The 72,089-nt window shown below is 34.3% G+C and overlaps 4 protein-coding genes across 9 annotated transcripts; 2 read left to right on the forward strand and 2 right to left on the reverse strand.

Annotated features, from left to right (window-relative positions):
* The first annotated feature begins 7,861 nt into the window (after window positions 1-7,861).
* LOC145558582 (serine/threonine-protein phosphatase 5-like) lies at window positions 7,862-19,763 on the forward strand. 3 transcript variants are annotated; one of them, XM_081619868.1, is made up of 14 exons: window positions 7,862-8,008; window positions 9,240-9,387; window positions 9,931-10,100; window positions 10,294-10,365; window positions 10,710-10,860; window positions 13,327-13,482; window positions 15,231-15,339; window positions 15,509-15,626; window positions 17,067-17,214; window positions 17,464-17,712; window positions 18,685-18,810; window positions 18,894-18,994; window positions 19,207-19,281; window positions 19,381-19,763. In XM_081619868.1, exons 2-14 carry the CDS (start codon window positions 9,309-9,311, stop codon window positions 19,438-19,440), a joined length of 1,614 nt encoding a protein of 537 aa, XP_081475994.1. In that variant the 5' UTR covers window positions 7,862-8,008; window positions 9,240-9,308; the 3' UTR covers window positions 19,441-19,763. The 3 variants fall into 3 exon arrangements, with proteins under 3 accessions (XP_081475994.1, XP_081475996.1, XP_081475995.1); XM_081619869.1 differs by having other exon boundaries at window positions 7,967-8,102; XM_081619870.1 differs by lacking the exon at window positions 13,327-13,482.
* A 5,406-nt stretch (window positions 19,764-25,169) lies between these two features.
* LOC145559895 (non-functional pseudokinase ZED1-like) lies at window positions 25,170-27,255 on the reverse strand. 2 transcript variants are annotated; one of them, XM_081621169.1, is made up of 3 exons: window positions 27,141-27,255; window positions 26,685-26,783; window positions 25,170-26,600 (listed from the first exon to the last, which is right to left on the reverse strand). In XM_081621169.1, the coding sequence occupies exons 1-3, from the start codon at window positions 27,141-27,143 to the stop codon at window positions 25,545-25,547; spliced, it is 1,158 nt and encodes a 385-aa protein (XP_081477295.1). In that variant the 5' UTR covers window positions 27,144-27,255; the 3' UTR covers window positions 25,170-25,544. The 2 variants fall into 2 exon arrangements, with proteins under 2 accessions (XP_081477295.1, XP_081477296.1); XM_081621170.1 differs by lacking the exon at window positions 27,141-27,255 and adding an exon at window positions 26,952-27,131.
* A 1,772-nt stretch (window positions 27,256-29,027) lies between these two features.
* LOC145559896 (ubiquinone biosynthesis O-methyltransferase, mitochondrial-like) lies at window positions 29,028-45,022 on the reverse strand. Its single transcript, XM_081621171.1, has 9 exons — window positions 44,624-45,022; window positions 42,783-42,872; window positions 42,419-42,497; window positions 41,586-41,663; window positions 40,143-40,191; window positions 33,366-33,415; window positions 31,435-31,584; window positions 29,500-29,580; window positions 29,028-29,353 (listed from the first exon to the last, which is right to left on the reverse strand). The coding sequence occupies exons 1-9, from the start codon at window positions 44,905-44,907 to the stop codon at window positions 29,243-29,245; spliced, it is 972 nt and encodes a 323-aa protein (XP_081477297.1). The 5' UTR covers window positions 44,908-45,022; the 3' UTR covers window positions 29,028-29,242.
* Window positions 45,023-53,626: 8,604 nt separating this feature from the next.
* On the forward strand, window positions 53,627-64,533 carry LOC145559897 (uncharacterized). 3 transcript variants are annotated; one of them, XM_081621174.1, is made up of 8 exons: window positions 53,627-53,780; window positions 62,253-62,468; window positions 62,557-62,694; window positions 62,870-62,948; window positions 63,062-63,133; window positions 63,232-63,307; window positions 63,929-63,991; window positions 64,060-64,533. In XM_081621174.1, the coding sequence occupies exons 2-8, from the start codon at window positions 62,265-62,267 to the stop codon at window positions 64,127-64,129; spliced, it is 702 nt and encodes a 233-aa protein (XP_081477300.1). In that variant the 5' UTR covers window positions 53,627-53,780; window positions 62,253-62,264; the 3' UTR covers window positions 64,130-64,533. The 3 variants fall into 3 exon arrangements, with proteins under 3 accessions (XP_081477300.1, XP_081477301.1, XP_081477302.1); XM_081621175.1 differs by having other exon boundaries at window positions 53,640-53,780; window positions 62,250-62,468; XM_081621176.1 differs by having other exon boundaries at window positions 53,642-53,787.
* Window positions 64,534-72,089: the final 7,556 nt, after the last annotated feature.

The raw sequence follows: 72,089 nt of genomic DNA on the forward strand, positions 1-72,089 counted from the left end.
CTTAAGACTAATAATATGCTTGCCTTTTGCTAACTTTTGTGTTCTTTATTTCCTTTTCTTTTTTTTATTATTTATTTTTATTTTTGTTTTTTCTTGTTTTCTTTTTTTTTTCTTGTTTTCTTTTTTCCTCTTTCTCTCTTTCTTTCCTTTTCCTTTATTTCTTTTGTTATTTTTTCGAGGGGGGTAAGTCGGGAAGCCTTTCCCTCCCTCGGAATTTTTTTTTGTTTTTGTAAGTACACGTGGAAACAAAAATAATAATAATAATAATAATATGACATATACAAAAAAAAAAAAAAAAATGTGTGTCATATGTACAACAAAAACAAGAAATCTATGTACAATGTTTCCTAAAAAATAATAATAATAAAATGTGTACAAAAGGTCTCAGGGTGCTCTGCGACTGCTAGACGGCTGTTGTACATCCTGTAAAATCCCAAACCGAAGATTAATACATGCAATGTAATAACTTCGTAAAAAAAAATAACTTACCACAATCATCCGATGATCACGGCATGACAAAGTCACGAGGGCTCTCCGATAAGCAGCTCAGAAAGCACGTAAGGTCCTCACCATGCCGTTCACGGTTTCCCGCGAAACCTGTTCCAAAAAAAATACAAGGACAGTTAATAGATAAATGTATATGAAACAAAAATAGAAGTATTTTAAGTACATATACAAAAGGACATACCGACTCAACCGTCTCAGGAACAAACGGTATCCCCTCATCATCCTCCGCTGCTGGAAGGATCTCACGAATTACCGATCCAACGGCATCGGTATACGTGATCTCCGCTGAAGGAGGCACCCAACTACCTCGTCAGGACCTACTAAAATCTCCTCAGCATCGACGAATGGAGGCGAGTCCATGCTATGATAAACGAGGTTTCTCTATTAGTTTACTTTCTAAACTAAGCTAATAAACGTGTTCTAGATCCATTTCGGCAGCATAACGGCTACCGATAGGATGAAACACGAAAATTGAATGCCACCCATGCTTGGGGGCTATGATCCTGCAATTAAACTCAGTAAATTGGGGCTTTCAAACACCCACAAAAGCCATCCTATACCAGTTTCAACTAAGTTATTCAAGAGATTATATTATTTTCAGGCAAATAATAGTAACAACAAAACGCAATTATCGTCTACCAAACAATCTTGAAGTTCGAATATGGAAAAAACAAACTAAGTATATACTTCGCGCCATTTTTCAATTTCAAAATTTACAAAATATGAATTATGAAAGTAATGTTAGTTCTAATACTATAATCTACTTCATAATCAACAAGTATAACCAAAATGAGCAAGAAAAAAACAAATTCGAGCAGAATTCAAGCAAAAAAAAAAGGCAAGAACGAACTTAAGTGAAGAAATGCTCATACAAGGTTCAATACTTAACCATTTTTTCATGAAATTTGTTGCAAAACACTCCTTAATCATAGCATGACAACATGGAACAAACAATTTCAAGAATAATGGACGAAATCGAAAAAACCCAAATTCGAAAATTGGGGTTTAACGATTCAAAAATCGTTCGAATTCAGCCAAAAAAGAGCAAAAAAAAAATGGCAAAAGACTTACATTGGATTATGGTAAAAATTAATTAAGAACGAAATTTTCTTCCTTTAGCTTCGAAAATCACGAAAATCCGAGCTCTATAAAGAGAGAAAGGGGCGAAAATGGAGGAAGGAAAGAGAGAGAAAGCGAAATGAAAAATCGCTTCTGCGATTTTCTTTTTGCTGAACTGAATGTCGCGCGTAACTTCAGAAGTTGCGCGTGACATACGAGCGCAACTCAGAAGGATGCGAGCACCTGGCCAGCGCGACCTACTGAGTTGCGCGCGGATACTGGTCACTAAAATGACCGGTATCCGGATTTTGATCCGTTTGATCATTTTTCAACGGTTTTCGCTCGTTATTAGACGTAATATCGCGCGAATTATCAAAATCCTTTTAAAATTGCTTTGCATTTGTAGTTTATTTTCTTCTTTGATAGATTTTTTATCATCTTTGCATGCACACCGTGCTTTGTGCCTTCCCCAAGCATACGTTTTGAACGTTTTTCGTAAGCGTGCCTTAAGATGTTCCGTGGTGGTGCTTTACGTAAAAGCACCCATAGAAAGGTTTGTCATTTTACTGCACTGATGATATAAGTGTCTGGGTTTTCTTCTTTTTCACGTACGAAGCAAAAGGAAGGCGTTTTCATGCAGCGTAAAAATGCAAATGGCGTAGCGTACAGCGTAAAATTGTACGGCGTAGGTGTTGCGTAAAATTTCACCACAGCCCAAGCTTTGCGAGATCTACCTCTCGGAACTAAAAGGTAGACTATTTACTGTAGGCGTTAGCTCACGAGTCGACAGGCGCGCCGAACCTTCAGGAACAAGCACTTCGTGAAGGGAAGCAAATACGGTAGTTAGTGAGCTTACTAACTTATCGGACAGTTAGGGTGTTCATCCACCCCCTGTATAAAGAGCGACGGAACGATGTCGCACCCATGTAGTCATGTGCCCCCAGGAGACACGTGTACTCATCTTGTGGAAAAAACAGCTGAGAGATTTGCTGACTTTCTTCTCTCTCAATGGATTTGGATATATGCCTCCAGTCCTGAGACATGTATTTTTATCTTGTGGACATCCGGCTCGAATACCGGACCCGACTCGAATACTGGACCCCTTTTCGATTCGCATATCGAAAACCCCTTTTCATTCTTTTTACTTTGTTAAAGTCAGGCTAAAGTTTCAATGACATATCGAGGGACTTTAGACCAACGATGACATGATTGGGAGGAATTCATTCCCTTTTATTCTTTTAAAACCGATCTCTTCTCATGAATTGACATCACCCAGAACACCTTTACTTGTAAAAGCGTTCTACAATTGCAAAGGATCAATCTAGATTCTTAAGCGCATTAAGACTAGGGGAAACTTTTTCTAGCCTTAATAGCTATTTGTTTCAAACACTAAGCCTCCTGTCCCGACAGGAAGTGCAATGACGATAAATAAAACCATCTTCGTGTTGGATCAAAGTAAAGAATGCTTATGGATAACTGGTTAAGCCGCAAAACACAAAAGACTAGCCCAGATAAAAGAACAAGGCCAACACAAGGTCCAAATTAACTAAACCAGATCATAATTAGGCTTAAGCCTGTGCTTAAAACCCAATAATGACGGATTTAGGAGCGTCTAGGTTAAAATAAAAGTTGCCGCCGGAAAATATCGCGCGCATCTCATAAAGTTGCGCTTAGCAGTCGCGCGCAACTTATTAAGTTGCGCGCGGCAGGCCGCGCAACTTTCAGAGATGCACTCGCGTAAGATTCAGAATATTAAAATATTGGAAAATAGAATCTTACCATAGAGCTACGCGCAAGACAAATAGTTGCGCGCGACCTATTCACTTGCGCGTGACAGCTCGCGCAACCTACTCAGTTGCGCTCGACACTTGTTGCGGCATAATGCTCTAAACCCTAAACCTAATCATTCCCTATAAATAAGACCCTAATCCGAGGCATCAAGACAGAAAAAATTAACCTAAACACTGGCAGAATACTTGTGAACTTGTGCATCCAAACCCTCTTGTCCTAAACACTCACCCTTTTCGATATTTTGTTACTACGGTGGAGGTTCCCCAACAAGAAGGAGTCTATAAGTGTTCTAAACGGAGATCTAGCAAAGAGAAGTGGTAAATTCCCGAGCACTTAGTTAAATCACCATTATTTTTATTGTTTAAAAGAACTTTAATTAATTAATTAGTGTTGTTTGATCGCCTTAAAATAATAAATTAATTGATTTCACATAGTATTCTTTCGTTAATCAAGATTAGAATTGAATAAAAATAATTGTTGGTTGATCACCTAAGTCAAGGCAAATATTGTTTATTTTATTGTTCTTTTCACGAATTTGATTAAATAAGAATAATGACCTTACGATGTAATTCCTATGTGAATTAATGTGTGTAAATAAAATCAATTAACATAGTTTTTAGGTATCACGTTGCATATATTATTTGGCAATGAAATTGTGCAAAGGAAGAGCTAGTAGAGGCCGCACTAGGGCTAGGATAACAATCCCCCTCTAAAGGGAACGTTATCTTAGTACCCTCGCTCCCGAACTCATTTCTGGTTTTCTAGACCAATTTGGGCATGGGTAAACTTATGATTCAAGCTAAATATCCCTTGAACTCTACTTGGGAGAAAGGCATGAACGAGGTTTATGGGTTTTTCCTAAAACTCATTGGCGACTCCTACTTGTTTCTTACAAAAAAGCGTATATGATAGAATCATCTCTAATTCCAAGGTCTCCCAAACAGTCAGGAATTCAAATCCTAATACACCCTAACAAGTGTAAAGTCCTAGGCTTTAAGGGGCCATGGGCATCTAAGGAGAAGGATCCCCTACGATGGGAACACCCTCCTTACAACAAGTTAGTCTTGTATATATAGTAGAGATTTGAAAATTCATTCTTTGTGAGTTTATGCGTGAAGAAAATCTAAGAGTGCTTAATTGTGTAAGTTTGCCTAGTCTTTAGCTTTGTCATAATTATTTCGGATTTCATGCATTGCTTGCCTCTCATATAATAAGTTTATGCTTTGTAATTGGTTGGGATCTTGGGTGTGTGATTGTATTTAATCTTTTCATACAATAGTGAGATTTGTACTTAGTAAGTACGAGTGAGTCTAAGTCAGGGACATAGACTGGGTAAGATAGGGTCCTACTGTGTAGCAAGTTCATTATGAAACTTGTAAGTTGTGGTCTGATAATAATAATTGTAACTTGAGAAGTTTGCCCTATTATAGTGAATTGGTTTGATTTGGAAATCCCTTAGAAGGGTCGATGTTTTACTTCTAGTTGGGCCCTTGAAGGTTTCCTCATAAAATATCGTGTGCATTGCTAGTTCCTTTAACGTTTGTTTTACATTCTGCGAAAAATAGCCAATAGGAACTCACCTACAATTCACCCCCCTCTTGTAGTGTTCGTCTGAACTAACACTCTCTTCCTTCTTCTCAAGCTCATCCATACGATCATCAATAGCTCTCATTTGCGTTATCACCTCCTCCGTTTGTGCTTCTCCCATTAGGAATTTCATTTGTGCCTTGTAGTCATTAAGTTTCATAATAAAATCCCCAAATTTCTCTCTACTCCAAGCACAAAGCCTTGTAGAAGTGAAGGCTAATTTCAAACATAAATCACCTCCTCGATCCTAAGCCTCTGAAACAATACTAGCACAATTCTCATCTATAAGCCACATCTCTTTGAACTTGTACAACTTTTTCTTCTTTGTAGGAATTGCATCTTTAATACAAAGGAGGATAGGTAGATGGTCGAACTTCCCCTTTGTAAGGTGTGTAACAAAGGACCCCTCGAAAGAATCCCTTCAAGCTCTATTTGTAAAGAATCTGTCTAACCTCTCTTGAATATTTTCTTTCCCACCTCGATTATTGGACCAAGTAAAACTATGTCCTATAAAGCCAAGGTCTTCCAGTTGAAAACAGTCCACAACAGTACGTAAATATCAGCTTCCCCAACATCAAAAGCTTGGCCTCCTTGTTTCTCACCTGAGTGCAACATGAGATTTAAGTCAGCACCACATAACTAAGGCTCATCACGAGCCTCCCTTAAACTCTCCATGAGTAGCCCTGTTTTGAATTTATCCTCATCATCAAGATGGCCATAAATTCCAGAGAATGCCACTTCCCCTGCAGGCTCGAGCATACCCAGGCATCAATATGGTTTGAGGAAAACGATCTCACCGTCACATTAACATTATCGTTCCAAAGAAGAGCTAAACTGCCTCTTCTTCTCCTTCCTTCACCTTCGCATTCGAACGTAAAGCAAGAGTTGATTTTTTTTTTGTTTTATTTTTTCCATCTCAAACACCTTCAACTTCGTCTCCAAAAGAAACACAATCTGGGGGCTTTCAAGAAAAACAATACATTTCAACGCATTAATTGCAACGATGCTCCTAAACCCCTACAATTCCAAGCTAAGACGTAACTCATTGACCACCGAGAGCCCTATTGGTGGGGCTCGCCACTCGTTCAACAGAAATAGTATGCACACGTCTCTTTTTATCCCTCACTTCCTCTTCCAAGATCATTTCCTTTTCACCTGAAGTGCTCCCTTCTCTCTCCCTCCTTTTCTCTCCTGCCAACACCACCCCACTACTCATACATACTATGGTCAGCATCTCTCAGTTCCTTACTCCATTCTTTACCACTTCTTTCATCACCTACCCCCACTACCTTGTCACTTATAGGAGTAGTATAGGTGTTTATTGCGGCTTCAGTACTCCCAAACACAAACATTTCATTCTCTAAACTTTTCTCCTTTTCACTCAAAACATTCTCTAAGTGGACAACATCTTCATTATTCAAGCTAACTCCAACCAGCATATTCATCATCTCACTAACTTGCTCACGGACTTCTTCAGTAGGAATTATTTACTTCGATTTGGTAATGAACAAAGTCCTCGCACATCCCCGTCCCTCTGCACCATCCTCCACCTCTCTAAATCCCGGATTGTACTTCCAAGGGGATGCCTTCATCCATGCACCATAAGGGATTGCTGGATTATCTACTTCCCTATGGTCATCACAATCTTTAATGCCATGCCCCATGTGGCCACAAAAGTAACAAAAAGCGGTGGCTTCTCATACTCAACCTTAAACAGTTCTTCAATTCCACCCCTTAATTTTAACTTCACCATGCTTAGCTAGTGGTTTTCTCACATCAGCAAGTGCTCAGATTCTAATAGATTTATCAATGACAACCCTAGCTTCATTATCCAATTTCACAAACACACCCAATTTATTCCCAATTACTTCAACATTACTAACATTCAATCTACCCTTAAGCGGAAGATTATATACCCTCGCCCACATTGGCAAATGAAAGAGTTGGATATCAGAAGGTTTTACCGAGTCCGTAGTTTTGCCAAGGATCAAAGCATGGTTGTCAAAGTGCCATGGTTGTTCCTCAAGCACTATATTTTTGTCTTACTAGTGGTAAAATTGAAATAAGACAGGTTATTTCCAATGTTTGTGATGTCAACACCATTCTTAGGCTGCCATACACCTTTCATTGTTGCGATGAAGGCATTAGCATTAACATTGCGGGACTCTCGCATATTCATCCTCCTCTTCATCATCATCCCATAAAATTGCTTCATTCAAGTCATCATTAGATTTTTACCCCTCATCACTATATTTATCTCTAGCCTTCTCCCCTTTCGAGAGAGATTGATTATTAACTTCAGTAATTGAAAGAGATTTATTTTGATCACCCATGATTACCAGACAAACTAGTATCACAGGAAGAAAAGCACTGCCAAATTGTGAAACTCGATCCAAAATCGAGAAGAAACCTGGAAAAAAAAGGAAACCCTAGTTCCAAAACTAGAACAAAACCCTCCCAAGGCAAAATCTAGAGGGAACTGAGAATACTCGGCTCCTTCTAAATTAAGCTATCTCGTACTCACACACTCATACCATTATTATTTCGATCTTGTTAACGAGCGCCCAGGGGCGTTAGATAAAGATAAATTTTATTGGTTGAAATGGTATTAAGTTAGGAATTCATGACAAAATCACGCGTCGTTCGGTGTAATTAATGTTAATTTTACTCTAATATTTGCATTTTAATTCTTTTAACTAATGCTCCGGGGGCGCTCATTAGCTTTTGCCTTATTATTTTAAAGACTTTAAACCAATGTAATAGCACATGTACAAATTATGAAATTATACCAAAAAGTAAAATTAATGACATACTCGCATATGTGCGTTGCATGACTCTTAATTTCTTTTTTGATCCCTTAAACCAAGTATCTCTTAGAATCCTAGACTAGACTATAAATATAAAAGAAATTAATTAATTAAATTTTAGAAAATAAAAATTGCAATTTTCCAGAAGTATAGTTGAAGAGCAGCGCAACCCCCAACTCCCAACCCCTGCAAAAACCTTGATAAAACTAGGGTTCTCTCTCCTCCCCTCATTAGGAAGACGCTGTTCTTTCTCACAGGTTCTCCATCTTTCTATTTAAAGCTTTTACCTTTTTTATTTTTTTCCCAGTATTTTAAAGTTCTTTCCTTTTTCTGGGATATCATTTTTTTCAGGTATAATTTAGGGTTCTTCTTTATCGATTTGGTACTATAATGTTATTTTGTTAGTTATTGTGTTGATAATGTTACTTCTCATTGTTACACTGTTCTTAATTTTATGGAAAAATCTCTGCTTGTTATTGTTTATTGTAATATTTGTCAACTGAACTTTCTGCATCTGCTTGCTTTGAAATCTTAAAATTTTGAACTTTATGCATCTTTTGTATAATTTTGTATGATTTATGTACTCTGGAAGATTTTAATGTGCTAAAGTTATTGCCTTTTAGCTATTTTTAATTCAATTTGCACAACAAAATTACAAATTGTTTTCTGTTACAATCAGTCATTGTAGCACCATTGATTAGTCTTTTTTGTCCTTTAAGCATCATTGATTGGTGCTTGCAGTATAGTCTAGCTGTACCCTTTTACCTCAATGCTCTATTGTCTTGTTTGGGTTCCCGGAAGCTTAGTTAGAGGAACTGGTGCAGGAGGAGAAGGAGATGGAGTGAGAACTCCAGGGGCCTGGAATTGCCATTACCAAGGAAAGGGAAGGCAGGGAGCGGGCCTTTAGTGTGGCTGTTAAGTGTGAGGAAGGAGTTTAATTGTTGTAGGGTACGTCGATGTTATAAATTTATAATGGCTTTGAACCTCTAGCAGAAAGACAGAAAGTCATTAGTGCAGGCCTCCTCCCTCTTGTTCTTTTTTCTTTTGTAGATGGCGGCGGGGAGGGTGTATGGATGCATATGCTTTAGTGCTGATAATTATGAAAAGGTTAAGGTAGAGAAAACTCTGGGTTCCTCTTAATGGTAATAGCAAGTGACTGAATGGAGGGGAGAGGGTAGATAAGCATTGGAAAGGAGTGTTATCGATTAATTAGGGATACATATATGTGATGATGTCTTCAAATCTCTTGCAGAAAATCATCATGGTGGCTCACTCCGCCTTTCTTTTCTTTTGTGGATGGAGGCGTGGATGGGTATGGCTGCATTTTTGTAAGGGTTGAAACTTATGTGTTGCTACTGTACTTCTTTTGTAGGCTTGCCTATTTTTTTTTTGGATGGTTCTATGCATACGTGAAGTTTCTAATGTGCATTATATACTTGGATTCACCTTCAGTACTATAGCTTTTAACCACTTTATTTGTGTTGACAGGTCTGGTAGGACCCGTTCATGGACATTGCTATCTGAACAATTTCGTAAAGTAGTCTATTCTCCACTTCTATGCCCACAATGGAATCTGAAAGTTCAACAGTGTCACGTGCTGAAGAACTCAAGTCTTCAGCTAATGAAGCATTTAAAGGTATTGTCTATATCTTCGAAAGAATTGCTCTTAGCTTTTGTAGTATAGTAATGATTTTCTATAGAGGTTTTCAAACAATCGAGTTTCTAGCCATCGTAGATTGGCAGTCCTTTTTTTTAAAAATTATTTTTTTATTTGCCAATTCAGCAGTTCAGTCGCTAATATCTTTAATTATCAATAAGTATAAACAAAAACGTGATATTTTGAATATGTATATTGAGACGAATCTAACAAGATCCCACATGACCATGTTTTTTCTAAATTATAAATCGTTTAAGGTGGTTAAATTAGAGTTAATGAATAAATTTTAAAGTCAAAACTTGCCAGCTGTTTAATAGAGCAGACTTCTCTGATATACTGTTGTGGCCAGTTTCTAAATGTCATTCAAATCAGTAACTTTTGATTTTTTTTTTGTTTTTTTGCTTGTGGTTATACTCCTGATGTTTATGTCATTTGTTGTGAATCCTTGATAGATGCTTCATGTATTATTTCTTCTTATTTTAGTTATTTATCTTATAAATTGACTAAATATTGCATTTCCAGCTCACAAGTATTCCCAAGCCATTGATTTGTACTCTCAAGCAATTGAGTTGAATGAGCTGAATGCTGTATACTGGGCTAATCGAGCATTTGCACACACCAAATTGGAAGAGTATGGTAGTGCTATACATGATGCAACAAAGGCTATTGAGATTGATCCCAAGTATTCAAAGGTATGATGCTTTACAATTTCAGTTATCTCTTTGGATATCCTGTGGTACTGTAGTTTTTCTAGTCATAAGTGTTGTTATTAATATTCATGCTGATTATTATATATCAATTATAACATGAGTTTTGTTATACAATGTTAAGTTATAGTGTTTCCCTTTGCCTTTGCCAAAACTTATTCCTGATGGCACTTCACAGGGTTATTATAGGAGAGGGGCAGCATATCTTGCCATGGGTAAATTCAAAGAGGCGCTTAAGGATTTTCAGCAGGTATTATGAAATTAAGGCTACTTTTTTCATTGGAAGCATTCCCCAAGGCCCCAACTTGAACTAATATTGAAATTAAGGCTAGTTTTGTTTTGGGACTAAGGCTTTGTTGTAGTTGTTGTTGTTTCGTTTTTTGAGCCTATTAATAATAGTTCAATTGAACTAAGCATGTTGAGATTGGTGTTTTTTTTAGGTCTCTTTATACTTGTAAAATTCTTTTATATTTTAAATTCATCTTTTTAAATTTCTACCTCCCAAAATTAGCTCATACAGGTCAAAGGCAGCTAACCTGTTGGTTTCTTTATTACCTCGTTTCCTCATCTATGCCTTAAAAATTTTCCGTTCAGGTCAAAAGGATTTGTCCGAATGATCCCGATGCTGCCAAAAAATTGAAAGAATGCGAAAAGGCTGTGATGAAGCTAAAATTTGAGGAGGCTATTTCTGTACCAGTGGCTGAAAGGCGTTCTATAGCAGATTCTATTGACTACCGATCTATTGGTAATTCTCTGTGCAAGTAGCTTGTGAAGTTTTCTCATTGATGTCTCACTGGCTGGCAGATTTTATTTATGACTTTTTAATGTACTATATACTGTCATTAATTCATTATGTTGGCATGATTGTTTGTATTTTTGTTATGTGGCCGTGTCTCAACTCTTCACTTCATAGTAGTATCCATGAACTTTTTCACGACTATGCTAAAAGCTTTGTTGTTCTACTTCTCTTATGATGATCTACTTGTCTTGTCTGTGATTACAGAAGTGATGGGATATTTTGTCCTAAATATTGTTCATTTTTTCACATATACTACTTATAATGTTGCAAAGTTATATATGCTTATTTAGTTTAGGCTCTATGCTTGTAAAGGGGCTCTTGAATAGTTGAATTTAGAATCCCAATCCACTGCTGATCAAGAGCTTAGAAAAGCCTTGTTGAGGAATTTTTGATGAGACACAGTGGCTATGCATTAGTTTCACCAGAGTTCACTGTTTGCAGCCCTTTACTATAACAGAATCTCTAAAGCTACAAAGTAAGACTAATGTCTGTGCTTTCGCCTTTTCGCTCATAAAGCTTTTTCAAACTCTAATTTTAGCCTTCCAGGTCTTTTAAGTAAATACTAGAAAGAGGACTATGACACAAAATAGAACCTTTGGTCTCAAACTTATACTGTCTTTTTTTTTTTTTTTTTTTTTTTTTTTTTTTTTTTTTTTTTTTAAACACTTATAGTTACACTTCACTTTTCATCAAATCCATGTAATTGATTGGAAAGTAAAAAAAGAAAATGGAAAAAGTGGAATCTTGGGAAAAAAAAGCAAGGAGTCCAAGAGATAAGGATATATGTTTAAACATCTCAAGAATACTTACTTTGTTTATTTAGCAATATGTTCTGCGACACTCATTTTGAGAAAGAGATTAAATATGGTAAATAGACAAATTAGCTAAAATTATTTGATTTGTCTGCTTACAAAGATCGTCTGTGTTGGTTTGGGCATGTAAGACGGAGACTCGAGGGTGCATCGGTACGGATAGTGGGACCATGGAGGGGTTAAACGAGGGAGAGGGAGACTGAAAAGGATTTGATTGGAAGGAGTTCAAAAGGATATGAAGTATATGGATGTGCATGAGGATCGAGGTGGTTTGTGGTGGTGAATTTTTGTGGCAGAGAGGAGTAGGTTATGGAGGAAGGTGGGGTGCCAGGCGGTGGTGAAGGGTGTAGATGGGTCGTTGGGATAGTGAGTTTGAGAGAGAGGAGAGCTGGTGGTCTGGTTGTGCTGGTAATTTTGCTGTAGTTGAAGTGGGGAAGGAGAGGAGAGAGAAAAGGGAGTATTGTGCTTACAATTTTTTTTTTTAAAAAAAAAATGGGAGCCAATAATTTCGAGACATGTGGCCTGAATGACTTACTCAACTGGTTTCATCAGATCACGGATTATAGGAGAAGATGCCCTTTATAGTTTGCATTATAATAAAATAACCTGTTGTTGGGATTAATATCAGAAGAATGGCCATAGTACCTATTATTCATGTGAAGATTTCCAAACATAAAGTTATTGAACGCATGCCTAACATATAAAACGGTAAAGTATAATCCAATACAGTATAGTCTAATCATTGATTTGAAGGGAGTATATCCCTTCATGTAAAAAGGTTGATTTATACTGTTAAATAATGATAATGGCTAACATTGTTATGTTTGAGTAGAACTGGCATGGGATTTCTGGTGGTTTCTTTCTTGATAATTTTCTTATAGTAAGCGTGTCATGTATCCTTTTTTGTGTTTGCCAATTGTGTTGACCACAACTCAGGTTATTGTTTGGGTTTGTAGCAGAATTGTTTCATTGTGATTACTACACTTTAAAATTATATCCTTACTGTGCTGTCATTTCTGTCTGTATTGGGTGATGAGCTTGTTTCACTTTACGTCCTGTCTCTGTGCTTTTATTGGCCTCTATAAATCATTCTTTTGTGTTTGTGTATGTGATGCCTGGTGATGCAACTGATTGGATAGCTGATCCTTTGCATGCTTGTAGATTCTTTTGTTCATAAGGCCTGTTAAATAAGTAGCCACTTTGCATGTTCTGAGTAGTAGTGTTAGGAGTGAGGTGTGTGAGAAACTAAATCATCCAAGTTGCTAGTTAATTGTAGGCATTTTCATATGTGAATGATAGAGATTTCCGATATATAAAGGGATGAAGTCAACAGTGCTTTTTATGTGGGGAAATTTCAAGATAATACTCGTGTATCTAGTGACTCACTCACCAAGATTGACTTATCAATTAGCATATAGAAAACATATGTCTAGCAGCTATTGGCAATCCTATGCTATGTAAACAGTTAAAAGTTGTAATGTATTGATGTGAAGTGGCAAATTATTAATCATATAATGAATGGGTTGGTTTGATAATAATTTTGTGAAAATAAGTGCTTCATTGAAGTAAATCTCAAGTTATGGTCATATTGTTGTGGCAGTGGCAAGAATGACCACCAGTTCAATGTTGGTGACTGCAGCTGTGGCAGTGGTTCTGGCTGCTGCTTTGATGGCTGCAAAGTTTATGTCAATTGGAGCTGTGTTAGCAATTATGGCTTTGGCAGCATCTATCATGGTCATTGTTTTCCCTTTGGCACGTACGGTCTCATCATTTGGGTGCTTTTAGCAGTTGATTTATGTTTGCTTATAATAAGATTGTACTTCCTTTGAGGTTTTCTATGCAAGCTGCTCTTAGCCTTCTTGGGTGATAATCTCTAGGAGGTTGGAAGGACATTGAGGACTTTCTATATGGTGCTTTCTGGCCTGCTGCCTGGCTAAGGTTTTGGTGAAATAAAAATTTTCTATACTTTGGCTCCTTATATAGAGTATATACATATCTTCATTCCATAAACCAAACAAAACCGAGCCAAATTTCCGCTCCCTAACAAAGATTTGTGTGCCTTTTGGGTATTAATGCTGACTTCATGGCGGGCACTTGTTCTTCTACTTCCCTACCTATATATATCCATGCACCCATTTGGAGATGGCTTCTCATTTAGTTCGAATTCAGAGAGTTTTGTTATTTAAGCAATTGAGGTATCAGGTTCAAAGGTTTTTCAGATATTCATCTTTCATATTCCTTCTCCTTTCTTGCTTGAATTCTATTGGTGGGTCTAGTGGATTGACACTTGAAACAGTTTTACAATATAGTAATTTCTTATTTTTGTAATAAAAAGTATTGCTCCTGCTTCTGTACAAAATTTAACCTCGATCTTGCGCCATATTAAGAGTGAAAAAATTAGGAGTGCCTAAATGCGCCTCAGTCAAGATCTAGTCTGCATTTGCTGTTGATCAATATGGTTGAGTGTCTGTGCTTCCCCTTTTATAGGAAGTTCATAACAGTATAATAAACTTAGTATGATAACCAGTTTTCTTAAATTTTGATAAAAACAAAGTCAAAGACTCCATGAAAAAGTTTTTCTAGTTACTCTTTTTTTTCCACCTTAGATGATGATTATTCATCCATGAAATTTTCTCTGTAAGTGCTTAGTTGAAGGTGGATCGTGAATGCAAATGGATTAGAGGTGCATCTTTTGTATGTATTGTTTTTGCCGATGAATGATATTTTATGTTCTTAGGAAAATACTGTCCATGTAATATGTCTTTATGCATTGTAGTGATTATCTTCTAGTGTATGCATTATATGAAAAGAATGGCCAATGAAATCAATTAGAGATGCTTTTCTTTTTCGTGCTCAATATTTTTACAGAACATTGACTATGTTTCAAATTGCTAGGTGCTCAAAAGTTCATGTTTCTGTCCTTTTTTTTCTTTTCTATTTTGAACAAGGAGACTTTGTTGGGGGTGTTTGTTTGTTCGTGCTTTTTTGTGTTGCTAATGTGCTTTTTTGGTCATTGAGGCTGCTGCACTCTGTCGCTGGATCTTTAGATTTTATGTTGAACTGTATGAGATAGGCTTCCTACAATTGATGAAATGAGTTTTACCTTTTGTTTAGCCTTTTGAATTAGATTCTTCATTCTTGTAGTCTCTAGTACTTAAAGGGGTAACTCCCTGTTTCCAGAATGGTTGTCGCTGGTGGCCTATTGTATTATAAGTGATTTATTTCCTCCTTTCATGTATTAGGAAAGTTATTCTTTTCTCCGAACAGCATAGACACGTGCACACACTACATGTTTGTGTTTTCAGAATTTCCTTGAAGAATCTTGTGTATATCGGTGTTGTGTGTTTCAACTTCAATCATTAATATATTCGCCAAAGGCCTAGTTTGTACTGTTGACAGTTTTACTGACTTAGATTAGACTGAGAAACTTAATCTTGAACTCGATATTGTTTGTATTTTTTTATTGGTATTGAAAGAGACAATTTCGCGATTTTATTGTCCCAGAGGTTGAACCACAATATTCCGGGGCTAGCATAGAGGGAGATACAGTAACTCTGGAGTTTGTCAAGAAAATGTTAGAGGACTTCAAAAATCAGAAGTGTTTGCATAAGAGGTATGTTTAGGTTGCAAATGTAGTAGTTTCACAGTTAATTTGTAAAATGTTTCAAAATATGACCTGTAAATAATATTGGTAGTGGCAGAAAACAATAAATTTGTTTCTTTTTTCTTGATTATATTTGCTTTTATTTTTAATTTTGTTAATTTTTGCTTTTGTGCTTTAGATATGCGTTCCAGATAGTCTTGCAAACAAGAGAATTGCTGCGTACCCTGCCTTCTCTTGTTGATATAACTGTCCCTAATGGCAAGCAATTTACCGTATGTGGTGATGTACATGGTCAGGTAATTTGGATTTTCTGGCACCTCTCTAGTATAGATCTTACGGATTTGTAGTAATGACAAATACAATTTCTTTCTATTGCTTATTTGTAGAAGCTTGGTTTCTCTCCTGTTTTCATACACTTGAGTAAACTTAGTATAATCTATAAATTTTCTTTAAATTTCCCAGAAACCTGTTCAACGTCTCACTAGTCACTAGAACAGCTCCAGTACTCTCTGTTAAATGTTGATGACTTTTTGCTGTATTTCATGTCTGATTTTGACCTGTTATTTTTCTTCATCTTTATATTTGCCATCAATGTCATTTAGAGATTTTCAATGGAATTTGCTGTCCTCAATTGTCTACAGTTTGCAATTGAGTTGCATATCGTTCTTTGCTGAGACATATAACTTGAAAGACCATGCACACAATTCAAGAATCTATGATTATAGCTTCACGCAAGCTTAAATTAAAACTTTAAGATGTACAGTACTCACTTAGTTGTTGGTTTAGAACATTTAGATTGGAATTTATCTATCTGAGCTTGCCATTTTGGCACTTCTGCTATTTTGGATCATTAATTCTGTCAATGTATAAGGTGCAAGTTCAAAATTTTGAACTTTTCGAATTCATGAAGAGATGGTTTTTCATTCATTGGGCTTTTAAAGCAGATTTTGAAAAGTAAAACTGTCAGGATTTGCCCGCTTAGTCTAGTGTCATTACAAATGGAATAAAAATAATTGGTGACTTAAGTTTTATTTCTGTAAGTTGGAGATCAATCATGATGAAGTAGGGATTTTATGAGCAAAATAGTGGAGAAATTGGTTACTTTCGACTAGCTGCAGAATCAAGTTAGTTTTGAAGTGGGAAGGACTCGAATGTAAAGATAACTCCAGCTGTTAATTTTGAGCCTCGCCACATGTTTATCTTGTCACTCTTTTAGGAAATGGATAGATCAACTTTGGGCTTATATTTCATAGTGCTGGATGGGCTTTCTATTGCGCCTAAGAGTAAATTTTGTATTCTTTACTTCACAATTTTGAAACAATTTTCTTTCAGACCCTGATCTAGGGAAGGTATCAAGATGGCTATAGGGTCTTGTTACGAGCTGTAATATGACGAGTTTCCTATACCATTGCTTAAGAAGTTCTTTTCCATAGGGTTGTTGATGGCAATTTGGTACTCCTGGGCGTATATTTAGGCTTGCATCAGTTGTTATTAGTTGGGCCAATCTCTGAATAGATCTAGAAAAGAGTTATTGAGTGCCATCCTCTGTTGCTTATTTCTTTGTTTGTGCGTAATCATTGAAGGGAGGAATTAGCAGCTGTTAGATCTGTAGACTTTACCGTGTGACTGAATATTTTCTTGAGTTTTTTTAATTATGTTTTATTTTGTCTATTATGGTGCATGTTTCCCTTATAATTTTACAGTGATTTTAAATGGGCTCTATGATTTTGTTGCAGTTTTATGATCTTCTAAATATCTTTGAGCTCAATGGGCTCCCGTCAGAAGATAATCCGTATTTGTTTAACGGTGACTTTGTGGATAGAGGTTCCTTCTCCCTGGAGGTTATTCTCACGCTTTTTGCATTTAAGTGCATGTGCCCATCTGGTAAATTCTCTCTCTGTTCTCTTATTAATGATAAGTGTCTTGTACTGGTACTATGTATCCATTGTAGACTTGTTAGTTTTGTATTTAGTTCCTGATTAGTGCTGCTTTAATGGTAGAGTATGGCCTTGAAAAGTACTGTTGTTAATACTTTGAGAAATTTATGCCGTCCAAAATTTGGCAATTTTTTCAGAGTTTTGTGATTCTCAACTGTTCCTTCATCTGATATTCCTTTTTTCTGTGACATGTCAGCTATGTATCTTGCAAGAGGAAATCATGAAAGCAGAAGCATGAATAAGATTTATGGATTCGAAGGGGAAGTCAGGTCCAAATTGAGTGAAACATTTGTTGAGCTCTTTGCAGAAGTCTTCTGCTGTTTACCTTTGGCTCATGTCATAAATCAGAAGGTATTTGTGGTCCATGGTGGTCTTTTCAGTGTAGATGGAGTAAAGCTTTCTGACATACGAGCAATTGATCGATTTTGCGAACCTCCCGAAGAAGGTAAAGTACCTTTGGATACTAATAAGAATGTGTTTTTTTGGGGCTGTTTCATTGGCTTATAGAATTACAGAAGTGACTTTGTCTATATACGCTTTAAATTGGATGACTTTTTCATTTTTTTTTTGTTCTTGGGACTTCTCTTATTGAGCACGATTCTATCTGTTCACAGTAACAATCATACTGTTCTTATTCTTGGCTGTCTTGTTATCTGTATGTAGATGACAAATCTTTCCTTCCTGATTAACTGTTTAGTCATTATTTGATACAATTTTATATGTATATATACTTGTCCATCCAGCAAATTTATTTTTGATTCTTAATTTGATTTATGGTCTTCATATACTTGTATTTTTTGTTGTCATTAATACCATCCTGTCAGAGAAGAAAATGTCTTAAGTATTGACTTATCCCAGTATGAAAATAGGCTGATATTGGGATTGCAATATCATCTCTAGAAAGTTACGAGTATTGTAGAATCATGTAGTTTAACTTCATGTACCTAATTTTACTCAAGGATGAACATGATTCTTTAACCATGTGCTTTATTAATTACAAAGTGTTCTAAGAAGTCTTATGTACCTGGTGTTGGCTTCACCATTCAGGGATAGTTGTGTTTTAATTGAACAGTTCCAGAGGATTTACACATATTTTGCCCTTATTTTTGGTATGATCGTTAATTCAAAATAGACTGAATAATGAGAAGCCAATTTCTTATGATTGATCCGGAGAAACTTCCACCCCAGCTACCAATCCCTGTAGCGGTAAACAATTTGGAGTGTTAAGATGTTGGTCTGTCTGAGGGTGGTTTAATTTATTTCGTATGTCTTTATTTTGTCTATGATTTTAACTGTAACCCCAATAACATGTAGTAACTATGCCTATTCTTAAGAAGGTTGAAAGATGGATTATGTTTGTGAAGCTTTACTTGTCTTGGAATCATGTGGATGAATTTTTTCCTTTTGGGATTTACAGGATTGATGTGTGAAGTATTGTGGAGTGATCCACAATCCAACCTAGGGAGGGGTCCCAGTAAGCGTGGTGTTGGTCTTTCGTTTGGTCCCGATGTCACCAAGAGGTTCCTGCAAGACAATAACTTAGGTACACTTTTTACCCTGAATTAGTAGCTCTTTGTTAATATTGATGACATTGTATTTTATTAATGTTCATGTATTCTTTTCCAGATCTAGTTGTTCGATCTCATGAAGTGAAAGATGAAGGGTACGAAATTGAGCATGATGGTAAGCTGATTACCGTGTTTTCTGCACCAAACTATTGTGATCAGGTAATTCACTTTTGTTTCACTTATTACTTGAATTGGTTTTTAGGATTCTTTAGGTAAATGAAGTTTTCTTGGGGGTCACAGATTCACAGTTCAACCTTATGTTAGATTATGAAGATCAAGATCTGTTTTTTCTCATCAATAATATCTTATTAGGCCATAGTGTTTTTACTAAATTTAAGTACTATATAATTAATGGACTTTTACCTTTGCAGATGGGGAATAAGGGTGCATTGATTCGTTTTGAAGCCCCAGAAATGAAACCAAACATTGTCACATTCCCTGCTGTGGTTAGTAACTTTGCCTTGCCTTCTGCTCGCTTATTAATCCTGTTTGTAGGTTATTGAACACTCAAGTATTTATATTTTTAATTTTTGATGTTTTTGCAGTCTCATCCTGATGTCAAACCAATGGCTTATGCCAACAACTTCCTTAGAATGTTTTCATGATTGCCGTTTAGGATGACATTCAGTTACATTATCATGTACAATTTTTGAGCAGCAAGGATGTCGTAGCTTGCTATTTTCCTGGGTACTATTATTCCTCCAACATTTGTGGTTCAAGATTACTCACCTTGCACGCTCTTAACCAAGAAGATAGTACTGCTGCACAAAACACAGTGCCATGTAAAACTATGTGGCACCTTTTTCATTTTATAATTGTTTTTGCAGTTTTGTATCTTCCATATTGTTTATTTGTTCCTCGACAGCTAAAGAAAAATCAAAACAATTTTTTTTATAGGCAAAAGATGTTTTCTGTATTCTTTCTTCTATATTGGATTTGTGCATCAAGAAACTTAAGTGTGTAGCAAAGCAGCAGATAGTGATATGCATTGAAGTGGTACTTATTGATTGATAAGTAAAATGCTGAACTTGGTAATTTTAGACCTTTGCAAACACGACATATGTAGTTATAGTCCATTTATACAGATGCAAATTTAAGATTACATATATTTTTTTAAAAAACGAACGGACCTTTGCTAACAGTGTCTGAGCAAATGATTAGAGCCTCTCAACTCTTGGATGCATTAGATTCCTGTTTTCTCTCCCTTAAAAAACAAGCAGGTGGTTCACTTTTTGATATCACGAGTACACAATCGTTCATTCTGGGAATTAGCACTATAACAAGAGTTTTGAAAAGGTCCTTTTGTTTGCCTAGAATGTCTGAGAGTGGAATATATTAAAGGTTATAAGTTCTAACATCTACTTTTACTTCCTGTTATACTCTCTTGCTAGTTGCTACCAGCTATCTATGAAGCTAGGTAACTTGTTTTTCTGTTCAGATGAGGCCTCAACTCTGGGTGTCTCGTAGTTTCAATGTGTGGATTGTTATGGATTGAGGTGAAAGTTGTTGCAGTGCCTATCCTTGTACTGGGAACAGCCATCACATTTATGGTTAACAGTATTATTTTTTCGTAAATGGCAAGGTTATGCTTCAGCTCTCTAAATTGATCTTCAGATTTAGTTTCGATGCTGTTGGTCATCTTCTGCCATATCGAACAATGCAGATACAGTGTTTGCTGAACCCAAATAGCTCATCTTCAGGAACATCCAACAATCTCATTCACAAATATACTTTCACATAATCTCTTATTTTGATATTTTCATAGCTCTCAAGTAGCTCATCTTCAGGAGCATCTAACAGTCTAATCCATGAATTGTAGAATTTTCACCAGTGGAGACTTCTCCACATTTGCCTGTACTGCATTTTCGACAATTGAGAAATGACCAAAAGAGTTTCAGGTTTATGAAGTGTCAGACCTTGCTACAACTCAAATCTGCTTCAATTATTAAATAAACAGTTGGAAACACAACCACATATCTTGACTACTGTATTATTGTTTCCTCGATAGCAATCGTCTGCTTTAGCTCTACTGATTCATCTGCATATTCAGGCTTCAAAGCCAACCTCAATCAGCTCTTCGTTTGGAACAGCTACTAAAGTATCTGAGTAACATCTTCACAATAGCTTTTCTGAAAGTTGTGAAATGCAATAATACTACTACTACTTGTTTAACCATCTTTTGTTACGCAATACTCCCTCCACCCCCTTTTATTTGCTCCAAAGGGGTGAAGTTACTTTTCAAATTATTGGTTGAAATGAGTTGATGAGTTAGAAAACCAGTGTGGTTAAATGTAGTGGATGTGAGAGTAAAGTTGTGGTCCCCCATAAACAAAATTTTTAAAAAAATAATATGGGACAAACTTAAAGGGACAAGCTAAAGGGAAAATGGCGCAAATATTTAGAGACAAAGGGAGTATCACTCATATATAGGCACCGTACTACACTGCAAGATTGCAATAACTTCTAGTAGCCTAGCATAGATTGAAGTTCCACTAATCCACACAAACAATGAACAAGCAAGCACTTCATTGTGGAGGATAACATTTGAAAAAAAAAAAAAAAAAAAAAAAAACTTCTAGGTCAAGATTTTGTGGTATGAAGGTACTGAATAGGGATGTCAATAGCGCGGGGCGGGTACAACATAAAATCCACCCCCGCCCCATCACCCATGGCGGGTAAGATTTTTATTCCCATCCCCGCCCCATCACCCATGACGGGTATGATTTTTATCCCCATCCCCTCCCCATCACCCCCCAAACCGGCAAGTCTCCTACTTGACATGTGCACATGTCCCACTGACGTCCCTAATATTGAAGGATAAACAAATTAACATCTCGCTCTACATTTTGTTTCTTGAAGATTCACTGACGTTAAAAGTAAGGAAAATTTTGTAAATAACACCACAAATTTTACAAAAAATGGATTATAACACCACAAATTTTCAAACTTTTATTATAACACTACAAAAAACAATAAAAAAAAATTGATTTCACCACCATCTAATGAATTCTTGAATGGAATTCGTTAGTAGGGCTCATTGTGGACACATGTCACTCAGCGATTTGTTTTAAAAAAAATAAATAAAAACAAATTTTTTAAAAAAAATCCTAAATCTTAACCCAACCCAACCCCATCACCAGAATCACCGGCCAAAGCCGTCAACAACCCTTGACCTCCCGTCGGAACACCCTAACCTCACGCCAGAACCTGTGAAAACCCCCTGACTTCCCGCGGAACCCCCTGACCCCACCAAAACCATTGACTCCACCTAATCCATCCTTCCTCCTCCCCAAAAACCACCCTAGCAAACCACAATTATCTCACGTGTACCGACTCCAGCACCCAGACGGTGACCCATCGAACTCCGCCTGCTTGACGACCCACAAAACTCCACCTGTGCGATGATCCCCACCCTAGTCTGCGACCCCATTCCTTGCTAGCGGCGGTTGGGATGTTTTTCGGTGGCTGGGATGTTTCAAGGATGGATAAGGTGCGTTTTTCGGTGGCTGGGGTATTTTGAAATTGGCTCATGTGGATTTTTCGGTGGCTGGGGGTGCCGACGGTGGGGCTGGGTTAGGGTTTCGGGGTTGCCGACGGCAGTTCATGGTTGCTGGTGATGGGGCTGGTTAGGGTTTAGGTTTTTTTTTTAAAATTTTTGTTTTTTTAAACCAATCAATGAATGACACGTGTGTTTAGTATATCCCACTAACGGATTCCTCCATTAAATGATGGTGAAATTCTTTTTTTTTTTTTTTAAATAAAAGTTTGAGATTTTGTAGTGTTATAATCCATTTTTTTGTAAACTTTATGGTATTATTTTAAAAAATTTCCTATAAATAAAAAGGAAATTACATTAACAACAGAACTACAGAAGAATTACGTAGCATACTAGCATGTAATAATGTATCTTACATTTGCTGATACAATATTACAGTGTAACTAATTCAAGGAGACTGAGGCAAAGATAGAATTTCCATATCTATCATAACTCATAAGAACACTACCTTGTTGATTTAAAAGCCAATCATTACATTCACCATCTGTCTATTTCAGGGATAGATTGAGAAAGCAATATCAAGCTTTTGAGTTCAGTTACCATATTCACCATAAAGTTTTTTATAAGAAACTAAAGCTATGCTTTGAGTTTTAAGCTTGGCATGTGTATTTCACACCATTTCATTGGGGAAAAGGGGAAGGGGGTGGGTCGATAACGATGCGGGGAAGAAGGTGGGTCGCCTGCGGGGGTGGGGGTAGGTCGCTGGTTGCCGGCGACGATGGGGTTGCTGGTGGAAGAGGTGGCTGGTTTATTTTTTTAATCATGTAATTATATTTTTTAATAATTTTTATAATTTCTGATTTACGTGAATATTCCTTATTTATTTTTAAAACATTTTTAACAATTTAGAATCAATTAAATGATTTTTGGTAAAAGAAAATAGTGTGGGTCTTATTATTTATTGTGGCCATGAGAATGACCCCTCAACGAACTCACTTTTTTCTTAAGGTGAACAAAATATATTTATTTATTTATTATAGAAAGTTTTTTTTTTTTTTTTTTCAAGTGACCTCGTTACACATTTACTCCCTCTAATAATCAAGTGAAGATGACCTTACCCATCTACAATAGGTGGGTGGGTCCGTGGGTATAGGAAAAAAAAAAAGTGAAGATGACCCTAGTATTCATCTTTACTTGATTAGAGTTATGGGCTTATGGCATTAATATTCATCACTATTCAAATGTTTGCATCTTATTTATGCCATTGGTTACTACAAACTCTCAAGTAAAAGTATCACTAGAGGCAATTAACCATGTTAATATAACCATTTGTTATTTGTTTGTACTTTAGCATATGGTAAAATATGTAAACCTTAACAAGTATCTCAAAAATAAATTTTACTGGTAAGGAGAAGAACTCTGACCGAATCTCAACCCTCACGGTTTTTTTTTTTGTCCGGAATTTACAAGTCAGACACTTTGAGAGTCAGGGGGAAGGGTATAAGATCCCCATCTTCAAAGTGTCTCTAGAAGAAACTAAACCCCCAACCTCAAGATTGGAAGGTACAATTTTTTCCACTAGACCAAGCTTAGCTTGGTATATCTCAAATAAATGTAAGACAACCATTTTAAAGAGTATGTAAAAAAGTATAGGTATTGCACATATGTTATGTGAACACCAAGTTCGTTAAGAGTTGACTTGCAGAATAGAGATAAGTTATATAATTGCAAGTACATCTGTACATTTATATACGAAGTATTAAATAATTTACAATGACACAACAGCATACATTGAGGAGCTAGTGTTGCTTTCCACACCATTGTTTCTAAATCCAAGAACTTGAACTTGTTGAAGCTAAATTGGAAATTGCATGATTGAATTGAATAAAATAAATGGTCTGTGCAGAGCCATACTGTATTCGACGTTACAGCAACTCAGCAAGGAGTGTAAATTACAGGACAGATGACTGAAATAGATTATTACCTGACTTCCCTTTTTTTCAGATGGACAATGATAAGGCGATAATCATACAGTAGAAGAGGCTAATGCCTCAGCTGTACAAATTCATCTACAGACTTCAGATTCAATCATATTGGTTATCTTCTGGCAGTCTTGTCACATTCAAATATGCAGATGGAGGCTTTGCGCCTTTCATCCCAACCTTAATCGGTTCATCTTCTAGAACATCCTACCTATATCAGCCAGTCCGGGAATATATATATTTTCACAAAATCACTCTCATCTAGTATAATTAGTCTCTATAGTAACCAACAAGACTTTCATGAATGACAAATTTTCCACCACTGGAAAATGGAGGGTGTTACCTCCACATTTACTTGTACTATATTAAGAAAATTGAGGAAAGCAATACTCCAACACGTACTGCAGTCAGGCCACCGCAGAGTACTAATAGGGTCAACTAACATACCCATCGCATATTACTAACTTTTGATGCCTCTACTTGAAAGAACAAGTCAAACCATAATCCCCCTCATACCACAAAACTTCACACGGAGGGGCTGTCAAAGCCGAGGTACCATCCAACAAGATAGGCTTGGAACCCTTTTCTCTACAGTTATAGAGAGACATATTGGTCCAACCATCATCAGCTCTAGTAGTAACATGGTACTAACTCTTGGAATAGCTAGAAAATATAGGGATTAAAAAAGCAAACCTGAGAGTGGTATCGGAAGTTCATTAAGGTAACTTTAACAAATTTTCATATCCATACCATACAAAAGAAAAACAAATTTTCGAAAACCTGATAATAAGATGCAAATACAGAAAGGAAAATAAATTCTTCAGGCAATTGTGTCAGAGAGTCTTCAGTCTTGGCGTTACAGGAGAAAGGCTTAAGTTCCAACTGAATAAGAAAATTCAATGAAACATCAAAAACTGATGATATACCTGAAAAAAAGTGTCCTATTTCATGTCATAGTTTTCTGTTTGATGATATAACATAGTTTTGCACAGCAAGATTGCAACAAGCTATTTGGAAGATTTATTAACAGGCAAAAAATGTTAAGAAACCTGTTAAGTTCTGGAGGATTATACAATTATGAACTTCTAAATACCACTTTCGGATAATGTAGATAAATGGAACTCTAACAACGAACAATTCAGCATCACATCCTACAGTTCGCAGATTCTCCAAATCTCTGAGCAGCTTGCAGAATGCTGTATTGTGAAAGATAGAGACAACCATTAATATTTCAAGGTCCTCTGCTACACTCAGGGAAAGATTCAGAGGATTTGATCATGCTCTTGAGTTCAGTTGCCACATCCACCATAGTCGGCCTGGCATGTTCTTCTGTTTCTGTGCACCGAAGTGCAAGCTCTACTGAAGCTCTTAGTTGCTCTTTAAGCTCTTCATTGGTTGACAATTTATTTCCACCAATAACAGGGTCAATGATCTCAGAGATGCCGTTTTGTCCAAGACCATTCTTAACCCATTCAACTATATGAGTATGCACACCATTGTCCCCTAGCGACTTGTCTGGCCTTAGCACAGCATCTTTTCCTGTCAAGAGCACGAGAAAAAACACGCCAAATGCATACACATCTACACTCTCTGACACCCTATTATAGTAACCATATTCAGGTGCAAGATAACCATATGTCCCAACTATAATATCTTCAACGTACTCTTCACCCTCAGGAACAGAAATGGAAAGACTGAAGTCAGACAATTTAGCAGCATTATCCTTGCCCAAGTACACATTTCGAGGTTTTAAGCTCCTATGGATAATAGGCCGGTGAAAAGCAGTGTGAAGATATGCCATAGCATGAGAGATCTCCCATGATATTCGTAGCCTCTCCCTCCAACCAAGTGGTGGTTTATCATGATTCTTATCTCTGAATATTATATCATGAAGAGTATCATTTTCTACCCACTCGAAAACAAGGACAGTGTATTTGGTCTCAAGACAACAGCCAAGAAGCTTGTGCACATTCTTATGCGCGCTCATTTGTGCAGCAACCACAATTTCACGAAAGGTTCCAGAGTTAAGATTAGCATCATATTTTTCAGATTGCTCCTTTACCAAAACACATCTTCCATCCCAAAAACCTATATACCATTTAACATCCCGTTCCTTGAAGGACATCGAGTGTTGTTCCAAATTCATAGAGTTGAGCTCATCTACTGAGAAGTAGCGGATGGGGTTTCCTCTACCATGAAACAAGGAAATACTTTCCTCTAATACCAATGCTCCATTCTGTATAAAGTTATCTATGCTCCCTTTGAAAACCATGTATTTGCCACTTTCCTGCATCAACAGCGAAAATATTAACATGCTCATCTTTAGAGTTAGACCCCTACAACATTTGCATTATTTGTGTATATTTCATACCATTCCATCTTCTTTTCGTCGGAGACTGGTGGTCTTCCATATCTTTCCTAACAAAGTCATTGACATAGACTTACTATTTTCTCTAGATCCAAGCACCTCCTGTGATGGTTATTGAATCCTTGCTTAACAGATAATTAATAGAATTGGCAATGATAACTTATAAAGAATTATGTAGAATTGGCTAAGAAATGAAAGAATATATAGTATAATTCTATGTCAAGTAAAAAAATTATAATGATTTGAGAATTGGGGTTATGAAATGTATACCATATCTCAAATTATTATAGAGATTGGACAGCACCTTTTGGAATGGAACTTGAATTCTTTAGATTACAAAGTTGAAAGATATACATTTGTCTGTCTACTTTACCACCATTGTAAGCTAACTAAATAAATAAACAAAAACTGTAACATGTCAAATTCTTAAAAGCCAAAATGCAGCAATATTTGACTCACCATTTATATAAGAGAACAGTGAACACATTCAAGATATAGAAGAGGCAGGAATTAGCCGAAATCAAGAACCATAAAGTGTCTAAGATCTTGTGGTGACTAGTAACTTAAATAATGGACTGACCCCTCAAAGGAATATAAATGGAATAAAAATTCATGGTGCAAATAAATAACAAATGATAGCTGTGATATTCGAACCAGTAACCTATCATAAGAAGCCTTTAGTCTTAACCACTAGATCGATACCTCATTGTTTAAATTTACTTAATTACTATTAGCTTGGTAAATTTTGATTATTCAACTTCGACTTACTATAGTAGCTACCTAGATGGTGGGTAAAAAAAAATAAAAAGCTAAGGACCAAATGAGATATTAAGAGGTTTGTAAAATGGACATCCGTATGCATAATTTGTCTCATACAAGAACAATATTCCAACTAATTATACTACCTTCGTTACATATTATTTGCAACGATTTGACATAAAGTAGAGAGGAAAAATGTTTAATCGTTGCAAATAATATGTACAAAAAGGTAGTATTTGTTATTTCAATTGTCTCTAATCATGTGTTTCAGTTTAATTTGTTCTTTCTATCTTTTTTTGTATGGGAAAATACAAGTTAATCTGTCAGATAAATAAATTTTTGTTATTCTGATGACATTTTTGTAAATATATTGAAAAAACAGGGTCATTTATTCAATATTTTTGGTGAGCTGTCCAATTACTGTTTGCTTTTTGCTTTTACTGTTTGGTAAGAAAATTACACATGTACTCCTCAACTAGTACATGAAAAGACGCATATACCCCTCCACTGGTACTTGAAAACACAATTATACCCCAGATAAACAAATTCTGGGGAATTAACTGGGTATAGCTCTTTTTGTATCCCTTTTTTTTATATAAACTTTGAGTGTGATGCTATACTTATTTGGTGGTATTGGTGCTCCACAATTGGTGTTGCTGGAGTATACTATTTTGTGTTTGAACAAAAGTGGTGTTTATGGACGTCCAAAATTTCAAAATTTATAAACGTTTTTTCATTTATTTATTTTTCTATTTATTTTAAATGTAGGGCTTAGCACATGAAAAACAAAAAAAAAAAACCAATAGACTTTGACAGTTTAACTTCTACTTACCTTTAACTTCTACTTACCTCTGTTTTTTTTAAGTTGATATATATTCCTTTTTAGTAAGTTTATTTTTAGTTGACACTTCTTTTTTGAGTAAATTTTATACTTTGCATCTACTAGTCAACCCCACATGCTTTATCATCCTCTTTTATTTTGTATCCTCTACTTAATATATGTGTCTAATTTAAACGCGTCAACTAAATAATAACGAACAACGTATTATGTAACATTAGCGCCCCCCAACAAAAAACTAGGGCCAAAGAACAAATTCTACTTAGCAATTAAATGGAGAATCTGTTTTGAAACACTCTTGATTAGTTTTGAACAAAAGGGGAATTAGTTTTGATTCAGCAATATTGTAAGAAATCACTCATGATGCTTGCCGTTTATTGATTCCATACTTCCTTCCTGGGAAAAAGTATTTCATATTAGTAGCATTGAGATTGAAGAACCTACAAGCCGTATACATACACTGGCTTACAGTCCCATTTTACAGTATCAGAATACACAATGGCTTACAATCACATTTTACCATATCAGAAATCAGAATACAGCAATACTCCATATAATTTGCACTTCAATCCAAACTCCCAACACATTCACTGTCTTGTATAGTTCTTGTTTACACTAGGAGAAAGAGTGGAAGTGCATGAAGCGATCCAATGTCTAACAGTCTAAAGACAAAAACCCCAACAGGCTAGCATGAAACTCCAATATTGAACATGTCTAACAATAACTTTGATAATAGGAGAACAAGGAGGTGGTAAAAATGTAGCGAGCTTTTTATTAAATAATGCCAAGTAAACTAAATCCCTCTTTATGCAGCTTGCAAATATATTTACACCAGTACTGTCCATTATAGTCAGGATATCAACAATTTTCTAGCTCAGCCAAAAACAAAACTCTGGTATTACTATGGCATAATTATCTTTCATTTAATTCAAGAACAGGAAAACAAAGAAACTCTGTTATATCGCTATTCTTCGGAGCTTTTAGTTCCATATGCAATGAAATTTACACCTATATCATCCGATAGAAGCCATTTCCCAGACAGCGGATTGTACACAAAACCAGCCATCTCTTGGACCTGGAATGAACACAACATCATACAATATCAGGGTTACCACGGGCAAAAAAAAGGTTAAGAGGGAAAATACTAACTCTCATGCCAGGAAAATGGAGAGGATCAGGATAGTAAAATTATACGATTATTAGACCTATCATTTAACTTACAGTAACAGAAATTCGTTTAAGGATCAAGACAAGTTCCTCAGGAGTAAGAAACTTTGACCATTCATGTGTACCTTTTGGAAGCTGCAAAGCATAAGTCCAGGTCAATACACATAATAGTAAGCATAACATCTGAAGTTTGCCACAACATCTAATTTTCATTCATAACATAGGATATATCAAATCAAACTCCAACTCAAGAGGGAATTCAGAATTCAAAGGGAACATAGAAGTTTTGAACGGAAAAAACAAAAAAAAAAAAACAAAAAAACAAAAAAACAAAAAAAAAAAAAAAACCAACTGGGCAGATTTATATTAGCATCGATTGCAGAAAGCTCAATGCTAGGTGACACTAGCTAATTACTTGATATAATGCTTGGCTACATAACATCTTAGTTACATCGACTATATACAAAGTCATTAGAGGCTATATTTTCCTATCTTCATAGACCTCATCTCTTCAAATGTAATCATCCTTCTTGAGTCACATAATTTGATCTGACAGTAATTCTAACTTCTAAGCATGCTCCTCAATCTTCAAGCAGACACCAATAGAGTGTCTACAGCTCACCAAGACCAGGCTGTACAGGGCTCGACCCAAGGAGGATATCAAAGTCTTGTAAGGCATAGTCTTACTCCATGTGAAACATAATAAGGTCAATGAGCCAGAGCTTGAGACAAGGAAATTCAATTCAACTGGCTCAGTTCAATGGGTTTCTAACCTCTATTGTGAAGACTAAGGATCACGTTTCAAATACAGTACTTCTAAGCTTAACAGGTAGCGATATACAATTTATGGGGTGACTTATGAAAAGTTTAATTCATACAAGGGAATAGAGTGGCGCTTAAAAAGAATTCGGGAGAATATAACTGCCTAATTGTATAGACTTGTCTTATCCAATAATTTGCTATTAAATATTATACGAAATTAAGCTTGACATTGCCAGATGGGTTCTTTAATATACCTTTCCATTGACCATAAGGTTCTTTATCTTTCCAAATTCATATATGGCCACGCATGTTGCACAGTCGCCAACTTGCCTATTGCCATTGTTTCCTAAATTTTTTCTAATTTTTATTCATAGTCCCTTGTTCTTCCTTTATCCCTTATTTCTCTCTATTGCAACAATTTTTTTTACCCCTTAAGCTATCTGCCTTCTCATCAATGTGTTATAGTAGCAGACTAGCAGTATATAGACGACAAGAAAATGTGTGAAACTACTTTCCACTCAAAATCTAGCTCTTAATTCTTTACGAAGTAAACTACTGCTTACAGCGTACCATTACCTATCGCTGTTCTAAAAAATTTTGTATTAGCACCCATATGACCATATCTAACCTTTTGACACAAATATCAACAGTATTAGTAGTCTACTTCCTGAAACTATAACCAAGATATAAGCCTTATTTCCATTTCTCAAGAGACATTTGTCAGATTCACTAGATAATTAGTATAATCTTATTGAGTAGACATTACCTCAATCAGCTTCTTCAATTAATGATATTTGTCAATTTGCTATGCCAAAGAAGAAAACTAATAAATTATACTCTTCTATCTACCAGAGAAGGAAGAAAAAAGCAAAAAAAAAAAAAAAAAAAAAAAAAAAAAAAAAAAAAAAAAAAAAAAACAATGGCAAAAAGAGTGGAAATGACAACTGTGCAGAATGAGTTGCCACAATTGAATTTCTGTGAACAGGACAAATGTAACGAATAAAACTTTTTATAATAAATACTTTTTGCCATTTTAAACAACCATACGGGTAAAAGGGAAGTGTACCCATATGGAAAATCAAATGTGGAATTACCAACAACCTAAGCAGCAATTGCAAGAGAAATAACACGAGTGTAGGTCTTGTGCATACAAGCCTACAAGGTGTGCCCCATTGTTCACAACATCAACAAGGCTAGAAACTAAGCCTATTGTCAATAGAGGCATACCCAGTGAAGAACGTATTCTGCAGCAACTATGGCGGTAGCATACGCTCGCATGGTACGATTAATTGTTGAAATCATAGTAGCTCCATTAGGAACAGTTAACGCTGCAAGAGACTTGCAGAATTCAGCAGGATCTGCTACATGCTCAATCACCTAAAGAGAACACAATGCAATTAATTCCAGAACACTAAGAATAAAAACAAATTATAATATACTAGACAGGAATGGCTACATATTAATTCTCAAGTGAGCTTTGCAATGCACAACCTCTTTGCCATAAGGTACTAGACAGGAATGGCTACAAATTAATTCTCAAGTGAGCTTTGCAATGCACAACCTCTTTGCCATAAGGTACCTACAGATAAATCCTTTTCATCACATTCCACCATAAATCTCGAAAGTAACAAGATCTGTCCTAACTACTAGACCAACTATAATTTTTACGTTTCGAATGGTCAGTGGGTTTTGGCTACCTATTGTGCAAATTGGACCACCTTATTTTTAGGAGGCATCCAATCAAGTTAACCTCCCAAAAATATTTAGTAAATGAGAAAGCAATAACATTGGTGAGAAGGTCCCCATTTTCATTTTTTGTTAAATGGGGAGCCTATTTTCCCACCAATGTGGATGTTTCAAAGTTAATGGAAATTGATGTGGACTAAAATTAGGTGAAAATAGAGAAGTTATAGGGAGCCTAATGGTTGTGATGCTCTAAATGGGTGTTGCACATTGTTTGCAAAAAAAAAAAAAAAAAAAAAAAAAAAAAAAAAAAAAAAAAAAAAAGACTAAAATATTCCCACTTAAATTTTTCTCGCTCCTACTTTATTACTCACATGCCCCTACTTAAAATTTGAATTTGGTCCCCATTTTTTCTCTTCTACTTTTCAAGTTTTCATAATCACATATCTACATGCCTCTAAATTTTAAAACTTGGTCCCAAATTTCTCTCTCCTACTTTTTTTAATCACATGCCCCTTGCTATATTAATCACCCCTTAAGAAATTTTGCCTTGGAGAATGAACCAAGCCAATTATTGCAAATAATATGTAATGGAGGTAAAATTGGCCTAACACCATAAACTATAGCTTGGGTTCACTAAGGCATCCCGAACTTTAATTAGTAGCTCAAACTACTAATGGGGTGCAGCACGTGCCACTAATGGGTAATTTTTGGCACTCAAACTAACACATCTCTAGTAATTAATAGCACATGTTGCACCCAATACATAGTTGATGGTGTGCCAACTACTAGCTACAAGTTAAAGTTTTGGGGTGCAACTATAGTTCAAGGCCAATTGTGCATATATAAATTTAGTGGGGATATATTTAATTGTCAGTAGCTGATAATAGCAAAAAAAAAAAAAAAAAAAAATCTTTTAAATGGGGTTGGTAAGAGAAGGAATATTAGAATAATTGTGCAAATGGGTTAGTGCCTTAGAAGAAGAGAAAAATAATAAAATAGTAGTAAGTCCTTGTTAAATAAGGATATGTTGCGATTAATACGAAACGGATGAAATAGGAAAGTATTGCAATTAATACAAAACAGAGGGAATATTCTTCAATGGAAATAAGGTAAGTAAATTACGGTCTTTACAAGACTAAATTTTTTTCCACTTGTGTATCACTCGTTATAAAAGCTTTCTTCCTAAAGTACATTATGTAGAAGTTCGGGACAAGTTACTAGAAAAAAAAAAGACATTGCCACTAATTACCTTTGGCAATTAGAATTACTTATTCAAATAGTTAGCTTGTCTCAAATTCTCATTTTTTAGGAATCACCATGATCTCACTAGACTAAGACAGATATACTAACAGAATTAGCCATCAACAAAACCAGCCCTTCCAACATTCAATGCTTAACTTGCACTCGGGCAAGAAGATGTAGAAACAAAATACAAATTACAAGAAATCAAGTTAATATCAAATTATGCATACCTCTAAAGCAAGCACTGCATCAAACTGTCTCTGTTCTTCTACCAACTTTTCTGTTGTATAAAAATCAGTAAAGTTGTCAATACATATACATACACACAGATATCTAGGAGATGAGCGAAATTCATAGCACAGATTTCAGAATAATACAAAAGGACAAAACAGTACATATAAAATAATGCAATAGGCCATTATCTTCTTTATTGAGTTCATGAGCAAATTAAACCAGTAAATAATTAGAAAATACACTTATACGACAATAATTTGGGTCTTGCATGGAAATCAAGAGGTTTAACTACAATTATATGGACATTACATCTATACAAGATTACAAAAAATTACTATACCTTGCAAAGTAAATTTGTTCATGAGTATTTATGGTCTTAAACTACGTTACATTGACACGGGTACGGGTATCCGATATTGGTACGGATCCGAGTGTCCGATACGTCATTTTCAAAAATTTAGGACACGGGGACACCGGCTTAACTTTGGACTCGGGTACGGATACGGCAATGAATTTTTTAAGAGAAAAATAATAACGGATAATTGTACAACAAAATTAAACATATTCATTAAAATTGATTACATAAACTAAAACATAAACCGTATCTTTTAACTAAGTTCAAAATGTTGAGTAAGCTTGTTTAGGAAGCCAAACCAAATTAACAATTACGGAGTAAAACAAAAACATATGAGTACACAAAGCTTTTATATCGGCCAATTGACCAAATTGAAAAATAAAAAAGACCCCTAGCGACAATTTGGTAAAAAAAACTTAATCCGACGACAATTTGGTAAAAAAACCTAACCATATGCAACAATTTGGTAAAAACAATAAACTCCGGCGACATTTAGACCAAAAAATCTATTTTTTTCGACAAACCCTTTAAAAACCATAATTTAATTTGTTTTTGTGATTTTAAATTTATTTTTCCTTTTATAAATTTTGAATACCTATGCCATTTCCTTTCCATTTTGCAAAATCTTGATACCAAATTTATTTCCTACCCCTTTTTAAAAACATTTCGTTAACAGAGTTTTTTTGGTGCAGCAGGCCACACCCTGCTGTCAAGTCAGAAAAAATAACGGATTCTGACGCGTGCATAACGGGGTTACTATTTACGCGCATAACGGGGTTACTGGTTTTGTCAGGGTTACTTGTATTTTTCAGGGGTTACTGTATTTTTCAGAGGTTACTTGTATTTTTTTTTTTTTCAGGAGTTACTTGTATTTTTTTTTCTAGGGGTTACTTGTATGGATTACTTATTCAAGGGTTACTTGTATTTTCAGGAGTTACTTGTTTTTTTTTTTTTTTTCAGGAGTTAATTGTATTTTTTTTTTCAAGGGTTACTTTTTTTTTTTCCAGGGGTTACTTGTATGGGTTAATTCAAGGGTTACTTGTATGAGTTACTTATTCAAGGGTTACTTATATGAGTTACTTCAAAGGTTACTTGTATGAATTACTTATTCAATGGTTACTTAGCTTATTACTTATTCAAGGGTTGCTTGTAGGCCCCATACCAAACCAGTAACACCCTACAAGTAACCCCTGACCAAAACTAGTAACACCCTATAAGTAACCCCTGACCAAACCAGTAACACCCTACAAGTAACCCCTGATCAAAACCAGTAACACCCTACAAGTAACCCCTGACCAAACCAGTAACACCCTACAAGTAACCTAACCCCTGACCAAAACCAATAACACCCTACAAGTAACCCCCTGACCAAACCAGTAACACCCTACATGTAACCCCTGACCAAACCAGTAACACCCTACAAGTAACCCCTAACCAAACTAGTAACACCCTACAATTTTTTACGTAGAATGTTCGATCTAAGATTCCACGAAGAAAACGAACACAAATTTCTTTGGTTCTCATCGATTTCACTACTTCAAATGTTGTTGATGATCTTAAGGATAATTAATCACAATTTTTCACAACAATTTGATACCCAATTTCTACAATTTCGGGCTTTAATTGCAGCAATTTAACAAAGAGGAGAGGGGAAATGGGTAGAGTAGAGATATGGTTGTTGGTGATGTGTGGTTTAGCTTGAAGAAGAAGCTAAGAAAAGAGGAGAGAGAAAATGGGTGGAGTAGAGATATGGTTGTTGGTGATGTGTGGTTTGGCTTGGAGAAGAAGCTAAGATAAAAGGAGAGAGAAGAGTTGTGGTATTTATAAAAAATAAAAAATAAAAATTGTGGCCACATACAAAAATTTGTGTTTCGTTAATAGGAGGTACGAAACTTAAGTGAAAATTGATACTAAACATGTAATTTCTTGAAATTGTTATTTCTATAAAAAAAAAAAAAAAAAAAGGATTGATAAATAACCACGAAAAACTAACTAAATTAAGTGTTCACGAGTAAATTGTTGGAAATTTTTGTATTTTTTGGGTAAAATGTCGCCTGAGATAATTTTATTTACCAAATTGTCGCTTAGGGTTAATTTTTTTTACCAAATTGTCGCCGGAATTATTTTTTTTACCAAATTGTCGCTAAGGGTCTTTTTTATTTACCAATTTGGTCAATTGGCCCTTTTATATCCTTTAAAAAAAAACTACCATCTTTGAACTGTTGTACAGTACAAAAAAGTTTACCTTGGGAAACCACAAAGTTTTTTTTAAAAATAAATGTACAGTACTCTTGGGAAACCACAAAACTTATTAAATAAAGAATAAAAAACAAATCCTTCATCTTCCTCCAACAGCTTCAACCAGTGCTTTCAAGGTCTCCTTGCCATGAAAAACCTTTTCACAACAACCTTGTCGTACCCGAGAGCAAAGTGACGTGTCCGGAACAGATTTCATACCCGGATCCGTGTACGACCCGGGTATAACGGCAAAAATGTCGTGTTCGAGTAAAACAGGTTTTAAAAGTCAAAACTATGTGTGCCACTTGGGAGTACACAAATTCCAATCATAAATTGTAAATTACTCCCTTAGATAAAAGACAATACCTACTCCCTCCGTCCCATAATATAATTCCGGTTTTTCTATTTTGGAGAACCAAAATGTTGATCCTGTTTCTATTTTTGGATAGCATGTAAAGACCATTATACCCTCACTTAACTTTATTTATTGTACTTCCTATTTTACCCTTGAATTTTGCACATGTTTGGTACTTTTTTTCCACTTTCTCTCTCTAATTTTTGTCTATAATTGTACTTTTCACTTTTATTAATGTACTTTATCCTCTTTTTCCTCCAATTTCTTAAATACTGTGAAAAAACACAAACAAGAACTATATTATGGGACGGAGGGAGTAGTAATTTTAGGGCCAAGCAAAACTATTTGAAAATATTAAATTTTGGATATTTGAAAATCAGATATCGGATATTCGATCTGATATCCAAATACTTATTTCATTTAGTTGTAAGACACAGGGGCGAAGCTCCCTTTAATTAACATAGGTCGTGAGCAATCTACTGGATGGCGGCTTCCCTCCTCTATCACAGAGGCTCCACCAACGGGAGATCCTTCAATCATCAAGCACCCATGCCAAGTAAACTAGTAAAAAGAGGATCTTGGGTGGTTGGGTGCCCCCCATCACCACCTCCTCCACGTTCATTCTTCTTGAGATTCTTGAGATTGAATCTTGAGATTCTTAACTTGGTGGATATTATCTTTGTACTCCCTCCGTCCCATAATATAGTTCCTATTTGTGTTTTTTCACAGTATTTAAGAAACTGGAAGAGAAAGTAGATGAAGTACATTAATAAAAGTGAAAAGTACAATTATAGACAAAAGTTAGAGAGAGAAAATGGAAAAAGTACATGACATGTGCAAAATTCAAGGATAATTTAGAAAGTAAAGTGAATAATGCTAAAAAAGTGAGGGTATAAAAAAAATATTGGGAATACAACATTAAATAAAACAAATAGTTTATGTAATATATTGCCTTTACAAAAATCAATTTGCTATTAAAATAATAATTAAACCATAAAAATTTTGACTTTTGGCACCTCGAAAAGGCTTCTATTGACTTTTGATACCGATCAAATATTTTATTTTATTTTATTTTATTTTATTTTGGTAACCTATTAAAGTTACAAAATATAGATTTTGGTACCAATTAACAGAATCCATTAGGGTTCCGTTAAGTTGGGCCCAATATCTAATTAATTAATAATTTAATTTATTAAAAAAAAAACTTATAAAAAAAATCTCGCAGCCACTGCCATCCCTCCCCATCAGCCACCCTTCCCCCTCCCCGTGGCGGCTGCCGATGCCCAAACGTTCCCCAGCGCCGACAACTCCACCCCTTCCCTTTCCCACTCTCGGCTGCCCATTCCTTGACACCACCCAACTCCAGCACACAGCAATTCTAGCCTCACAGCAATTCCAACCGCAAAATCGGCCGCCTTCACCGCAACTCCAGTCACTGCAACAACGGCAGCTTTCACTGCAACTCTAGCACACAGCAATTCCAGCCTCACCGCAAACCCCGGCAACCCGCAAACTCCAGCAACAAAAGCGGCATCATTTGGCAGTAATACAGCATTAAAAAGCCCTAATTTGGGTCCAAATTGCTGCTGCTTTCACTAACCGGCAGTTTGAAGTTGGCCGGAATTATACGGCTGCTGTATATGGACGGCAATGGTGGTTGGTGCGGCTGCTGTAGTGTTGTGAGGATGCGAGGAGTGGCTGTTGTGGTGCGGATTGTTGCAGGCTAGTGTTTGGAGAGGGGGTGGGGTTGCCGGCACCGGCACGGGGAGGGGGGAGGGAAGGTGGGAGGACAATGGATGGGCCCCCATAACAAAAACCGTAACAGAAGTTAGACGGAGGTACCAAAAGCTATAATTTTAAACTTTGATAGGTACCAAAATAAAATAAAATTTTAGATGGGAATCAAAAGTCAATAGAGCCCATTTTCGAGGTACCAAAAGTCAAATTTTCCTATTATTAAAGTGGTCAACTATCCGATCCAAAAACTTGCGGATATTTAAAAATTTTGGATCAAATAAGGATATTGAATATAGGAATTTTAGGATTCTGATATCTATATCCGATCCATGATTATCCCTTAGTAATTTAACATTTTCGACACAAAATAAAGCACTTTCCAAACTTCACCTACAACTAAACGTCTTAACCTCAAATGTAATTGAACATCATAATCACTTAATTCAATGAAGTGTTGAGTTACTTTGTATTACTTCAGATTTGTAAGTTAACATACACAAAGACAGTTGAATTGAAAAGTATAATGTGTCACAGTACATCACTCTATTCTTCAAACATAAAAAAAAAAAATAAATAAATAAATAATCATGCCCATGTCTTAAGTCAAGGCTTTTGACCAAGAAACCAGGTTTGTGAACCAGAACAACTTTATTCATCACTAAACATAAAAAAAAAAAAAAAAAAAAAAAAAAAAATTAAAAAATAAATAAATAATCATGCCCATGTCTTAAGTCAAGGCTTTTGACCAAGAAACCAGGTTTGTGAACCAGAACAACTTTATTCATCACTAAACTCAATACTTACAAAGTTACACCAAAATCCAAGCTTTACAAAGCTGAATCATGATCAAAATCTTTAAGAACTCTCAAACACCAACACATCATAATCATTACTTGACCTCCCTCCATATGCTTCACTTAACCGAATTCATTATCTAAAGGTATCCTAGCTGCTATGAATTGATATTAAAAGGAGTGGAGTTTAGGTAGTTGCATTATGATCTAGTGGATTGGGTAATAAGCCAGTTAGTTAGAGGAAGAGCTCTATAAATAAAGCTAGTTGGAGATAGAGAGAATTATTATGAATGTTAATGAAAGTTCTCTTTTAGTTATTTTGTATTTTATAATAAACTAACCTAAGGAGGGGCAATATGGGTAGTCTAGTTTTATTAGGATAATGGTTTATAGCCTAGTATAGATAGAGAGAGAAGGGAAAGGAAAAGGTAGGCAGAATTTGAGAGTGAATCCTTGAGTCACTATTTGGAGAGTTGTGAGCTAAACTCACTAATAGAGATTGGCATCCTAAAGTTTCAAGCTTGTACAAACACCGTTTTCAGTATATTCAATCAAAAATTCGATCTTCTCTCTTTATTTTATGTCCTCTTGGCGTGAGTTTAATCAGTAAATTGTTAGTCCATTACAATACTTCTCAAATGCTTGTGAATATCAGTTACTTGTTCACATTTCCGGTATATCAAGCATAATCAGCTTCTTTTAGCATAAAAATATCACCATTAAATCTGTCAGGCTATGTCAGTTCATAACGCTAACCGTTAAGAAAATAGCAGCATATGGAAGAACCAATCTGGCAAGGCATGTAGATTTATAATCAAATTAATCAGTTCGTTTCAATAGATCAATCTTGTGTTATCAATAGCAGGATTATGATGATGTTGTTGATGGTTGACTTCATAAAGATAAGGCCTAACTTTATGACTCTGTTTATGTGATTTTTCGAGTCTTTTCCGGCAAATAAGCAATGCATCACAGACATTTTCCAATACGAAACCTTCAAAGGTTCAATTAAGTCTGGGAATGATATTCAAGTAGAACAAGATCTTTGAAAGCATATCAATTGTAAATATGTAAGCTACAATTATTACGTAAACGTAAAACCTAAACAGCAAGTCAGCAGCTAGATACAATATCACACATCCATTGAAAAGAATAAATATGCAGGAAAAAACCTGAGTCATTCACTAGCCAACTGAAGATACATAATGACAGAAGCAGAAGAAATATGATAGTATGGGATTGATGCACAATAACCATATAATAGTGATTTAACTTTAAAAAGATCAAGGCATACCAGCTGTTGTGCAAAGATATTCAATGGATGAAGTGGCTGGATCAGACTCCTGCGTTTACAATAATGTCAAAAAACAAACAAAATAAGAGGAAAGTAGCAGAGAAACAAAGAGCAGCACATGTGATTTGCAGCTTTACCCTGCAATGACAAGTTTTTTTTTTTTTTTTTTAATTCTCAGTCAATTCACAACTGTTAGCCCCAATACATCTGACTGAAATTAAATACAGTAATTAGCCTACACAACTAAACTAAATAGAACGATAAATCATAATTAAACTCTTCACTGAACTGCCAAGCTCATGATGATATATACTCCCTCCATTCCTAGTCAAATAATTGCAAGAATGTTTGCACAAAGTTGAAGGTAATAAGTTGTCTTTGGCTTATCAATTCATAGAAAAGTAGGTGTGATTGGAAATAGTAGATGGTTATTTATTTCAATGAGTGAAAATGTGAAACTAAAGCTTTGTTTTTTTTTTTTTTTTATTTAGTAAATGGTTGTACAATTCCTTATGACGATTCATGCTAGCCGACCCCAAATCATTTTTGGGACTAAGGCTTTGTTGTTGTTGTTGTTGTAGTAAGAGCGTGGGACCCTAAATTATTGTAGCGGGAACCCAGGAAATAAATAATTTAGGCCGGAAGTAAATGGAAAGTGTGACAACCGAATGGGGGATGAGGGAAAAATGAATACTTGTGGCATACAGTTACCATACATTTGACCACTGCAGCTCTAATCCATCGTTGACACAATGACACCAGAAGATTTAGCCAGTTAATGGGCAGGACCCGCTGAAGACAGCATACATTCAGGAGAACACAATAGTCTTGTTCAATACCGTTTGTAATACTACTCCCATTAGAGGTTTCTTTTTGGTGTTTCTAAGCATCTTGAGAAGTTTATAAGAGATTTCTTTTGTTTTGGAGTGAAGGAAGATAAAAGAGATTATTTATGGGGAGAGTTGTTTGCTAAGGGAGGACACCAGTCATTGGTGTTTAAAATTTTTCCTCCCAAAGTGTAAAATAAAATTAAAATAAATCCTCAACAAAATTCTTCAAATCATTTCTCTCAGACTCTAACTAAATTCCTCAGCATTCTCATTTTAATAAATTGACTTCCTTCTTCAAGTCTATTCTAGCAACTAATTATGCATGGTCTACACTACCCCTCCCCCTTAGGGCTAATTCATAACTAAATGCTCAAACAGGTAATGTCATTCTATCAAATGTTTGCATGCAACAATATTACCCATGTCATTCAAAGAGAAAAAACTGGAAGTCTAAGAAAAAGTAGAAAGGGATAAAGGCCAAGGCAATTCTATACATTCAGATGTTGCAAGAAAATCAAGACATACCTATTAGCAAGCCAAAACACTAAATGCAAAGGGAAAAAGAAGAGAAAAAAAAGTTTCACTTCCACATTTGACCGAAAAGAGAACATACAGCATGAAGGCGAGCAATTTTAATATTTTTATCCACTGCATCAACTCCAGTCACTGTAGCTCCCATTCGTGCCAAGGGCTGTATGAAGAACATATTGTCATAATTTAACCAAGAAAAAAATGATATATAACTAGCAGAAAACAAAATTTGCGGAAACCAGTTTTTGATAAATTTAAGACAAAAGCACACGAGCAAAGCAGATGCTTGCTTCATTTATGATAAATAGAGAAAATGTTGTGTTTTAAATGAGATGGAGGGATAATTGATATCATAATATGATCTCTTCTGTTGAATTGATATTTAAAAATGGCATTATTGTCTTAGCATTATTAAAAGGCACGTATAGATTTTAAAATTTGCTTAAAAGACTACAAATCAAGAAGATAGAATACAACCAATTTTTTAATATTAAATCCTTTACTCCAATTTTTCGTAATAGCAATTAGTATCAGCATGTCCCGCAACCAGCTATATATTTATGGTCACTATATTATAAAATCAGATATAATTACTGATTTAATAGAGGGAAAAAAAAAAAAACCCATTTTTTTAAAAAAAAAAATTTTAAATGCTAAACCAATTTTTTTTTTTTTATTTATGGTCATGTACATTTAAAGTAGAGTAGCAACAAAAAATTTCAAGGTCTACTTGAAGTCTGGAACTCTAACTGCTCACCTAGTTATACACTCTCCCCACGACCCCACCCACAGCATTCTCTCTGCATAAGAATAGTACCTATCCCTCCCCCCACCAACACACAAAAAAATATAATAAGCAGCAAACTTGTAGTAGGTATAAGAAAAGAAAGAGCACAATACTGAAGCATAATATACCTCTGATAATATTCCTCCTCCACAGCCAACGTCAACAAATTTCAGACCTTCAAATGGCCTAGCACAGTTTGGATCTTTTCTGAATCAAGTAAACAAACCCAAAAGAAGAAAAGGAATCCAGTTTAACCTCTCCTTCAATGAAGGCATCAAAGCAAATTATGATTCTGCATTAACCATTTCAGACAAAAATCACATGAAAATTATGGTGTATTAGCTCCACTTTTTTATTTCTACCTCTTACTTTTATCTCTTATTATTGAACAAATTATCCAGGAAAAATCAATATAGACATTGAGCAAGGAGAAAATCAGAAAGCAGAGCAGCAACACAGAAAAATATGCAATTTCAAAGGACATTATTAAACCTGAAATGATGGCAAAGCGTTGAACGTATGAAAGCAAGCCTTGTGGGATTTAAAGCATGCAACGGTTTGAATGGTCCTTCAGCATCCCACCTAATTGCAACAAAGATATTATCTTTAAAAATTATTACCCTCATGGATCAATCTTAACTAGTTTAAAATCATACTTTAAATATATGCCAAGTTCAGGTAAAATAAAGCTTCTTCTAATCATCAAGAGAAAGGCTCAACGAAGGAAGGAAAGGGCTTTCGGAGATCAAGATTTCCTTAGTTATTCATCGCAAAAGGAAGAAGACCAATCTTTCTTATACGAAGTAGTTAGATAAGTAATAAACAGAAAACTCATTACCAAAGAGACTTATAGACCAATCATATTATGTTGACAGACATGGAGCAAATAGCTGCAAGCCTGCTATACATATTATTGTATAGACACAAGTATATAGGATAAAATAGTAAGACAGATCACACATTTAACTTCTAAGAGAATATGAAAATGGGCTAGGCAACCCAACGAGGAGAGTTCAAATCATTACAAACCTAAAAGGTAGGCTCTCCTCAAGCTTTTAAAGTGGTTAATGTCTCTCCTCTTCACGAATGAGGAACAGCTCATAGTGCACGGCATGAGGGTTCATCACAAAAACCACTCATTATTTAATGCATGATTTAGTTTTATAAAATCACATGATTTGTTGATGTTCAAAGACTTAACACACACTGTATGCTGAGAGAAATAAAGAGAATTTCACATTACTTCAATACATCAATTTTGCTAACTCTTAACAGACCATACACACAACAACCCTCCCAACAAAACAACATTCTTTATCACAACATGTAATAAGATTGTAACAAGCAAACGTAACCAACAACATCCCCGATGATCTGCAAGAAACTGAATATGTAATTGTCACAGCTCTTTAGTACAAGGTTTAACAAAGCAAATTCAAATTCTGACCCTAAGGCTCTGTTTGTTTTGATGGAAAACGTTTTCCTAAAAAATAATTTTTCTCAATTTCTATTATTTGGCTAGTAAAGGAATGGAAAACAATTTTCCCAAAGGTGGAAATAATTAGGTGGAAATAGTTCTACCAAGAGTAAAATGTTTTCCTTCTAAAAGGATGGTATGCCACATTTTTCTCCTTACTCCTTACATCCCTTACCTCTCTTCTCATTTTTCTTCTCCCTTCCACTCCTATTTTCCTATGTGATTTTTCTTGCTAGGAAACAAAGGATAACTATTTTACAAGTGTGTTTTCCCTTAAAAATTATTTTCCGTGAAGAATCATTTTCCTAAATAGTTGTTTTTCGTTAAAACAAACAGAACCTAATAAACAAAAACTCATGTTCGAAAGAGGGGGCAAATGGGCAATCTACTTATCTGCATTAACTCCTGCTCAAAAAATCCTACATTTTAGCTCACTAGTTACCTACAAACAGAAACTTAATTGTTTATATATTTCGCACTATATCGTTCAAATAATCACATTGCAAAACCAAATCTTAGCAAGGAGAGCAGCCCCATTCTCAGCAACTGTAAGCAGATAATACACCATGGTATTGTAACAAATTATCAAGGTAAATATGGCAATGCCAAAACATCCTAATCGATCAAACTCATCAAATAGTGTGCAATAAAACCATCAATTTAGCATAATATCATGTTAATTTAAAGTATTTCATGAAATCAGAAATTGGCAATCAATTCTCCACTATACTACAATCAAATCATCAATCATATCATCACAGATTTACAATGCCATCAATTTACAAGTTTCAAAGCAGAATAAAACATCCATTACAATTCTAACCAATAATTTAATCGAAAAGTTAGGAAATCGCACCAGGTTTCAGCAATGGCGGAGAATTTCGCAAGTTCACCCTCATTCAAGGACGACTTGACTGAATCCTTAGCTCCATTGACGCTAATCTTAGGTTTACTGAGAGTTGGAGGAAGGGTTTCTTCGGAGGTTGAGAGATCTTTCGGCAGAGGTTGGGCGACATCGGAGGAACGCCGGAAGAAAAGTCCGGCCGATGAAATTGGTCGGAGAAGTTGAGGAGAGAGAAAATGGTGGCGATTTGCGGTGGTGAAGTGGTGGCGGAGTTGAGTTAATAGTCTCGCCGCCATTGTTGGTGAGGTTTGAGGTTTTGGGAATTTGAATGAAACGATGACGGAGGAAAGAGAAAGATTTTCATGTACTCGTAGTTCTTTGTACGACAAGTGTGAGAGGGGGTTAGTAGGAGAAGCCTACGTGGTCAATAACGCAACATGCATATTCATAACGAGTTTGAGTTTGCGATTTTGTAGAGTTGTTGTTTACTGGAGACGACCTTTGGTTGGGATGCCGATAACTTAATTAAAAGAGTTGTGAAAGGTAAACAATGAAAATAAAAATCGTAATAAAGGTGGGTAAAAATCGCGGGTGGTTACTTGTCCATTAGTTCACTATGATATAGGCGTTATAACCATTATTAATACAAATACAATGATTATTCGGATGACTAAGACCGTAGATGATAAAGAAATACGTAAAAACAAGAGATAAAGTATACATTATAACTATTGAGAAGATATATGAACATTAGTTGTCATTGCAACTTATAGAACAATCGGATGAGACATGTCATTGCTTGGATCAACAGAGCCTTATGATGTATCTTTTGATGATGTATCTTTTGATGATGTATTTTGTAATGTATTATTTATGGGTATTTATACTTGGAATATGGTGTGAATAATATGTCCTTATGGCTGGTCATTGCCCCCCTTTATAGAGGTCTTTCGGTGGTAGAAATCGGTTGAGGAAGATAAGGATGACTTCTTTGATTCTAGAAAGTAGTTGGTTGACTTCAAGACTTGGTCCCTTGATAAATGTAGACTGATTTAGGCTTCATATTCATGTTAACAAATTAACAATCTCCTTAAATGCTGGTAGAAATGCTCTCCTTTTTTATAAGAACCACTAGTAACAACCTTGACTTATTTCGCAATTTTTTAACGTCGCACTACGAGACGCGTCATGTTTGGACGTCGGGCGTTGGCGTCGGGCGTCATCTTCTCACGTTGTCTATCGATGTCGCGTCAGAGGTCACTGGAGGTCGTCAAAGGCCACTGGAGGTCGACATAGGTCATTGGAGGCCTTCAGATGTCACTATAGTTGTCGGGTGTCGAGTATTGATGTCCATCACTAAGATGCGTCGTCACTAAGATGCATCATTGACGCCAGTTGTAGCTTGGACATGGACATTAGTCTCCTTAGCATTCTCCATCTAATTTAACCTTGAACATCAAGACTCATCTAACACACGACCGTATTGGTAATGGGACAACTTTTAAGACTTCACTTTATGTCGTTGGAATTACGCCTATTTCGGGGTTTTTTGTGTCCCTTGGGAGAGTTACGTCACTAAGTTTAGGTTATGGGCGTCTATACTTGCAAAATAACGGAAGCTCTGGTTAGGATAAAGTTAGTTAATATTCGGAGTAAAAGAGTGCAGAAAAGTAAGTATCTTCTCGAATTCCGAGATCAGGTGTTTCTTTGTTTTCAAAAGTAATTAATGATGTAATGATTGAACGTGCCCTCGAAATGGGGGGGAATCTCCCTATTTATAGGGTCCTTGGTGAAGGATTTATGTCTTTGTCAAGTGCAATTAATAGATATATAATGGATCAAATTATGGAGATAATTACGTTCGTTCTTTTGGGTCGTCGTATTATCATAGCTAGAGGTACTTACGATCTTTGGGCTAGTAAAATAGCCTAAAGCTGAATTGAACGGATCCTATAAGGTTACACAAAGGAAGAGACCCATGATGAGCCTTCTCCCTTTAGGTGGCCGCCCATATGGAGGAGTTGAGTTGGATTAGGCTTGCTTCCTAGTCTAGTTATAATATGATTATAAATAGACTAGGTGCCTAAGGTTAAATTGGACATTTTTTAGTGAACATTAGATCAAACCCTAATTAGCAAACACAAGCCAACTTCTCACAAACTCTCTCTCACTCTCGTCCGTCCTCCTTGGTGTGCGCCAATGGTGTGTGCACGGTGATGGTGGTTCGTGGTGGTGGCCAGTTGTCAGCAAAGGTGGTGATCGTGGTTTTCCTCCTTCACTCGACCAATCTAGTATTGGTGGACACGGCTCATTCTAAACCTGTGGACTAAGTAGAGGGGAAACTCTTAGGGCTCTATTCTCTCCCTAATATAATTGATAGTCAATCACATCGTGGAAATCACGCGTCAAAGGTATGTATTATGTGATTCTTTATGTGATATGCTTATAGATCCATGTTTAAGTGCGAACGAATACGATTCTTGAAATTCAGCATTATAGTACCTAAATTTCTACAGTGGTATTAGTTAGCCTCTTGCATTTACGTATATTGATCATAAAACTTTGATGTTCACAAATTTTGATTCAATTAAGAGAGGAATTTAAATATGAATCCAATAACATAATTAAAATGGTGATTTTAATTGAGGAATATGTTAAAATGGTGATTTTAATTGCTCAAATTTTCCATAACCACCGCCGCCCGACCACCACTACAGCCGGCAGCAACAGCAGCAGCCTTGCCGTGGTGGTGTTATGCGACTTTCGAACAAAAAAAAATCTCCTTTTGATCTTTTAATTTATTTCATCCTTGATCTAAGTATTGGTTTTGGGTTTTGTGATGGTTTCTATGATGTTTGATTTTAAGTATGACATATACAAAATTTCAAATTCAGTTTTGAATTAAAAAAAAAAACCCCAAATTACAAACCCTAGGTTTCTAAGTTTATGTATATTGATGTAAATTGGTTATGGATGATTTAAATTATTAAAATAAGTGTTTTAAAACATAATTATAGCAATTTTGAATGATTTAATAAATCTGGAATTTTTGTATATAAGCTATAAATTATAATTAAGTTTCTTGAAAGGATTATTAATTACCCATTAATTGGGAATAAAAGTAAGAGCTTTAAATTAATTTTCAGCTTGTTTTAGAGGGTTTATGAGTGCGTTAAAAAGTTTATATATCCGTTCAAAAAAAAAAGTTTATATATTGCTGGAAATTTATAATAGTATTAATGTCTCTTTGTAATTTTGGGTTGTAAGAGATTTTCAAGTGAGTGTTTTTTTTTAGTCGCGGCGATTTTGAGATCATATTCAAGGTATGTTCGCCTACTTGGTAATTGTTTGAGTATGTATAAGCATATTAGGCTTTGATTAATTAATTCCAATGTAGTATCATGATAGGTATTGATTGAAATTGTTGATTGAATTGATGTTGGTGATTGGATTGTGAAGTATGGACTATTTGTGGTGAATTGATGATGAGAATTAATTATATTGCATGTTGAATATGATTATATGAACCACACTTTTAGTCTTTTATCATTGGCATGATTGAGAGCATGTTTAATTAAAATAAGTGTGTTCATTTGGTTTGGAATATTGAAAAAGAATTTTATTATGGTTCATATAATTTTTATTGATGGTATAATCATGAGAAATGAGCTAATTCAAGTGTCCATGTACACGCGGGTTAAATTGTATTTGGTTTCTAAGTGTACTTAAGATGTTTACGATACCGAGGGATGAGATTTGTGGCACATTATGCGTTTAAGGTGTCTTTGACAATGAGGTAAATTAAAAAGGGTTCAACGAACATTTAAAGATTTCGTGGTCACTAATTATTCAAGAATTAAATTAGTATGTTTGATTGCATTGCATGAATGATTTTAATGATTAATTTTGTTATGGTTTGTGGGTCATCACCAAGTCTAATAATATGTAAAAAAAAAAAAAAAAACATAAAGTGAAAGAGATTACGCACCAAAACTCTTGGAACGTATATACCTTGAGTATGAACGTGTGGGAGGAGTTATGCGACTTTATATTTGACCATAACTTCTACTGGGAGTAAAGAACGATGCATATTCCTTTTTATTATGCGTAGGAATTCCGCCACTTACGAGTGGTTCTTACGGTTAGCTCCCGTGTTAGTACCCTTTTATTGAGGCAAGTTGTTAGGGGGAAATCCGTTCGATACGTAATTAAGCTAAATAAATATATTAGTTATTTATTGAACGGTTTACGCTTATGTACTCAACATTGCTGATTGAGTGTTTGTATGTTTGTTTGACCTTGTCTTTATCTTGGCTCTACAACGACCTATTTCTAATGGTGAGTAGTGAGGACAAGTAAAGATTAGCTTTTCAGGAGATGAAGCATATTCATGATGGGCATGAGTGAAGAGCGAACCATGCTTAGTTTCCATAGGAATATGGCGTGCTTTAATTGCTTTGAATATTATCTATTTTATTATCTTATGAGACTTTTTTGTAAGGTAGCCCTCCCGGTTCACCCACCGGAGCTTAGCTCCGACTACATCCGGATCCGACTTGGGTAACACACCTGACTTATGGTGGGTGAGTCTCCCAACAAGAGTTTCTGCATACGGTGAGGCTCGAACCCGAGACCTCCCTTAAGCGACATCAAGTTGCTTACCACTTGAGCCAACATTGTTGGTATGCTTATGAGACTAACGTAAAAGTTTTCACTCTTTTCAGTATTGTTTGGGTTTAATAAGGGCCTACAATAGTTTCAAGTTGTAGGTTAACTTCATTTGACTTTGGTTTGGTTTAACTTTACTTTCACTTGGTTTTGACTTTTAAGTTGACTTGTTTTGAATGGTTTTATAGATGGTCTTCCGCTGCGTGTCTTTGATACTTGCTTTAGCCGATTTCACGGTGGCGGTAATATCTTAGATTTTCCTTTTTCGTATTTTTAAAAAGGAAAAAACAGGTATTTTAAAAGGAATGAATTTCTAGGGTGTTACAAGTTTGGTCTAGAAGGTTCTTTCCGATGGGGTTGGGATTTTTTTAAAAAAATTTATTTTATTATAAGTTTTAAAAAATTTATTATTTTGACCAACATGGTCGTGACACTCAGGCTCTAAATCGGAAAACAGGCCGAAATTAGGGAGGGGTGGGTGGTGATTCCTACTGTTTTTTTTCGTAAAAAAGGTGGTTATTTAGAAAAGTGGTTTATTTAGAGGTGGTTTTTAGAAAATTTCCTAAGCATAAAGGCCATGGATAATAATTCTTCTCAAAGCGCAAGCCATAACTACTTAGGCCCCATTCACTTCACCTTATTTTTGCTAAACTGAGGGCATGTTCACTTCAGCTTAATTTTAGTTCAGTTCAATTCAGTTCAGCTCCAATCAATTCAGTTCAGCTCCAATCAGTTTAGTTCAGTTCAGTTTAGCTCCTTATTTCCTTCTCTCATATAATATTCATTTCAGTTCAGTTCAATTCAGTTAAGCTCCAATCAATTTAGTTCAGTAAATGTGAACATGCCATGAAATTATTTTTACTGAAATGAAATTATTTTTTTTTGAACTTAAATTATTTTTACCGAACTGAAATTATTTTTTATTGATTTTCAATTATATTTCTTCTTTAAGTTTACTGATTTTTACTGAACTGAAATTATTTTTGTTGATATGAAATTATTTTAACTAAACTGGAATTATTTTACTGAATATTAGAGCAAGATTAACCATAAGTCTTAGGACTTAGGATGACATCATCATTTTTTTAAGTTTTTGGTCTGAAGACAAGACTATGTTTTTTATACATTTAAGAAGTTGCATGAGTCTTAACAAAATCTGAAGTGGAGTCTTGAAAACTCAAGACTCAACTCTACACTCTATACATAATGTTTTCCCTATATATACATCAAAATGCAGTGTTTTCATTTTTAAAAAAAAAATTTATTTTTTATAAATAGATTAAAATCAAAATTTATGTAAATTTATTTTTAAAAAAAGTGTATGTACATTGTTTAAAAAAATGTTTTACATTTACAACTATATAATTCAGCTCAATTTTACGTTAGTAAATTTTATTTTACATTTACAACTATTTTAACGCAATATGTGCAAATTTTAATTTTCAAGCAATTTTAAATCATTTAATTTCATGTATTTAAAAAGAAATTTACGCATATAAAATTTGATTTTAATGTATTTAAAAAGAAATTTACTAGATTTTGATTTTAATGTATTTAAATTTACATAGATTTCATGTATTTAGTTCCATTATAATTGATTTTTCTGCTTGATCTATTTTGTTATTATATTTCAACTATAACATCTTTGGATTAGAAATTTGTAACACCAATGTGAATATTCATATTAAAAATATATATGTGAAAAGGAAAAAAAAATGATTAAGATTTTAAAATAATCTAAAATAAGTTTGAGGAATGAAGAGATAAGTCTAATTAAGTCTTAAAGAGTCTTAACATAATAAAAAAATTATAAGAAATAATCTAATTATAAAAATTATATATAATAAAAAATTGACAGCGACACTTGACGTTCTAACTTTTCACCAAATGTCACACCACGTTGAATAGATTTAAATGGATTTTATAAAATAAAAAAGTTATAGAATTTTAGGATAAAATTGTTAGTTTAGAGTTTTTTTTTTCAATAAAATACCAATATTTCAAAGGTACAAATTGAATTATAATGTTATTAAAAAAAATTATTAGATTATAATTCTAAAAAATTATCATATAAATTTATTTTTTTGTATCATAATATTTTTTGGACTAAAAGTAGTTCAAATCGTAAAACATCCATTTATAATATATAATAATCGGTTAAAATAATATATATACTTCACAATATAATAGAATTATATTAGGGTCAAGTCATGAGTTATTTTGAATTAAAAATTTATCTTAAAATTCAATAAACAACCCGAGCATTGCACGGGGCACAAAACTAGTATATATATAAAGGGGAGTTTTTTTCCCGAGTTTTTAGAGAGCCACATAGAATTTAATTTTTTCAGCGCGCCACGTAGGATAATACATTTTAGTGATAGCCAATAAAACAAAAGATTATTAATTTTTTTTTAAAATTAAATAATTCAAATGCCATGTAAGCAAAATTGTTGAATGAAATTTTTAAGTTTAAATTAATTAAATATATAAAATATTATCTTTTGATATTAAGAATTTTATCGAAATATGTAACATATTATAGCACTTACATAAAAAAAAAATATATATATTTTTAAAAATTCAAACCAACCGTGCATCTCACGGACTTCATCAGGATTAATCTTGCTCTTATATTTTTTTTAAGGTGAATTGAACAGTGGATTATATAGTCACTAATCATAAATCATCCCCGTAAAAAAAAAAGGGACTTCATCAGGATTAATCTTGCTCTTATATTTTTTTTTAAGGTGAATTAAACAGTGGATTATCAATCAATTACATAATACTAAAAGCGAATCTAACATGACACTTGTCATGTTCTGATTAAAAATTTTCCCGCCACTTTTTTCTTTCCTTTTTTTTTAAATTTTTTTTTTTTTGTACAAAATCTTCATTAATATTAATTTATATAACCTATAATATTTAACCTTCAATTTGGCAACTATATACGAAATATTCTATACGCACATTTTTTTTAATAGGTATTTTTCTATAATAAACAAACATATAAAGTAATATATTAGAATAATGTATACTCTCGTATTTCGTATCATTCTACAACGTATTTTTTCTTTGATTTTTTTTTTGACTCCAACAAGGATTTGAGACTTTAGCTCCAACGTATATATAGAAGTGTTATTATTATAAAATAAATCAATAAATATATAGTAAAAGCTAAAGTCTCAAATCCTGGTTGGAGCCAAAAAAAAAAAAAAAAAAAAAATTCAAAGAAAAAATACGTTGTAGAATGATACGAAATACGGGAGTAATACATTATTCTAATATATTACTTTATAATTTTATATGTTTGTTTATTATAGAAAAATACCTATTATAAAAAAAATATGCATATAGAATATTTCGTATATAGTTGCCAAATTGAAGGTTAAATATTATAGGTTATATAAATTAATATTAATGAAGATTTTGTACAAAATTTTTTTTTAAAAAAAAGGAAAGAAAAAAGTGGCGGGAAATTTTTTAATCAGAACATGACAAGTGTCATTCGCTTTAAAATATGCATATAGAATATTTCGTATATAGTTGCCAAATTGAAGGTTAAATATTATAGGTTATATAAATTAATATTAATGAAGATTTTGTACAAAATTTTTTTTTAAAAAAAAGGAAAGAAAAAAGTGGCGGGAAATTTTTTAATCAGAACATGACAAGTGTCATTCGCTTTTAGTATTATGTAATTGATTGATTGATTTTATAATAATAACACTACAATTCAATAACTAAACATAAATATAAAACAAAAACTAAAAAACCTTGATTATTAATTGTCATAAAAATTAAGTCAATTAAATTTGTATATAATATTTTTCCAGTTATAAACATAAATATAAAACAAAAACTAAAAAACCTTGATTATTAATTGTCATAAAAATTAAGTCAATTAAATTTGTATATAATATTTTTCCAGTTATAGTATGCTATAAAATATTGTGTCAGTCAAAACATGCCAACAAAATATTGTCATTTATTTTTATATAAATATTATGGTTGGTGTTTAGAGAGCCACAAGGGCGGGGGTGAGAATCGATCCCAAGATCTCTAGGAATCGGGAGGGAAGCTCTAACCACTTGAGCTAGCTATCACTCTCAATATTATGGTTATATTAACATTGTAATTCATAATTCGGTTAAGCAAAAACCGTGCGTTGCACGGGACCTTAAACTAGTATAGTCACTAATCATAAATCATCCCCGTCAAAAAAAAAAAAAAAAAAAAATCATAAATCATAAATCATCTTTTTAAAAAGTAGGAATTTATAAATCTGACGGTTGACATAACTGCTTGTGTATACGTGTCATTAATCGGCTTCCTATATTTTCTATATTTTTTTTTCTTTTGAAGTTTTTCTCTTTTACATTGCACCCTCTCTCTCCTCCATCGAAGCGCGTCCGGTAAATTCTCCATTGTAGCGCGTGCTCTGAATCCTCCATTCAACCGGCTTCTGGGATTTCTCTCCTCCATTGAAGCAGCATCTCAGGTACAATGTATGTGTATTTTTTTTTTCGTTTTTTGATTGATCATCGAATATCAATCTCACCAATCTAGGGTTTATCGTTTTTCTGATTGTCAGTATAATCAACTTAGGTTCTTCTAAGGTGGATAATTGAACAATTGTTAAGGTTGATAATTGAGCAATTGGTTACAATTACTGAAGTTTCAAAAGTTTATGATGATCAATCCTTTTTTTTTTTTTTTTTGCTACAATTTTTCCCCAATATACGTTGATATTCTTTAATCGAAAATAAATGATGGGGGTGCTAATTTGATAATTCAATCAAATTTGCATCTGTGTGTTTCCCTGGTTTTTGTGATCACAAGCCACTTTACTCTATGCCTGGACCTTAGTAGATGCTAGAGGCCTAGAACATTTATGAGTCCAATTTAAGCTTGTTGATATTGTTAACTTTGTTTAAGACATCAACACAATTTGGTTCAGAGGAATATTGGGCAAAATTCTATTTGAATTGGGTACTTCATGATGCAATTGAAGGATGGTGCATTTGGATTTGTAATTTTGTACTTGAATTGTCGAAAGAAGATGACTTGATGCCTACACATTTTTTCTTAATGTGGAAAAAGCTACATGATTTATAATTACATGGGTGTAAATTTTGAATCTTTTACTTGGAAAGCCTTCACCTGCATTGTTTACATTTTTTCTGAATTGTACGAGGGAATCTTGTCTTCCTCCCATATTACGTCTTCGTTTCATGAATCGGTTCATTCAGCTTCCATTAGAAGCATTCTTCATGTGTGTTTTTTTGAAGTTATAGATACTTTAGTTTCAGATGGCACTTAATCAACATTGCCCCAGTTGTCCATCTTATCTGAACAGCTGACGCATAGATTCAGGCGTTGGGTACTGCATTATATGGATATTTCTATGCTTCTAATCTCTAGTCAACTCATGGTTTTTTTTTTGTTTTCTTTTCAATTAAGCCTAATTATAATGTTTGTGTTAGAAACCAATTAGCAGAGCAATGTTGATTCAATTAGTATTTTAAAACACAAGTTCTGATCATTTTTATACTTCATAGTCATTAGGATAACTCATTTAATTTAATTCATTAGGGAATTAGGGAACTTGTTTTTTAAGATAACTTTCATTTTTTTTTTTCCCTTTCTTTCTTAGAGATCTTGATTTTGTTGTTTGAGTCATGTCTTGCTGTTCATGCATTTCCCACCATCTTGCTTCCATCTTATTTTTCATTTCTCAGGTTGAATTAGTTTAATATCCTTGTTCACTTGAAAACCTCAATTCCAAAACCAAAACTAAAACTTAAGCATTGAATCATATGCTAGCTCACAGGGAGCCTAGCTGTTTATGGCATATCCATATTCATGCGTGTATATGTCTAAATCTCTTAGTGAGATTAGTGATTCACTAATTTCTAGCCTCTATAAAGAATCCAGGTTGCCTTTAACCTAGCTATTGATGTCTTATCCATATCCATATCCATATCCATGTAAGTTGACGTGGGATAGTAAAGTTTCAAACTCCGTTTAACTATTTTTCTTCGCGATTTTCCCTCTCTCTCTCGTGTTCAGCCTCTTCAGTTTTCAAATGGGAATGTGTGATGTGTTTCACCTTTTGGTAAAGACTAGAATAAACCCGGTCTACAATAACTTATTGTAGACCCAACCTTCTAGTATACCATACGAATGTAATTATACCATACGAAATGTGATTATATTACTACAAAAGTGATTATATCATCTTGAAACTGTTATGTAAATGTATCACTCAAAAAGTGAATTTATCATTATAAAAAGTATGAAATAGTGAATTACATCATTCAAAAGATGATTTTTAAATTTTATCATCGTAAAGATAATTATATAATCTCATTAAATGGTTTAATATGAGATTATATAATTCAAAATATGACTCACAAAAAGATAATTATATCGTCTTAAAAAGTGATTATATCATCCAAAATGTGATTATATTATTTGAAAGTGTCAAATTTTGGGTCTACAATAATTTATTGTAGACCGGGTCCATACAAGACCAATTGTCACCTTTTATCCTTTTACATTCTTATTTTATTTAAAAATTATGATTTTTTTCACCCATTTTGTTAGCCTACTCCCCTACAAACTAAAGTAATCCTTTTTATATTTGTAATTTTATTAAAAACTTTATGCTTTTTTCCTCCCTTTTGTATTTGGTAGCCTACTTCCATGCTGACTAAAGTTATAACGTGCTTTTCCAACCAATTCTTTTCATGTTTTTAGACTGAAACTTAAGGTTAAATCTTCGGAAAAGATTATGTGCGAGAGTGTTATTCATGAATGATATCTTAATAAGTATGTAAATTTTCTCTAAGAGAGTTCAAGAAACTCATGATAAGTACAGTGGTTTCTTAACGGATAGAGTATTAATATTGCTTAAACTCATTAAAGTATGAAGTGAGTCAAGAATAAAAGCCATTTTGTACTGGAAGTCAAGTCTCCTTTACAATTCCTTGTGCTAAGGTTGAAATACTTCTTAATCTCTTTGTAATGAGCAATGTTACTCCATTTCTCAACCTTTCACCTTGAATAGAATAGGATTCTTAAGGTTCCAAGATTTATCAAAGTATTTATATGTCCCTAAAACTAAGTCTTTAACAACTAGAAAATTGCATGTTTTGCCCATTCACACTATGATGTATTACATTTCTAATGAGATATGTCTAAGGAGGAGGGCAATGTGAACTACTTTCTTTGTCTCAATTAGCCATATTAATACTCTATCCGTTAAGAAATATTAATTATTTAGGAGTTTATCAAAGAATTATTAATTATTTAGGAGTTTATCAAAGAATAACACTCTAATTATTTAGGAGTGGTTTCTTAAAGAATGCTTCATGCAGTGGATCCATTCATGGAGGAGTTTTATAATTTGGTGGGACTCATTCATTTCATGGTAATCCCACCCATTATATCAAGTCTTCTCATTATATCATTTATACCATGAGTTGGTATTAAATGTCTTTTAGTTTGAAAACCAATAATTAATTTATTTGTTTTTTTTATCAATGCCTACTAAAACAAGTCTTTGGGTGTAGCTTAGGAATGCTACACTCTAAAACTTCTTATAGTGCGCTAAGCATGATAATTTGAAGTTGGAGATTGGGATGCGTTATGTGCATAAATGTGCGCTATGGATTTATAGAGATAAAAGTTAAGCGCATCAAGGCGCTCTTTGAATGAGCTTTGCCAACTTCAAAAAATGTTGTCCACTTTTTAGATGGGCCGACATTAATTTTGTTTCTATTCTCCTTTTATTATCTTTCAAATGGATCTTTACTATCTCCTTTTGGAAATGATCAAGCTTATAGCTATCATAGCCCATTAAACGAATCGTGTGGTGTGCTTTTGTCTATTGGCAACAAGGGCGCAAGCAAGACAAGGAGCAACACAGTCTAGAGCCAAGCTTGATGAGCACTCTTGGCTTTTCGCGACAAGCAGTATTCGCATCGATGTGGCTTGACAACCAAGGTCAAGGGGGGCACAAGTGAGTTCGAGCTTTATTTGTTTCAAGGTCTGTTTGGGATGCTTTATAACATATGGTGGCACAATTGGTAGAGAGATTTCACAAATTTTTATTCTTTCACCTCTCATACACGAAAAAATAGGTATCTTCGAATAATGAGTGGGAGTTTATATAATTTTCAACTAATTCTTCCATAACAAATCACGTCACAACAAATCCCTCAACCAAATTTCCAAGATCACGATTTTTCCTCACAAAGTAGCGTGTCAATTGTTACTCAATGAAGCTTTAGCAATGGAGTTGATATTGTCTTATCAGCTATCCCTACAAGCCCACACCACCACCACCACCACCACCACCACCATATTAACAACAAAATGTGCATCATCCAAGTAGAGCTAATAAAAGAGAGAGAGTGAAGCTCTTATACCTAGCTACAAACAAAGTGTTTATCTCCAGTGTGTCTTACACTCCTCCCATGCACCTCAGGTATCAAAGTGACACCTCTTGAATTACCATAATTGGAAGAAGCATCATGGGGAGTAGAGCCTTTGCCTCTTGAAAAAGCACACTATCAAATGGGTTTGTTACCATGAAGAGAATGAAGTGACAATTTGGACTTTGCATATCATATTTTTTGTTGCCCGTTAAAAAAATATTGTACACGAAAATGTTTAGGAAATTACGATGCATTTTTCTATTGAAAAGGAACTGTGGGATTGCTTCAAAGTGGTGGTTGTGGAAAAAAAGGAAGAGGGATGAAGATGATGTGAACGTAGTAACCATTGGTACTCATGGTGGTCTACCTTCTTCTAGTGGTGTGAACTGTGAAGAAAGCTAAGGCTTTGCAATGAAGAGGCAATCGAGGGTTGTCATCAACACTAGTACAAATTGCTATAAATTTGGGCGGGATTCTTAAAACGATATCGATGTGAGGGGTTATGGCATGAACCTATGAAAGAGGGGAAAAGCAAATCCAATTGGATGGAAAAAATGTTTAATTTGAAGACGAGTAAAGTTGGAATCAATGAAGGTTAAGTGAGATATGCTACAGTCCTATCTCACAAAGAAGAATTAAGAGGTTTTGGTTATTCAACCTTTATTTTGTTTTACTATATCATATTTAATTTAGTTTCATGTTTGTTGATTTATAATATTAGGTTCCAAAGCTATAATAGTTGCAAATGAATTATTATACTTTATTATTATTAGTAGTGTTATTGTTGTTGAGTTAAATGCTATGCTTTTTAAAATGTTTTAGTAGTATTACTTTCTAATTATGGATCATATTTTTAATCCATGTAAGTTATATATTGTTTCATTAACAAGTGTTGTTCTCTTGATAAATAACTAAGGAAAAAATGACATTACCAATCCCAAATATTGACGTTCTTCTTTAAACGGTCCCAACTATTGATCAACTCATGACATTTCCAACTTTAGAGGTGTTCTTATTAGAACAATCCCTAGCTTACAATGATCGGGTAAAGTAGACATTGTCACGTGTTGAGTTTTTAGTGGTCTGTTTTTAAAGTAACATGAAGATGGTGTAACGAGAGGGGTGGGTGTTTAGAGTGGTAGAGGATTGATTTTTTCTAATTACGCTTAACGAAAACAAGACACATGGCTCTATTAATTGGTTAATAATATGTTAAGGACTATATTGAGAAAGACCTCTCAAAAGTTAGGTTCCTACGAGTTAATCAATAGTTGGGACATTTTAAAGAAAGCCGGTCATTGTTGGGACTCATGGTGTCAATTTATCCATATTAAAGCTTGTAATTAATATATTGTGAAAGGATATTTTGTTTTTTATTCCGTTTTATTATTTAATTTGTTCGTGTTCAACTTTTTAAAATTTACTTATTATTATAGCTGGTTTGTAAATTACTCTAGAACTACCATACAATGTAATCTTAATACTACATACATGATTGTGTATTTGTGAATAAGTTTCGTAAAAAACCTAATTACCTTTGATGAAAAAAATGTTAAGTAGGTTAAAAAAACAAGTTTAGTTTAATTATTATAGTAATTCGTTTATATAAATATGCAATTGGATCTCATTATTAGCTAGCTAACATTATGTTTTGTTCATTACTTATTTCAGATCATACTTTATTGTTTATGTGTTAATTTTTTACTGTTAAATACGTAGTATTAAATTCTTTAATGAAAAAATATTATGAAAATTATATATTTGGAAAATACACATTGATGCTGCAGGACTTCATTTGATATATATATATATAGGGGGAGGCTCTCGTGAGAATTTTTCTTATGTGAGAACACTCTTTATGTTCTAAATTTTTACTTCTATGTTCTAAATTTTAAATCTGATGTTATAAACTTTTCCTTAGGTGTTTAAAATTAAATCAAATGTTCTAATTTAGTATTCACATGTTTTAAACCATAAATTAGTTAAGTTTAATATCATAAATTTTAAATAACTTGTTCCAAAATTTGAACTTATATGTTCTAAATTTTAAAATGTGTGTTCTAAGATTTTTAATTATATGTTCCAGATTTTAAAGCGTATGTTCTATATTTTTACTCATATGTTATAAATTTTTTATTCACTCTTTCTATATTCTATATTTGTTTGTTCTAAATTTTTATTCACATGTTCATAATCTTAAATCAAATGTTCTAAATTTTACTCATATGTTTAAAATTTCATAAAGCAGATTTTATAAATTTTTAATCACTTGTTCTAATTCTTAAATCAAATGTTCTAAACATATTACTCACTTAGATGTTCTAAATTATTACTCCGATGTTCTAAATTTTTACTCGTATGTTCTAAACTTTTACTCACATGTTCTAAATTTAAAATCAGTTCTCATATAAGTATGAATTCTCACATATGAACCTATTCTCACCGGATCCCTCCCCTATATATATATATATATATATATATATATATAGCCTAAATGTAATCATAAAAATAAGGTGAACTAAACATAGCCTAATTGTAGTCATAATTATTTTGTTTTTAATTTATTTGTTCTACTCACTTTATAGTTTTTTTTTCCTACTCATTATCTTTACCAACTTACCATTCTTTAATGAAAAAACTTACCTTTGTACACTACATTTACCACTCTTTCTTAAACCTAACCATCCTTTTTGCACTCTCATTCTTACTTTATCTTACACCTTCAACCTTTTTGCTCTATCTCTTACATTTTCTTACATCTACTTATCTTTTTTTTTTTTTGGTTTTGTTTTGTTTTGTTTTTTGTTTGTTTTTTTTTTTTTGTTTGTTTGTTTGTTTTTTTTTTTTTTTTGAAGTTTTCTGTAACTATAATGAGTGGGTCTAAAAAAAAATGAGGTATAATATTTAATACCTTTTGTAAAAGTTGGCTATATACCATTAGAAATTATGATTCTACTCCTTTCAATTCATAAATAGTCTTCTAGAAAGCCCATGTGTGATTGATGGTTGCCCATGTAATTTCATAATCTTAATGTGATGTGCTGTGAAGTTGCAATTTTGTAAAGCAATTGCTTGTCTTGCCCTTTTGCTAGAGCATGTACCCCAGACTTCATTACAACACAATGTTGTATTTGATCTCTATGTTAATGGAATTTCATTCCTGTTCTTTTGCTTTAGTCTAAACAAAACTTATACACTGATATTGGGTATGCTTAGAAGTGGTCTTTGAGGATTCAGTATTGCTTTGGCGAAATGCAGTAATGATAAATTGATGATCTTGTGGTGTGCTTAGCTAGCAAGAAATGGTGTTTTTTGCTAGAAAGAAATGATCGAACTTTTAAGGATGTTTCCACTCCTCCATATCAATTCAATTGTCTTAGGAAGGTTTTACAACACATGGTTTGTGTGTAGAAAACTTTCATTTTGAGTAATAGGATACAGACATCCTAAAAAGGATTACATGAAGATTAGGAAGATTATTGTGAACTAATCTTCAATTTAATTGTTACTCAGTCTTTTAATTGACAGATTCAAGCAAAAGCCCTTTATTTATTACCTGAATGTTAATGATATTACCCCAATATGAAAGGCCCTAATTATTAGATACCCTAGTTCGCGATTGGGAAGTAAATTGACAGATTTTGGTGGTCGTTGGTATTATGTCTCTGAGACTAACTGGTGGTTTCTGGCATCAGATCGGTGGTCGTCGTTGGTAAAGAAGTTTCACGTCTGTTCTCTCTCTCTCTTTCTTCGATCTACTCTTTTCCTCCAAACTTTTTTTTGCCTTCACAATCCTCTTTTTTCTTCATTCTTCTCAATTTGGAAGCTTCTTTTATAAATTTATGGTTCTCTAAGTTTACCTAGAGAAATGTGATCCCTATAAAGTATAAACCACAGTCTTTTTTTATGATGAAAAGCCATCAGACAATTGTTAAATTTTAGGATGAAATGGATATGGTGGGATGGGGTCAAGATGAATTTTTTGTGGTATGCAATAAAAGCTCAAAATGAATATTGGCTACTGATCTTCCGTTCTGTTACTGACTTATTCCCCAGTGGAAGAAAAGATTATAAAGCAGAACAGATTAGTGGTTGATGTATATACAAGTATTTGTCTCAAACTCTCAATCCTCAAAATTCTGGCTTAGAATTTGAATTAAAAATTTGACTTCTGGATTGTGTCTTGTGCTTAATGATGGGCATGCTTCCTCAGTTCTGGCTTTTCTTCCTATTACTGTATATTCCCCTCCCCCTCCCTATGTCGAAAACATTTACGTTAGCAGACCATCTATGTTCCCACTTGTGGGGTACTTGCTCTCTATCACCCTCTAACTTCATCGAAAGGATGATTCTTTTGCCTCATGCTTCTGCTGTGCTAGTGTTATTAATGGAGTAAAGTAGCTGGAACATTAATATTCTTAAGTTTTAGAGGTAACTGAGGTAGTGTGAAAAAGATTAAATTTTTCAGTGTCTGAGATTCTGTTCAGGATTTTCTAACTGTTTGTTTTCTAATTATTTGGGTCCAGCAGGACTTTGAAGACATGAGATCGGGGTATATACACTTTTCTGATAAACAAAAAATTGGGAATGGGGAAGTTCCATCTCTGGTTGATTTATGTGTTCAGACAGCAATAGATAACATTAGATACATTGGTAATGTTGCTCCATTAGATTCACATCTTCTAGAGCGCATCTTGCCCCATTGTACTGTGGAGCAGTTGATGCATATTGAAAATGCTACAGCTGTAAGTTGAACTATCTCTTTGGCCTCTGTGCATTGAATATCTTTACTCTATTTTATCTTAAGTCTTGTATTGTTTTGAACTATTGTAGGAGAGGGATCTTAGTCCAATTACTGATAAACTTTGGAAGAAATTTTATGAGGCAAAATTTTTTGCTGAGAGTGTTAAAGTGGTAGAGGCGAGGATGAAAAAGTATAACGTGACATTTAATTGGAGACAACTGTATCAGGTAATTGACTATCTGGTGTGCTTTATCAGGCAGACGCTTTATGTTCTATTACTTGCTACTATGTTTGGTTTACCCCTTTTGGAAAAGGCTTTAAGTGTGGTCTTGTGTAATCAATCTAAATGCTTGAATGGTACTTGTTTATTGTTCAGTTTTAAACAAGGCTTTTTCCTTGCAGGCGAAATTGAAGGAAGTAAATGAGGCTGTAAATGTATCAGTAGAGCGACTAGCACAAAGATTAAAGAATGATAGTGCCCGTAAGTTTCCTCTAATACTCAAGCTATTTATTTTGTTGATTTATTCTATATGGAGGTGTTAGCTCATATGGGTTTTCTGAATTTTTTATTTTTTATTTTATTTTTTACTGTAGGAAAGCAAACTCGTCAAATCCAGTTTTGTTCAAAGGTTCCCCCCTCGTCTAAGAGACGGACTTTTTGCGGAGGTATCTTTGTTGTTTTTGTGGGGCCCAAAATGATCATTCGACTCTTATAGTCTACTATTGTCTATTCTCTTACCATATGATATGATGCTTACATGTAGCATTTGGAGAATCAAGCGCCTATTCCAATGCAAAGAGCAGCATTCTGAAGAAGGCAAAAGCTGAACACTTTAACAGGTATTCATCTAAAAAAATTGAATGCATTTCACTTTTCAATTTCACATTTTGCCAATTATTTTTTTGGTGATGATGATGGACTTTCTGTTGTCCTTTCTACGAAGTTTATAGCCGTTTGTCAAAGTTCTTAAAACTACACTTGCCTTATGTAAAAAAGATTCCTTGAGCGGTGAGTCTCTCCAAAATATTACAGTATCATTTTTTGTAGTATCTGACTAGTAGGGGAAAAGCTACATACATGTGCACCTCCCCAAACTCTATCTCAACAGGATGGAATTTTTTGTTTTTCATTTGTTGGATTCAGTACTAAACAGCTTATGAAGGAATTCAGCATCTGTGTGATCATTTCTAACCTGAATGTGAGCAGAGCTATCTAAATACTACACTATTTACCAAACTTTCAAGCATTATGTTTATTTGCGGTTTGGACAAGTTTAGTTTATCAACTTGTTTAGAAATGACTATATTGTTTCAATATCCTTATGTCAAATTTGCTTACCCTATATCCTCATTGGTAATTGGCATGCTCCACTTCAAAAAACTTCAGGAATTATTATCTTGGCAATTCTCAAAGACCCTGATGGTTTGACATTTTGCTTTCTTCTGTGGCTTCTCTAACAGTGCAGAGATGAAGAACCGGGCAGCTATACGAAAAGGAGCTGTACAGCAACCAAGAAGTAACAGGTAGGTTGACTCTACCAATGTTGGTTACACTTCCAAGAACATACTTTGATCTTGTCTTGTGATTTTAGTATCTCGAGGCCTCAAATTTCTCGAGGGATGGGCCCTAATTCAAATTCATACTCAAAAGGGACTAAGTAAGCTGATTAATCGGGGAAGTGATGAACGTACAAGCAATGCCTTCCCGCCTCTGCCAAACATGTACCAAGAACGTTACCATTCAAGCAACTTTGACTGAGGTGATCTTATTCTACTTCCAGCACTGCCAAATCTGAGCAGGACCTGTCTCTTTTTCTGTATATCTGCATAAGGCACATAGTATTAATCTGCGCTGTGCAGTTCTGTTGTATGTACAACATTTTAAATCTGGACCATCTACCCTTAGTGATGGAATAATCAATCCAGCATAATCTGAAGCCTTGAGCTACTTCTGGCTGATCAAATTTTAGGATTATTTTCCATATCTTGTTCATTGAATTTGTGGTGTTTTATCTGTGGATCATAAGATCTTCACACTTTTGAATTTATATACTTATTTTAAACTAGCAAGAGTTAATGGTGTGTTCTTATGTATCATCTGCAGAATTGTCAAGGAGGGTTTTGTGTGATCCCTCTGCAAGTTTTGGGGAAATTGTTATATTTATTGCTCATTGGTCAAGGTATTATGTGTCGTTTATACTTTGTACCCGTTTGTTACTTTGCCTTGCACATAATTCATGAACACATCTAATGTTATTCGTTTTGGATGTGCATTTTCAGCACCTAGTTTAAATCCGACGTTATATAGTTTCATCACTCATTAGGCTAGGAAACTGAATCTGTTTTACTGTATAATATCACCAGGCCTTATTGCTGATTACTAGTTTCAGAGACTAGTTATGGTATGTGTCAAAACTGTCAATGCCCATAAATTTTAGATATTTAAACTTGACAAAAAACTCAGTTATAGTAAAATCTGTGTATCTACAAATTGTCCAATCCCTGTACATCTCTTATTTAAAATTTCCAATATTTACTAGGACTTGTGAGGATATTAGAAGAGTTGAGTTCTACAAAAACCAAGCGGACAAATATGCATTACTTGGGACTCAAGTACATCCCAAATAGTTGGGATTATTAATATACACTTTTACTTAAAAAAAATTGCATGATTTGAATAAATAAAGAGAGACTAAGCAAAAATTTGTCTCATAAATTGTTAAATGTGTATTTGAGCAGTAAATGTTTAAACATTTATACCAACGCCTTTTCTCTGTTATAATCGTTTATGATTCATAAGTTCATGGAGCATGATTGTAGCCATTATGATTATGATAATATAATCTCTCTTCAGCATGAATGTCTCAGGATGCTTTTGCTAGTACATGATTAATAAGTTCAGTAAAGAACCGAGGTATTCAATCACCTATTTTTTTTTTTTTCTGATGATTTTGTATTTGTTCTTCAAAGCTACTCCAACATTTTAAGTTCTAGCAAGTTTGAATTCAACCCTCTTAATGAAATGTCTGCATTCGTAAGGGCATAATTGAGGTTCTAATACTGCCAACTGATATTTGGTAGCGGAAAGAGGATCCATATATGTTACTTACTGGACAAATTAAACACACTCCAAAATTCCAAATCAATCTTAGTTACAAATGCAAAATAATAAAAGTAAAATAATTTAACCCCTCCAACAATTTATTTTGTAGCATTACCAAAAAGAGGAAAGCTTAGTTCCCCGCTGGGGGAAGGGGGATTAAAGCTTATACGTCGTATATTATTTCCTAAATGTCGATTCTTGTTATCTCCATAATCTTATTATATAAAAACAAGATAGAAATTGTTTTCTCCATTTATATCCTATCAGAGTGGAATGTTTTTTCTTTAAGTTCCAAATCCCGACAGTCTCCGCCTTGTTGCATTTGAAACCGAGACCTGACTAAGCTTGTCTGCCCCAGATAAATCCATACGATCTTTCAAGGGCATGTAATGTCTTAACCATACAAATAATGTGTTTAAACTTTTTTTTTAAAAAGTTTGAATGATTTTTCTGGATGAATTTGAGACAAATAGAACAACCACAAAGCCTAAATACAAGTAATGTGTTTAAACTTTAAATACAAATACAAATACAAATACAAATACAAGAGAAGAAAAAAGGAAAACAATTAGTTTTTTAGAACTTTTGTTTTATCGGAGTACTGGATAGGTGATAGACAGGAAGTTTTTGAATTGGGAATGCTTCTGGGATTCCACAACACCTCATGCATTAAGAAGGTTTTTGATAGATGATATATTTAGGATAATACTAGATGAAGCTCGTGCGATGCTGGTTTGTTTGAAATTTTTTTTTTTTATTTATGAGCTAAAATTTGTTATATATTTAGATAAAATTCCTAATATTAAAAGATAATATTTAATATTTAATTAATTTAAACTTAAAAATCCCATTTGCCAATTTTGCTTACGTGGCATTTGAATTATTTAATTCTAAAAAAAATTAATAATCTCTTATTTGATTGGCTACTACTAAGATTTGTAATCCTACATGGCGCGCTGTGAAAAATTAGATCCTACGTGCTTCTCTAAAAACTCGGGAAAAAACTCCCCTTTAAACATATATATTAGATTTGTCGCAGATAAGGATAGATTTTATGTATATTTTGTATCCTTATCGGTACTAGGTTTCCTAACGTGATTAGGCCTAGCGATTGTAAACTCTATATATTGAATCAATAGTACACACTCTAATTTTGAGGAGTTTTTCCGAAATCTAACATGGTATCAGAGCTTAGGTTTTAGATCTCAATTAAAAAAAAAAAAAACAATTTTGTTTATTATCATGTTCTTACAAAAATCCACATTCACATCATACCTTTTTTTTCCCTCTCCCTTAGGAAATATTTTTCATGTATACTACTTGAAGTATTGTCATATAATTATGAATTTAACCAAAGATAGTCCCATTTAATAGATTGGTGGAGTGATAACAGAAAGAAAACTACTCATTTTATAACGAAATTATTGTAGTCACAGAACTTTTAACTATGACCACTCTAGAGACTAAAGCTGGGCGTGGGCCGGGTCAGCACGCGGGCGGCCCGGGCACGGCACGAGGATGGCCCGGCACGGCACGGCCCGCCGGCAGGCCCGGCCCGGCACGATGGCACGCCCCTCGTGCCTCGTGCGGGCTGCGGTTAAAAAAAACCAAAAAGCAGCCCGGCACGGCACGAGCCCGGCCAATAGCCCGTGGCACGGCCCGCAGGCACGGCCCGCGGGCTAACGGCTATAAGGCTGTTTTTGTTTTCCCTCCAACGGCCATAAACGGCCATAAACGGCTATAAACGGCTATATTTTCACCTATAAATACCACCCTAAACTTCCAATTCTTTCCACAACTCAACTTCTCATCTCATTCTCTTACTCTCTTATTCTCATAATCTCATTATTCTCATATATTATAATTTATAAATTATAATCTCTTAATATTTCTTAATCTCTTATTCTCTTATAAATTTTACATTTTTAATATTATTAGTCTACTACCAAAAAAAAAAAAAATACTTTGTTATATTTACATTCGGGAAATTATAATTTCGGGAAATTATAAATTCGAGAAATTATAAATTTGGGAAAGCGTTGAAGCGTCGTTGTAAGATCTAACTCAACTTTATTTTAATTTGTTATTGTTATTGTTATTATTATTATTATTGTTACTATTATTATTATTATTATTATTATTATTATTATTATTATTATTATTATTATTATTATTATTATTATTATTATTATTATTATTATTATTATTGTATACTTGGAACTACTTAATTACATAAAAACTAATTTCTATTTTAATTGTGGGTTATTTGGATTGTTGAAATCTGTCTAAGGCGGGATTTGGGCTCTGGACAACGTCGATCCTAACCATAACCTACCTGGGATCTCATTGATTTAGATAATCTACTATTATTATAATTATTTTTGAAAATTTATTAACTTACTAATTAAGTAATAATTAAGAAAAAAAACTTACTTATACTTGTTAATTGTTATAATTTGTTATAATTTGTTACTTTGTTAGTGTTATAAACTTATAATTGTTAATTTGTTATAATTGTTAATATTGTTGTTAATTATTATTTATTAGTTAATAATCTTAATTAATCATGGCATCAAACCCGAACCAATCCTCCTCTAAAAAAGCCAAATCTAAACGACCATTGGAAGGCTCTTCTATGCCCCCCCTACAATGCAAATCCCTACTATGCAAATCCCTACAATGGCCACCACCCACCCCGGGTTTTCTACCGGTTTTCCCACCGGATTAGATCAACAAGGGACATTCCAACCATGGCAAAGCACCCAATCTCCACCTTATTATGCCTCCGCACATGATATGCCTTTTGAATTTAACTATCAAACAACTCAAGCAAGCAACACACAACCTGCCGGCTCTAGTGACCCATCCGTCCAAAATACTATTCCCCCATCTGATAACCCATTCATTGAATGGTACACCGAAGAAGAAATGACCCTTTTGAAAAACCGAAAGAGTAAATGTTGGCAATATTTCTTGTTAAGTAGAGATGGTGAAAAAGCCAAGTGTAAAACTTGTGGTAATATTTATTCGGCTCCAGCCAAAGGCGGTACGGGGCACCTAAACCGACACAGTGAAAAATGTGGTGCCCCTAGTACTGACCCAACTCAACCAAAAATTTCTCAATTCCATCCTTATGGCTTCACTTACAATTATGAGAGGGATAGGGATGAACTTGGGAGAATGATAGTCCAAGCCGAACAACCTTTTCTTTTTGCTGAAAGTGATCCGTTTAACAATTACATTAAACGAGCACTACAACCCCAACACAAAAAAATCTCCCGAAAAACCGTTAAAACAGCTGCCATGAAAACTTACTTAGAATACAAAATGAAATTAATTGAAGAACTTAAAACTCTTACTTCAAGAGTTTCTATAACTTCTGATGCATGGGATGGTGGTTATGGTTTACATTATTTGTGTGTTACTTGTCATTGGGTTGATAGTGAATGGTTATTGCAAAAACGTATTATTTATTTCAAATTGCTTGAATACCCCCATACGGCCTTTAATATTTCTAATTGTATTATGAGTGCTCTTGATGAATATTGTCTTAGGGACAAAATCATGTCCATGACGTTTGATAATGCAACATCCATGACAGCTAGTGCTAATCTAATTAAACCAAACTTGCATAATGTCATAATGGATGGAGATGCATTACATATTAGATGCATTTGTCATGTTTTAAACTTGTGTGTTAAGGATGGACAAGAAGCAATTGGTCCATACTATTCCAAAATTCGAAATGCTGTTTTGTCTATTATGTCTTCTAGCAGTAGGTATCAGGAATGGAGGCGATATCTTAAGCAAAATAAGATAAAGCCTATTAGAATTAAAACGGATTGTCCAACTAGGTGGAACTCCACCTATGACATGTTGAGTCAGGCACTTTCGTATAGAGTTCCATTTTCATTGTTTTACAATAATAAGTATCCACAATTCATGATAGCAGACTCCGATTGGGATAATTGTGAAAAATATATGCAATTTTTACAATTATTATATAGTATGACTCACTGTTTTTCTTCTGTTTATGTTCCTTGCATTCATTCTTTCCTTCAAAATGCATGTTTATTTGCTCAACTTCTTTATGAACATCGATCACAACAAGATTACAATGATTATGTTCCACAAATGGAGGCTAAATGGCGTAAATATTACACTAAGCTTCCTATGGTTTATATGTTTGCTTCTATTTTAGATCCTAGATCAAAGTATGATGGCACATTTATGCTAATTGATATTTACTATGAATGCATGCAACTCGGTGATGGTGTCGAACAATATAAAAATCATGTGAAAGATAAATTTTTTGAGTTATATAGAGTTTATGAATCTAAATATGGAACCGTCACTCATTTTGCCCCTTCTCAAACATCCAAAAGCGTAAGTAAAACAGGCAAAAGTTTGGCGGCCCAAGCTGCTAACATGTTATCTAAGTTTTCAGGTAGTGGATCATCATCAAGGCGAACACAAAGCGATGTTTCGGAGTTGCAAATGTACTTAAACTACGACTTCATGAAAGGCTTGGACGAAGATTCGAGGTTGGGGATGGACATCCTAGATTGGTGGAAATCCCAAAGCACAAAGCATCCAATTTTGGCGGCAATGGCACGTGATATTTTCAGCATCCAAGCCTCCTCCGTTGCCTCGGAACGAGCTTTTAGTGCTTCGGGAAGGGTTCTAGACGATAGAAGAACAAGTTTGAAGCCCGAAACACTAGAAATGTGTGTTTGCTTGAAGGATTGGATGGATGCCCAAGAACGCATCCAAGATCGTACTTTTACGGCCAACGACAACATCGATGGTTCCGATCGTTCTGGTTCAACTAGCTCCTCCGCATTAGCTAGTGAACATGAAGCCGAAGATGAAGACGAAGAAGATAATGAAGACCTTGATTGAAGATTACCAACAACTCGAGAATTAATATTAATTAGCGAAAATTCTAGTATTTCCTATGTACTCTATTAATTAGTGAAAATGTTAGTATTTCCTATGTTGGCTATGTACTCTATTAACATTAGCCGTATAATAAAATAACAAAATAAGTTATTCATCAATTATTGTTAGTTGTACACTTGTACTTCATATTATCTTTTACTTAATAAATTTTTATGAATGAATTTTTTCAACTTTTAATTTTATGGAATATGTTATATTGTTATTTAATTTTTGTCTAATACTTATATAGTTATATGAATAATATGATATATAGTAAATTATGAATGAACAATAAATATTAATATAATTTAAACAATATTTAATATAACTTAACTCCATAAAAAATTTAATAATTATTAAATTCAAATATTAAATTGTATAATTATTCAATTCAATTTTTTCTTTCATAAAAAAAATTCAAGTTTTTTTAAAGTTTTTTTTAATTTTTTTTTTTAAAAAAAAAAAAGAAAAAAGGGTAAGCCGTGGCCCGTGGGCCGGCACGGCCCGCCTCCACCGTGGGCCGGCACGGTGGCCGGCACGACGGGCGGCCCGGCACGGCACGACCGGCACGGTGGGCCGTGCCGTGCCGTGGACAGGGAAACCTTGAAGGCCGGCACGGCACGGCACGGCCCGCCTCCACCGTGGGCCGGCACGGCCCGGCACGACACTGTTCATGGCCCGCCTAGGCACGGCCCACGGCAGGCCCGGCACGGCCCATGCCCACCACTACTAGAGACCTTGAGAGATATCCTTCCTCATTTTTGTTTATGTTAAAATCGGTTTTCAATTTTGGCGATCATGAAATAGTTGCAACACTATTATTTTACATTATACAATAGCAATTATTAGCATGGAAAATAGTCAAGTTTACAACCTCATCCTTAATTCCTTACTAAAAAGTTAAACATAATCAAATATTTCTCTAACCCCTCCAAAATATTCATTATCAGATTTTACTAATACCCTTGAATCCCTTTTGCTCCTCTCCAACTAACCACTATTATCATATATATTAAATCTAATTATTTAGCAATTTGATGGATTAGAGGTTAATTAGAAGATTTGAGAGGAAATTAGAGTCTAATTTAGTTAATTAGAGGGTAAATAAGGAAATAGATTTCCTCTTGAAAAAAAATGAACGTGGTGGTTTTTCTTATGGTGCTTTTAAAAGGTTTTTTCTAATAAATTTTCCACTTAATTATCATTGTTCATGGATTAAAACATTGTACGGATCATATTTATTTAAGAGAATAGGACTTAACTATGAAGGGCCAACTACGAAGTATTAATGAGACATTCACAGCGCATATTCTTACATGCATATTCTTGCATGTAGAATAGGCGCAACAGTGCAAAACACAGGATATCTATAGTCTATAGTTAGTATTTAAAAACACAAACCACAATCATTCATATGCCACGTACGTGTCCTCACAACTTACTCATATGCCATATGTCCTCACAACTCACTCATATGCCACATGTCACTTTCCTTACCTTTTTAATATTAAAAAAATAAATTAAATGTAAGGAAATTCTCTTTGGTAACACTATACTTCTCAATTTTCTCAGTGGTAA

Source organism: Chenopodium album, chromosome 9 (assembly GCF_948465745.1).
Source record: "Chenopodium album chromosome 9, dcCheAlbu1.1, whole genome shotgun sequence".
Taxonomy (NCBI): domain Eukaryota; kingdom Viridiplantae; phylum Streptophyta; class Magnoliopsida; order Caryophyllales; family Amaranthaceae; genus Chenopodium; species Chenopodium album.

Bases quoted from the DNA above. Each gene is read 5' to 3' on its own strand.
- LOC145559895 (XM_081621169.1), bottom strand. The intron at 26,601-26,684 runs GTATGAAATATA...CTGTTGATGCAG, and splicing joins GACGAAAAGAAGATGGAATG to GAAAGTGGCAAATACATGGT.
- LOC145559897 (XM_081621174.1), top strand. From the start codon at position 62,265: ATGAGATCGGGGTATATACACTTTTCTGATAAACAAAAAATTGGGAAT. The intron at 62,695-62,869 runs GTAATTGACTAT...TTTTCCTTGCAG, and splicing joins ATTGGAGACAACTGTATCAG to GCGAAATTGAAGGAAGTAAA. The intron at 63,134-63,231 runs GTATCTTTGTTG...GCTTACATGTAG, and splicing joins GAGACGGACTTTTTGCGGAG to CATTTGGAGAATCAAGCGCC.
- LOC145559896 (XM_081621171.1), bottom strand. From the start codon at position 44,907: ATGGCGGCGAGACTATTAACTCAACTCCGCCACCACTTCACCACCGCA. The intron at 42,873-44,623 runs GTGCGATTTCCT...TGTTGCAATTAG, and splicing joins TCCGCCATTGCTGAAACCTG to GTGGGATGCTGAAGGACCAT. The intron at 29,354-29,499 runs GTAAGTTAAATG...TGTTCATTCCAG, and splicing joins TTAAACGAATTTCTGTTACT to GTCCAAGAGATGGCTGGTTT.
- LOC145558582 (XM_081619868.1), top strand. From the start codon at position 9,309: ATGCCCACAATGGAATCTGAAAGTTCAACAGTGTCACGTGCTGAAGAA. The intron at 15,340-15,508 runs GTATGTTTAGGT...TTTGTGCTTTAG, and splicing joins CAGAAGTGTTTGCATAAGAG to ATATGCGTTCCAGATAGTCT. The intron at 19,282-19,380 runs GTTAGTAACTTT...ATGTTTTTGCAG, and splicing joins TTGTCACATTCCCTGCTGTG to TCTCATCCTGATGTCAAACC.